The sequence below is a fragment of the Salmo trutta genome, chromosome 36 (assembly GCF_901001165.1).
Source record: "Salmo trutta chromosome 36, fSalTru1.1, whole genome shotgun sequence".
Lineage (NCBI taxonomy): Eukaryota > Metazoa > Chordata > Actinopteri > Salmoniformes > Salmonidae > Salmo > Salmo trutta.
Window position 1 is genome coordinate 24477730 of NC_042992.1, and position 72089 is coordinate 24549818.

At 43.0% G+C, this 72089-nt stretch overlaps 2 protein-coding genes across 3 annotated transcripts; one reads left to right on the forward strand and one right to left on the reverse strand.

Moving 5' to 3' along the window:
• Window positions 1-5740: 5740 nt before the first annotated feature.
• Window positions 5741-19748, forward strand: LOC115175459 (uncharacterized). Its single transcript, XM_029734693.1, has 6 exons — window positions 5741-6310; window positions 6448-6619; window positions 17862-17968; window positions 18520-18675; window positions 18767-18910; window positions 19149-19748. Exons 1-6 carry the CDS (start codon window positions 5741-5743, stop codon window positions 19653-19655), a joined length of 1656 nt encoding a protein of 551 aa, XP_029590553.1. The 3' UTR covers window positions 19656-19748.
• A 14609-nt stretch (window positions 19749-34357) lies between these two features.
• LOC115175704 (cbp/p300-interacting transactivator 3) lies at window positions 34358-41406 on the reverse strand. 2 transcript variants are annotated; one of them, XM_029735151.1, is made up of 3 exons: window positions 41217-41406; window positions 38771-39385; window positions 34358-35173 (listed from the first exon to the last, which is right to left on the reverse strand). In XM_029735151.1, the coding sequence occupies exons 2-3, from the start codon at window positions 39368-39370 to the stop codon at window positions 35045-35047; spliced, it is 729 nt and encodes a 242-aa protein (XP_029591011.1). In that variant the 5' UTR covers window positions 39371-39385; window positions 41217-41406; the 3' UTR covers window positions 34358-35044. The 2 variants fall into 2 exon arrangements, with proteins under 2 accessions (XP_029591011.1, XP_029591010.1); XM_029735150.1 differs by lacking the exon at window positions 34358-35173 and having other exon boundaries at window positions 36888-39385.
• Between the last annotated feature and the right edge of the window lie 30683 nt (window positions 41407-72089).

Consider the following 72089-nt stretch of genomic DNA (forward strand, 5'->3'; position numbering starts at 1 on the left):
GCTGGAGGGTCACACATAATAATATGCACATACAGTACCAGTCAAAAGTGTGGACACACCTACTCATTCAAAGTTTTTTCTTTATTTTTTACTATTTTCTACATTGTAGAATAATAGTGAAAACATCAAAACTGTGAAATAACATAAATGGAATCATGTAGTAACCAAAAAAGTGTTGAACAAATCAAAATATACTTTATACTTGAGATTCTTCAAAGTAGCTGCCCTTTGCCTTGATGACAGCTTTGCACACTCTTGGCATTCTCTCAGCCAGCTTCATGCGGTAGTCAACTGGAATGCATTTCAATTAACAGGTATGCCTTGTTGAAAGTTATATCCTTCTTAATTAATGTGTTTGAGCCCATCAGTTGTGTTGTGACAAGGTAGGGGTGGTATACAGAAGATAGCCCTATTTGGTAAATGACCAAGTCCATATTATGGCAAAAACAGCTCAAGTAAGCAAAGAGAAACAACAGTCCATCATTACTTTAAGACATGAAGGTCAGTAAATCTGGAACATTTCAAGAACTTTGAACGTTTCTTCAAGTGCAGTCGCAAAAACCATAAAGCGCTATGATGAAACTGGATGATGAAACTGGCTCTCATGAGGACCGCCACAGGAAAGGAAGACCCATAGTTACCTCTGCTGCAGAGGATAAGTTTATTAGAGTTAACTGCATCTCAGATTGCAGCCCAAGTAAATGCTTCACAGAGTTCATGTAACAGACACATCTCAACATCAACTGTTCAGAGGAGACTGTGTGAATCAGGCCTGAAGCATGGAGGAGGAGGTGGAGGTGTGATGGTGTGGGGGTGCTTTGCTGGTGACACTGTCTGTGATTCATTTAGAATTCAAGGCACACTTAACCAGCATGGCTACCACAGCATCCTGCAGCAATACGCCATCCCATTTGATTTGCGCTTATCGTTGTTATTCAACAGGACAATGACCCAAAACACCTCCAGGCTGTGTTAGGGCTATTTGAACAAAAGGAGAGTGATGGAGTGCTGAATCAGATAACCTGGCCTCCACAATCACCCAACTTCAACCCAATTGAGATGGTTTGGGATGAGTTGGACCGCGGAGTGAAGGAAAAGCAGCCAACAAGTGCTCAGCATATGTGGTAACTCCTTCAAAACTGTCGGAAAAGCATTAAATGTGAAGCTGGTTGAAAGAATGCCAAGAGTGTGCAAAGCTGTCATCAAGGCAAAGGGTGGCTACTTCGAATAATCTCAAATATAAAATATATTTGGATTTGTTTAACACGTTTTTGGTTACTATATGATTCCATATGTGTTATTTCATAGTTTTGATGCCTTCACTATTATTCTACAATGTAGAAAATAGTCAAAATAAATAAAAACCCTTGAATGAGTAGGTGTGTCCAAACTTTTGACTGGTACTGCACATTTATACTGACTCCACACACACACACCCACTGACATACAAGCTGTTACTACACTGTTTATCTTTTATCCTGTTGTCTAGTCACCTTACCCCTATACATATCGACCTTTATCACTCCAGTGTCCCTGCACATTGTAAATGTTGTATTGGAACTGACCCTGTATATGGTATTCTTACTTTCCTACTTGTTGTGTTCTTCATAGTCCTTGTGTGTTTGTTTCTAGTATTACATTGATGATTGCATTGTCGGGTTTTGAGTTTGCAAGAAAGGCATTTCACTGTACTTGTGCATGTGACATTAAAACTTGAAACTTGAAACACATACACACTCCATCACCCTAGGATTTACACACCACTGCCCTGACACCTGCACCCTTTTACCATCACCCTAGGATTTACACACCACTGCCCTGACACCTGCACCCTTTTACCATCACCCTGGGATTGGAGAGAGGTATGGAGGTAGGGGGGTGGAGGAGGGAGGGATGGGGGAGAGAAGTTGTAGAGCAGTGAAGGAGAGAGGAGTGAAATAGGAGTTAGAGAGGGGGAGAGAGTAATGGAGAGAGGGAGAGGGGTGTAGAGAGAGATGAATGAAGGAGAAAATGAAAAGAGAATGAAAGAAAGGTAGAGAAGAATGATCGTTTATCATCCTAGCCTGTAGACTCGACGCTCACCAACACAAAATAACAACCTGATGGGTTGGGGAGGCTTAGTCAGCTTCTAGCCGACAAAATTACAGGATGATGATATGGAGGGATAGAACAGCTGAGAGAGACGGAAAGAGGGAGAGAGCGAGAGACAGAGAGGAGAGAGAGAACGAGAGAGACGGGAAGAGAGAAAGGGAGAGAGAAAGATCTTAATCGAGGCATGTTTTGGACAGAGAGAAAGAGGGGGATGGAGACATGGAGAGAGGGGGAGAGAGAAGGAGAGGGGGAAGACAAGGAGACGTGAAGAAAGGGAGAGACACGGAGAGAGAGACCAAGAGGGAGATAGAGAGAGAGAGTGAAAGAGAGGCAGAGACAAAACAATTTATGATGTAGAAACACTGAACCAGAGTTGGAGGAAAACTCCACGTCTGGCTCTTAGCAGTGGGACTCAGAGGTGAAGGACTAACGGACAGACAGACAGATGGCCAGACGGATGGAGGGAAATAAAGAAGGACAGAGTTTTTTTCCTTCTTTAAGAAACCCACAGCTCTGGATGTGTGTCCTTCACCCCTCTCCTACAGGACTATGATCAGAACAACATCTCTCCTCCCCTCTCTTTCTCTCTCTCTCTCTCCCTCCACCCCCTCTCTCATTAAAATGCTGTGCCTCAGTTGCTAATTAAAGCCCACTTGAAAGTCTTAAAAGTCAGACTCACATTGATTCAATTTGCATTTCTGAACAGGGAACATTGCCTGAAAAGATTCATAAATGGGCTGAAACTGCCTCTTTCTGCAATGTGCTGTTTAGTTCTTCACTGTTGTAAGATGAAGACAACACCCGTCCCCATACTAAATCAGCCTCTCTCTTTCTCTCTCTCTCTTTCTCTTTTGCTCACATGCACGTACGCACGCACGCACGCACACAAACACACACTCATTCACGCACGGCCACATGCACGCACGCACTCACACAATCATGCGCACACATCTACGACGTGGCTCCTCCCTTCATTCATCAATGGAATTCAGCATGTTAAAAAAAAGAAAATTGGCCTTAAAATTTGAAAACACACACACTCTCCTACTACACACATACTCACACTTACTGGCAGACATCCACATTTCTGTGGAACGTGATGGAGGTACAATGGGAAAGAGCGAGAGAGAGAGAGCAATGATAGAGAGAAAGAGAGAGAGAGGATAGACAGACCGAGATAGAGAGAGAGAGCAAAGGAGAACGAGAGAGGAAGAGAGAGAGGGAGAGAGAGATAGATAGAGAGAGAAAGATAATGGGATAGAGAGAGGAAGCAAGAAAGGGAGAGAGAGAGCGATCTTAAATGAGGCATGTTGGGGATTAAAAAGGCAATGAGAAGAGAAGATTGGCATGAAGACACAGTGAAGTTGACGTGATGATGATGACTCACTTGGGTGATGGAGTGAGGAGGAGAGGAGGACAGGAGAAGAGAGGGAGAGGAGGAGAAGAGGAGAGGAGACGAGGAGGAAAGGAGGAGAGAGGAGGAGAGTGATAATAGGTAAGGTGTAGGGCTGTCTGTTGGAGGAGAGATGAGCGGACACGAGTCAGTGCTTCTCTCTCTCTGGGGATGGATAGCTGAGTACAGTATCTGAGCTAATTCACAGGCCTGGATAGCCTGCAGTGGCGTCAAAAATTGGAGGATCAAATGATGTCTTTTAAAAATACAAAATTGTGTGTTCCCTTCAAGAAATATACGGCTAATATGTAATACGGTAGTATTCCAATGCTTCCCATGCATTGATCAGTGCTGGGGCACATCCTTCGATATCACTATCTATTTGTCCTCATACTATTTAGCCACTCTATCACTTAGAGGTGAAACTCCACCTCAGTGAGGTGCATGTCTTCAGGACATGGATATGAGTCAGACTGAGAGAGACAGAGCTCCTAACTCCAGACTGCCTGCTCAGAACAACACTGGCATCTAGTGGCTTGGTAATGTATTGAATATGTTAAACAACATCCTTATAGATGGAATGAGCAGCTGTTTCTATGAACAAGAAGAGGATTCTGTGTGCATGTTATTATCATAATAGGTAATGGTCAAGATCCATGGACTTGGGACTAAAGAGACATTCCGGATTTTATTCTGGATCTTTTGCAATGGAACGCGGAGGGTGTCACAGTCATAGAAATAGAATGAATAGAACGGCCAATGCGTGGATTGGCGGCCATTGCGAGTGTACCCATAGGAGCAAAGCAGGAAGCAAAAGCAGGAAGAAAAAGCAGGAAGTTTACCCATCAATATGTACTGTGATTTGTTGATTCAACTCAACAGACATTACAACAACAAAAACATTCTATTGCTTGAGCCACATCAGTTAACATCATTTGAATTAACATTCTACATTACCATGGAAATTATTGCATCACAATACCAGGCAGCCATTGCGAGTGTAATTGCCAGGGTTAAAGGTTCCAAGCCCGTTCTGTTCATTCTATTTCTATGGTCACAGCTCTACCCACAGTGTAGAGTGATTATGTCACAATTAATGAAAAGCTCCTGACTGTCAAATGGAATGTTGAACCAGAGACACCAGGGCCTTCTGGCGGGCTTCCACTACTACAGCCAAGCAACATCAGGAAAGGTAAAGTAGAAACTCAAACTGGGTCGGAAAGAAGACGTTTCCTACAGCTCCTAACCTTAACCATTAGTGTGGAAAATACAAAACTTAGCCAAGATCAGTGTCTAGGGGCAACTCCACCCACACCACAGTGAAACACAGAGATCAGCTCTGTCATCATTTGTTCTCTGTGTCAGTGCTGTTCCGTGGCCATGGCTGATGGGTTTGATTGGTTTCTATTTTGATCATTTATGACTTGATGATTTATAGAGGACCCCCATTAATTTATCCTTTTAACAAACACTTTTTGGCTCCGACTTGTTATTCTGAGACTGGTTCAGACTTGTTATTCTGAGACTGGCTCTGATGTATTATTCTGAGACTGGCTCCGACTTGTTATTCTGAGACTGGTTCAGACTTGTTATTCTGAGACTGGCTCTGATGTATTATTCTGAGACTGGCTCCGACTTGTTTTTCTGAGACTGGCTCCAACTTGTTACTCTGAGACTGGCTCTGATGTATTATTCTGAGACTGGCTCCGACTTGTTTTTCTGAGACTGGCTCCGACTTGTTATTCTGAGACTGGCTCTGATGTATTATTCTGAGACTGGCTCCAACTTGTTATTCTGAGACTGGCTCCGACTTGTTATTCTGAGACTGGCTCTGACTTGTTATTCTGAGACTGGCTCTGATGTATTATTCTGAGACTGGCTCTGACTGGTTATTCTGAGACTGGCTCCGACTTGTTATTCTGAGACTGGCTCCGACTTGTTATTCTGAGACTGGCTCTGACTTGTTATTCTGAGACTGGCAACACTGCCTATGACTTGGGTTGTTTCCAAAATGGCCCCCTATATAAAGCACCACTTTTGGTTTGTTTGCCCTTAAACATACTATAGCCAAATCTTTGTACTTACACAGGTCAAACCTCAAGTTATACCCTTCCCTCCTCCTTCCCTCCTTTCCTCCTCTGCCCTCACTTCCAACAATGATGCGCCTTCGCACCCAAAGGTCAGAGTTCAAGAGGAAAGGACGTGGACTGTGATGAAATCACAGGCAGAGTTTGGGATAGGGTCAGCACTCCAGCGATGGCCAATCAACAGCACTCTAAGCCCAGAATAACCAATCAGAGCACCAGTCAAACCACCGCCACCGCCAGTGACCCCGGCAGCTCTGCCCAGTTAGGCAGACACTGTGCTAGGGTTAGGGATGAGGGCTGGGAGGATGAGGAAGAGGAGGCAGACCAGGAGGCTGACCAAGTAGATGGCACCTCCACTTGCTCCCAAACACCCACCTACGACACTGTCAGCCCATATTCTGAGGACCCAGATGTAGTGATAGAGGACGAGGAGTATATTGAGGATGGATGTGACGTAGATGTAGAGCCAGATCCAGACCAGGACAGTCATCACAGGACAGGAGGGGGACAGAGAGGGTCCACAGGGGGCTTTGAGCCAGGGAGAGGGGGACAGAGAGGGGCTGTAGCGGGCTGTAGGAGACCGAGAGATGCCACTGACCATGGGAGGGGCAGGGGACGACATGGGGACAAACCTCCAGCTACCCAGCAGGAGCAGACCCAGAGCCAGAACCAGACCAGGGCTCCAAAAGGAAGACCTCCTACCCAGAACAAGACTGGCAAACTGGGCAAACACACACAGGTAGAGACCCCTGGATGATGGGGGTGGTGATGGGGATTATGACAATGATGATGAGGACAATTATAATTTTGATGAAATCAATGACAATAGACAAGATAATAACTATAACCATGATGATTGTGATATACATTTGATATTTTCAGACGTATGACCTGTGTGTGACCCCACTGGAAGTCAACCCTCTGGGCCTGTCAGGTACGCAGTCCGAGAGTGCCATCAGCAGGCACGAGATCACCAGTGGGGAGCGGTTCTTCTACGGGGCTCACATAGGCAGCGAGACACGCAATGTAGAATTCAAGAGAGGAGGAGGTCAGGGTCATAGGTTATTGGCACCCTCGATAAAGATAAACCAAAAAATTGTATGAAATAAATAATCCAATACTGAGCTATATTGTATGAAGAAAAAAAAAGGGAAATTATATTATTTTTTACTCATACAATTGCTCAGAGAAAGAGATTTTTTAAATTGTATCACTAAAAGAAAGGTTTGCCACCACTGTTTTCAGTACTCCGCCACCCAAGATAACAGCACTGAGCCTTTTCTAAAAATGTTTTATGAGATTGGACAACCCATTGGGATGGATCTCAGACCATTCCTCCATGCAGGATCTTTCCAGAAAGCAAAACATTGTGAAAGCAAAACATTCGATTATGTTAGGACAGCACCTAAATAAGAAAAACCACACAGCCATTTTCCAAGCAAGGAGAGACGTCACAAAAACCAGAAATACAGCTAAAATTAATTACTAACCTTTGATCATCTTCATCAGATGACACTCCCAGGACTCAATGTTACAAAATACATGTATGTTTTGTTCGATAAAGTTCATATTTATATCCATAAACCCCATTTTACATTGGCGCGTGATGTTCAGAAAATGTATTCCCACCAAAACTCCCGGTGAATGAGCACATCAATTTACAAAAATACTCATCATAAACTTACAAAATTTACAACAATTATGGAAAGAATTATAGATATACTACTCCTTAATGCAACCGCTGTGTCAGATTTTAAAATAGCTTTTCGGCGAAAGCACATTTTTCAATATTCTGAGTACAGAGCTCAGCCATCAAAGCAAGCTATACAGTTACCCGCCAAGTTCTGGAGTCAACTAAACTCAGAATTAGTATTATAAATCTTCCCTTACCTTTGCTGATCTTTGTTGGAATGCACTCCCAGGACCCCCACTTCCACAAGAAATGTTATTTTTGTTCGAAAATACTCCATATTTATGTCCAAATACCTCAGTTTTGTTCGCGTGTTCAGATCACTATCAAAAGGCATAGCGTAAAACAAGAGACAAAAAGTCAAATAGTTCCTCTACGTTCGTAGAAACATGTGAAACAATGTTTACAATCAATCCTTAGGGTCTTTTTTAACATAAAACGTCGATAATATTCCAACCGGACAATAGCGTATTCATTACAGAAGAAAAAGAAGAAATGACGCGCCAAACGTGCCCGCGCAGTAAACAACTCACTGGTCCCAGGCAGTCCACTGATTGACTGAGCTCCTATTCTCTGCCCAGTAACAGTAGACGGATGAAACAAGTTTCTAAAGGCTGTTGACAGCCAATGGAAGCCTTAGGAAGTGCAAAATGACCCCACAGACACTGTAGTTTGAACAGGGATTAGATAGAAAAACTACAAGTCACTTCCTGGTTGGATTTTTTCTCAGGTTTTTGCCTGCCATATGAGTTCTGTTATACTCACAGACATCATTCAAACAGTTTTAGAAACTTCAGAGTGTTTTCTATCCAACTCTACTACTAATATGCATATCTTAGTTTCTGGGAGTGAGTAGCAGGCAGTTTACTCTGGGCACGTCAGTCATCCAAGCGACTCAATACTGCCACCATCCATAAGAAGTTATTAACTTGATCACTCTTTTGTAACAGAGAATTTTCCTGCTGCATCAGGAAATTCAAATGAGCCTCGTGAGTCCCTGTTAAATAGCAGTTCTTCTCTCCATGCAGGGGCAGTCGAGTCATGGGGTTCAGGGCTTGCTATCCAAATGATTTCTCTCTCACTCTCTCAAACGTCCGGCCTAGGTCATATGGTTAGTGCTATCTGGGATCCTTGGGACGTCCCTACCATAAACTCTAACCATAAACCTTACCTATCCCCAACCCTAACCTAAACCCTTAGCTTAGCCAAGTTAAATAAAGGTTACATTTAAAATGAACCGCTTTAAATGTTAACTTCACTGGGGGGTAGGAACGTCCCAAGGATTCCAGATAGCATGGACCTATGTCCTATTATTGCAATATTCAAATGCATAAAAAAGTATCTGAAATGCAGCCATACACCGCTGTTTACATATTGGTCTCCACTAGGCTACGACATACAAGTGTCAAGTGTATGCTAAGATAAAAAATGAAGTTCCAACGTGGCCTAGGGTGGTCTAGCAGTTAGGCCCAATGTCTTCAGCGTGGCTGAGCACATATTGACCTACTGTGTAGGCGTGGTTTTTATTCCAGACCACGCCGTTCTGACACAAATAACTAATTTGACTTGATTTATTTACACATTTCAAGTATGGAGAGTCCAGAGATATTTTATCCCCGGTCTTGATAAGAAATGACAATGTCAGATACTTTTGGGTAACATAAATAGGAAGCAAATAAAATAATAACTATAGGTTACACCGACATTGGTTTCCATTCATACAAAGTGTCATTATAAGGGAGTGTTCGAAATGTACACAATTGATACATGCTTTTTCAATTTCAGTCAGGGGGAGGGTTTAGTATTTTTTATTTAGTCCAGGGGGGGTGGGGTCATTTAATTTGTAAACAATTAAATGCCATATTGCTCAGTGTTTGAAAATTAGTTGCTTATTATATCTCGATGTGTGCTCGATGCTGCCCCTCATTCCTGATTCTCTTCTGGGCGTGCAGTATCAATTGTGCCTAGTCTCAATCAAACGATCCTGTAATGGTCTGGGTGTAGCTGGTGCAGAGGAGTCAGGCGCAGGACAGCAGAGATGAGTAACACAAGTAACTTTACTCACAAATTCCAATAACATGTTGTAATACCGAGCCCACAAATACGGACCGAACATACATAAAACAATCACGCACAAAAACCATGGGCAAAACAGAGGGTTAAATAATGAACATGTAATTGGGGAATTGAAACCAGGTGTGTAAAACAAAGACTAAATAAATGGAAAATGAAAAGTGGATCGGCGATGGCTAGAAGGCCGGTGACGTCGACCGCCGAACGCCGCCCGAACAAAGAGAGGGACCGACTTCGGCGGAAGTCGTGACAGATCCATAGCCTGTACAATTGGCCATAGGCCTAGGCTATACGAGGAGCATGGTCAGAGATGCAAAGGGCAAAGTTATATTTGTAAGGAAATGTTCTTCCTTCCTGAGTTTTTGCGCTGTTGGGATGGTGTAAAACTAGGCTATACTGTATTACACACTGCAATTGATAAGCTATCCCAATCATGAGCCCTGCTCTTGTTGATGTAAGCCTCTTGTGCTGCCTAACCAATGGCTGTGCTGTGTACGGTGGCACTTCAGAAGGCGAGTCAAAGGGTTCTTTCAAAAATACTTTTTTATTTGCACAAAAAATGCAATATCTGTGCTCGCTGACTAGGCCTACTGATTTCCTGTTCAGTTAGAGGGAGAGTGTGAAGATGAGAAAGAAGACTGGAGTTGATTTTGCTACTGCTATTATTGATTTGAATAAAAACAATATGCTTTGTTGCCAATAATGAAGCTGTTTATAAGAGTTATTAACTTCACAATAAGCCATATTCAAGTAATTTACATAACTTACATTACTATGAAGCGGCAGCCGTGGAAATAGACAGCGCCTGAGTGCTGAAAGGCTAATTCGAGAAGGCCTAATTAATTTAAAGAGTCTTCATTTTAAATTGATTTTAGGCTACTAACAACAAGCGGGCTTTGTGTTGGAGCCTATCTTTTCCTATTAAGAAAAAATAGATAGGCCTACCTGTTGGACAGACGAAATTATAGTCTACTAGTATCCACAGACTTTGTCAGCCAATTCCTTCAGTCACCATGCACTCCTTAAATATCTCACTGTCAGTGAAGGGCTTGGTGTATTTGTATTTGTATGTATCATTGATCCCCATTAGCTGCTGCCAAAACAGCAGCTACTCTTCTTGGGGTCCAGCAAAATTATGGCAGTTGGCATGTTAAGTTATAACCAGGGCTTGAGGGGGTATCTGAGAGTATTGTGGCTTTTGTTAAAGAACATTTCTAAAAGCATAGGTCTAGCTTAATAAAAATGGACCTGATTATATAAAGAGATCTATAATGACGCTTTATTCAGCAATGCTTTATGCTAGAAACAACCTGTAAAATGCTGTGGAAAGACGTGACTCTGATACATATGGGATATATATTTGGTTTGTCTCTATGACATTCAGAGGCTGCGCTACAACCTTCTATAGCCGAGGAGACAGAAAAAGAATGTCTGATTCTGTCACTATCAATTGATGTTCAACATATCAACAGGCTATTAAACTACATACTAACTCTAAGTCAGTCAGGAGGAAGCCAGGTAGCCTAAGAAGGAATGAAAATGAATTATTTAGGCTATATTATTATTATTATTATTTCAAGGCTATAAGCTGTCATTTAAGATATAAATTGTGAAACATTTGTGACACGCAACAGAACTCAGCATTTCAATAACAACAACAGCACTTCAACAACATGCCTATAAGTTTCGCATTTAGAATATATAAAATGAAATGTAAAAAAAGTATTTATTCTAATTAAATTATAATGAAACGAAAAATGACTCATTAGGCTATAAAGTCATTCTACAATACCTTTGAATTCACTTTTAGAAACACATGTTTGGTCAGTCTTTGGCTTGAGGATCATGCAGTGATCTATGCATGCCTATTTTATTAATTTAACGTAGCAGATGATCTAATGCCCTAATCACAGTCAACACAAATCAATTTTGTAAGAACAGTATCATGGAATAAAATACAATATATTTTTTTTAAATGATAGTTTCCCAAATGAAAAAAAGTGCATATAGGCCTACCTGATGATATGTGGCTGCTGTGTTAAAAAACAAATGGCTTTTTCTTGAATTCATTGATGATCAGATACTTCAGTTGTAACTGGTTCTTAGCACGTTTCCAAACTTAGACTATTCTCTTTTTTTAGCAATAGCCTGTAGAGAAATCAAAACGTGTGTGGTGCTGCAGCATGCGCTCATTCGCTGTCAGGCTCTATTGTGGTATTAAAAAAGATTCTGCATGTCTCCAGTATTGTAAAATAACGTAGAATCGCATGAAATGCATTTATAAAAGGCCGTTTTTTCTCAGTCCGCAAATAAGATAATAGATTCAGGCAGAAGGACAACCATCTCTGCCGCACTCCACCAATCAGGCCCTTATGGTAGAGTGGACAGACGGAAGCCACTCCTCAGTAAAAGGCACATGACAGAAAACTTGGAGTTTACCTAAAGGGGGTACCTAAAGGACTTTCAGACCATGAGAAACAAGATTCTCTGGTCTGATGAAAACAAGATTGAACACTTTGGCCGAATGCCAAGCATCACGTCTGGAGGAAACCTTGCATCATCCCTATGGTGAAGCATGGTGGTGGCAGCATCCCGCTGTGGGGATGTTTTTCAGCGGCAGGGACTGGGAGACTAGTCAGGATCAAGAGAAAGATAAACGGCGCAAAGTACAGAGAGATCCTTGACGAAAACCTGCTCCAGAGCACTCAGGACCTCAGACTGGGACAAAGGTTCACCTTCTAACAGGACAACGACCCTAAGCACACAGCCAAGACAACGCAGGAGTGGCTTCGGGACAAGTCTCTGAATGTCCTTGAGTGGCCCAGCCAGTGCCCGGACTTAAACCCGATCGAACGTCTCTTGAGAGACCTGGAAATAGCTGTGCAGCGATGCTCCCCATCCAACCTGACAGAGCTTGATAGGATCTGCAGAGAAGAATGGGAGAAACTCCCGAAATACAGGTGTGAAAAGCTTGTAGTGCCAAACCTAATAACACGGAACCCAAACCGGCTGCGTGCGTGCGCCATCGTGCGCCATCGTGCATAAATGTATTTTGTCCCCCCACACCAAACGCGATCACGACACGCAGGTTAACATATCAAAACAAACTCTGAACCAATTATATTAATTTGGGGACAGGTCGAAAAGCATTAAACATTTATGGAAATTTAGCTAACTAGCTTGCACTTGCTAGCTAATTTGTCTTATTTAGCTAGCTTGCTGTTGTTAGCTAATTTGTCCAGGGATATAAACATTGAGATGTTATTTTACTCCACCAATTAATCCACACATAAAGCAGTCAACCGAATTGTTTCTAGTTGTCTCTCCTCCTTCCAGGCTTTTTCTTCTATTGACTTTATATAGCGATTGGCAACTTTCATAAATTACGTGCATTACCGACACTGACCTCGTTCGTCTTCCAGTCACCCACGTGGGTATAACCAATGAGGAGACGGCACGTGGGTACCTGCTTCTATAAACCAATGAGGAGATGGGAGAGGCAGGACTTGCAGTGCGATCTGCTTCACAAATAGAACTGACTTCTATTTCAGCCCTTGGCAACGCAGACGCTCGTTGGCGCACGCGAGCAGTGTGGGTGCAATAATTGAATAATATAGATTTCTACATTTATTTTGCAATGCTCGCGCATGCAACGTGAGCGGTGTATTCAGCCTGTAAGACTCAAGGCTGTAATCTCTGTCAAAGGTGCTTCAAAAAGTACTGAGTCTCATAGCAAAGATTCTGAATATTTATGTAAATTAGGTATTTCTGTTTTTTATTTGTAATAAATTTGCAAACATTTCTAAAAACCTGTTTTTGCTTTGTCATTATGGAGTATTGTGTGTAGATTTTAGACTAAGGCTGTAATGTAACAAAATGTGGAAAAAGTCAAGGGGTCTGAATACTTTCCGAATGCACTGTATAGTTTACGGAATGCTTGTCAATTAGATAAATATTCCTTAGTCGGTTATAAAAATACTATGTTGTTGCGATTACAATACCAATCAGAGGGTGAACATATCTCGAAGACACAGGAGGCTGCAGAGGGGAGGACGGCTCATGATAATGACTGGAATGGAGTGAATGGAATGTTATCAAACAAATGGAAATAATGTGTTTGAGTTCGATTACCATTACATAGTGCCGTTCCAGCAATTACCATGAGCCCGTCCTCCCCAATTAAGGTGCCACCAACCTATGCTTGAAGACTTTGGTTGCAAGAAGGACTAAAAGACAATTTATGCTTGATCCGAGGCCAAATTGAGCTCTGTACTGCATCGCCGTGTGCCTCCAAGATTTTGTAACAATGCGGAGGGCTCCGTATAGCTCCGAAATTGACATGACTGGTTGACGGTAGAGGGGGGCAGGAGGTCCTGTATAAACACAAACTCACTTCCTTGACATCTTCCTTCACATCAGTTCTGCACTGCTCTGCGAAGCGCAATAAGTCCCAGGACCGAGTTTGGGAAACCCTGTTTAAGGGAGCAGTAATGATGTGACCAATAATGGTTGCAATTGAGATCAGCTGTGCAGGTGAATTTAGAGCATATTGATTGATGGTTTAACTAGACATCAGCTGGTGACAATCTAGTGCTCTATAATCTATTTATTTGATTATATTCCAATAGGCTACATTCTGTAGGCTACCCCTTAGCCCATGTGTCAAACTCATTCCAGTGTCTGAGTGTTTTCGCTTCACCCTTGTACTTGATTGATTAATTAGGGTCACTAATTAGTAAGGAACTCCCCTCACCTGGTTGTCTAGGTCTTAATTGAAAGGACAAAACAAAAACCCGCTGCACTCGGCCTCCGTGGAATGAGTTTGACACCCCTGCCTTAGCCTATCCATTGTCACATAATGAAAGGTGTGATAACTGATAGGTTACTGCAGCATTTCCCAAACTCGGTCGTGGGGACCCCAAGGGGTGCACGTTTTGTTCTTTGCCCTACACAGCTGATTGAAATAATCAAAGCTTGATGAATAATTGATTATTTTAATAAGTTGTGTCGTGCTAGGGCAAAAAAACAAATGTGCACCCCTTCGAGTCCCGAGGACCGAGTTTGGGAATTGCTGGCTACTATGTTTCCCTGGCTGAGTTGATTTGGGCCATCAGTGGATTGACAGATGTAGGCCTACTGTAGAACTATAAGCTTTCCTCCAGTGTGGATGCTCGTCCACGTTTTATAGTTAGGCTATGTATAATTTGTCAATATAGTTCTGGTCTTTGGTGTGGATTGAAAGCCTGTGTTGTGTGGCTTTGATATTTCATTTCGTAAAGAGGTTTATGCATTTGAGCCTACCCAAAGACGATTTCATTGAGCTGACACACTTTTCTTTTATGTATAAATTATCAGACTATTTGTTTTACTTCACAAAATAAATGCAATGAACTTGTTGGACTAATTTAGGCGCAGGCTGGTCACTATATCCGTTTACCCGGCATTCAGCGCAGGTGGGCCAGAGCCCCACTTGTTTTGAGCCCTACCTGTTTAGCTAAAAATAAAAATAAAATAACGGGCCTGTTTTGCATGTTATTTTGGTATTCATTTGTGTTACATATCAGTTTGCAAACAATGTAAAAAATAAAAAATAAATCCTTGAGTTAATAAAGCCGCATACTCTCTTTCTTGAGTAAGGCAACTCCAAAATGCAGGTGTTTCAGAGTAGCTCAGTGCTTTCTGTGGTGGAAGGGCAGCCAGCAAAAGCACAGGCACTGGTCATTTTCTCTAGTTGTGCTGTAATTGGCTCAGTCTTCTGTCACTCACGGGGACACTACGTCACCGCAGAATCTACAGGGAGAGCCTGGCAGTTCAAGACCCCTTGGGTGCTTCCATAGATTTACATCAGAATTCAAGAAGGCTCAAGGTCATTGGCTACAGATATAACGTGATTTGACGTAATTTTGTCTACCATAGCTTTGATTGGACTGATCATGTTAACGTCTTACTTTCAAAATCTTAGCTAGCTAGCTAGGCAAGCAGTCATCATCATGAATCATGTCGACACTCTACTGGAAAATCCCTTTCAATTCTTGTTATATGAAGATAAATGATAGATAAAACGTATCAGTGCTCCTCGGCCATTGGACATAATAAACATTACACAACAGGTCGGAAAGCTTAAATTCAACAGAGTGGTTTGGAAGAAATCAGTGGCTAACTGCAAGCATTGCAAAGCAATCATTATTTTGCTTCCCCTGACTGCTATTCGATGATGAGGGTGTGTGGTCCAAGTCTGGGTTTAAGGATTTAAAAAATCTGTCTGAAAGGGTCTCTTTTCCAAGTTTAAAATGATAAACATTCACACACAACACCATGGGACGGAAAAGGTTGAATACATTGGCCGTGCTGTCAATCGAGCATGATTTATGCAGCGTTCAAAACAACTAGGAATTTAAAACGGGGAAATCTCAGACTTCAGTGCCTTCAAGATAACTGGGAACACGGAAAAATACGTTTTGAATGGTCATCCAACTCGGAATTCCAAGGCGGAAACTTGGGCCTCTTTCTAGAGCTCTGACTCTCCTACCTGAAAATTACTGACGTCATGATTCAACCAGTTTTTTTCCCCGAGTTCCCAGTTGTCTTGAAGCACCATTAATCCAGAGAATGGCAGACTTTGAAGACAAAGTTTGCCCACAAGAAGGACCGCAGCACAACCTTCCTGTTCAAGTGAGCACATCACAACAACTGTGAGTCCAAAAATGTGTCTTTTATGCATTGGTGGAAAAAGTACCCAATTATCATACTTCAGTTAAAGTATAGATACCTTAATAGAAAATGACTCAAGTCAAAATGAAAGTTACCCAGTAAAATACTATTTGTGTAAAAGTCTAAAAGTATTTGGTTCTAAATATACTTAAGTAAGAAAAGTAAAAGTAATTGATCAAATATACTTAAGTATCAATAGTGAAAGTAAAAGTACAAATAATTTCAAATTCTTTATATTAAGCATTTATTAACATTTCTTTGTGTAGCCTATGCAGCATTACTAGTTAGTTATTGTTTATGACCCTCTCATGATAAATATTTACTTTTGGGGATTACTTAGATTACATTTTCGATTACATTTAGTTACATTTAACTGGTTTTAACAATGCTGAGGTAAACACTAAGAATAATATGAATACTGATGAACATGGCTGCATCGTTTTTTATTATTTTGTTTTAAGCCTTACCCAAACCAAACCTTAACTTTAACCACTCAGAATGAACGTCTAAACTGTTAACCTTTCTGTTTTAACCCTGTAACCACTCGGAATTAACCCTGTAGCCACACAGAATTAATGTGTAAAAAATAGACTGTCATCCATGAGTCAAAGGGCAGTGCGCTGGATTCAAACTCATGTCAGTGGCTGTAACCACTGGACCACACAGGCACAAAGGAAACTAGTAATTTATTCTGCCTATTGCTTGCCTTCAACATAATAAAACAATTGATTAAAAAAAATACGATTTTCCCTAACAAAAAATAAATGTCCTGGTAATTGGTAAAGTTCATGATGCCGTTGACCTTAACAAGGGAAGTGCCCCAGGACCAGTGAAAGCAAAATAGCCCCATAACATCAAAGATCCACCACCATATTTTACAGTAGGTATGAGGTTATTTTCTGCATATGCATCCTTCTTTCGACACCAAACTCACCATTGGTGTGCGTGGCCAAAAAGCTACATTTTTACATCATCTGATCATAGCACCGGTTCCAATCCAAGTGCCAATGCCGTTTAGCAAACTCCAGGCATTGTTGGTTGCTCTCAATAATTACATTTTTCTGGCAACCCTTCCAAACAGTCTATTGGCATGGAGGTGGCTTCTAATTGTAGATTTGGAGACCCGAAGATGCGACGAAGTTATGTAATTCTTCAACTATAGCCCTTAGACTTTTGTTAGCCTCCCAAACCATCTTCCTCAATGTGCGTGGGACAAGATACACATACGTCCAATACCAGGCAAGTTTACCACTGTTCCATTGGTTTTAAAGTCCTTATAGTTGTTGCACTAATAGTGGTAAGTGGTATATTTAATACTTTCTTGGCAATTTTTTGTACCCATTGCCTGATTTATAAAGGTCAACAACCATGTCTTTTATCATTTGTGAGTTCTTTGCCTTTTACCATGGTGATGGATGACAAAGGGATTTGACATGCGTGTTAACTAACTTTTATACCCCAGTGAAACAGGAGGCCATAGAAGGCCACAATACAGTTCCTTAAACTGAGATTCACTTCAAAAAGAAGAATGTGAATGCAGATTTGTTTTTATTTAAAATGTATCTTAAGGGGTGACAATTTTGACACCTATCTTTGAGAAAAAAAGTATTACTTGTTAAACAAAATGTATTTCTCTGAGCAAATGTATTAGTATGAAATAATATAATAAAAAAATATATCTAATTTATTTTATAGAGTCTAATTTGCTCATCTTTATCAAGTGTGCCAATAATTTTGGACCTGACTGTATTTACCATCGTAATACAGAAAAGGAAACAATACATTAACAGTAGAAAATAAACTTTCCATCCTCCAGGAGAGTACCTGCGCTCGTCGTTCCGTGCCCACCTGCGGCGCTACGCCTGTGCCTTCCTGAACAGTGGAGGGGGCAGCCTGCTGGCGGGGGTGGATGACGACGGGGTGGTGAGTAGGACACTAAATTAATACACGAAGACTCCTTAACAGGTAATCAAATTGCTACCCGGACTATTTGCAATGTGTCCCGCCATCGCCCTCTTTTACGCTGCTGCTACTCTCTGTTTATCATGTATGCATAGTTACTTTAACTATACCTACATGTACAGTACATATTTCCTCAATTAGCCCGACTAACCAGTGCCCCCGCACATTGACTCTGTACCGGTACCACCTGTATATAGCCTTGCTACTGTTATTTTCACTGTCATTTTGCTCTCTTTTTTTTCTTTACTTATCTATTGTTTACCTAATACCTATTTTTTACTTAAAAATTGCACTGTTGGTTAGGGCTTGTAAGTAAGCATTTCACTGTAAGGTCTACACCGGTTGTATTCGGCGCACATGACAAATAAACTTTGATTTGATTTGAAGAATGGATTGAATAAAATGTCATTGAATATAATAGCTTGATAAACAAATCAAAACAGAATGTAATAAAGCTGTATCGATTTGATTAAAAACATAACCATCAAATGGATCACTTCCATCCGTCCTAGGTGAGGGGTCTACGCTGTGACCACAGACAGGAGGACCAGGCACGGCTGCTGGTGGACTCTATCCTAAAGGGCTTCCACCCTACCCTGTTACCACACTCCTACACCCTGGCCTTCCTCCCAGTGGTCAGACTGGGGCCCGAGAGCCAGAATCTGAAGGTGCTGTCTGTCTCCCTATCTGCCTGTCTGGTACTCTGGTCACTATCCTGTCAGTCAGTCTCTTACCCAGTCTCTATTATTCCACCTCCAGGTGCTGCGCCTCACCCTGCGGCCCCCCCCAGCCCTCACCCAGCAGGGCCTTTACCAGACCGACCAGGGAGAGGTGTTCCTCAGGAGGGATGGCAGTGTGGAGGGACCGCTGTCTGCTAGCGCCATCCAGGAGTGGGCCAGGCAGGTATGTAGATATTAAGACCCATTAAATAGTTATTTTATGACGGGGTCATTGTGGAGGCATATTAGGTAGTTGATACACAGGAGATTAGGAAACTTCTATCAGATGACTTACAGAAGTGTGACAAGTAGTCTTATTTTATCTTAGCACTGGATTATCTTATTTTAGCTTAGTTTAGCTATAAATTGTGGTAGCAGCATTCAGCTAGCAGGTGACGGCCTGTCTCTCTGTCTCCCCCTAGAGGTGGAGTGGGGAAGTGAGCCGTCTGCAGCACCGTGTGGAGGTCCTTCTGTCTGAGCAGCGACTGCTTCTGCAGGATATACGCCAGCAGAGCCAGGCCATCGCTGCCCTGCAGAGCGCACAGACTCAGGCTCCGTCACAGGCACAGGGATATACACAGGCTCCAACACAGACACACTTACATGTACACACACACACCCAGGCACGGGCACATGTGAAGACACCTGCAACTGAGAGCCTTGGGGACAGGCTGATGCAGATTTTAGGGAAGGCAGGGCGAGCGACACCACTAAACCGAGAAGTCCCTTCAGTCACCCCAGCAACACCCAGCTCAGCTCTGCCGCTGGTACCCTTCATGGCCCCTGATCTGGACTTGCTCCGGGAATCTCCAGGCAGGGCCCATCTCTGCCCATCTCTGTCCCCAGGGCACAACCAAGGCCCTGGACCCCCACACTGCCCTCAGTGCCAATGTACAGAGTGCAGATCAAACATCTGCAGACTGATGTGAATGAATGGCCAGGTTCAACTTCCAACCTTCTGAATGTCGATAGATATAATCCACCCTTCCACTGAAATACAACCCATCTCCCTCAGTCACTGACTAATGTGTTAAGTTTTCTCTCTGGAAGCTAAAACATATCTCTAGTACCTCCAACACACCAATGAGATGAGCAGTAGGCATTACAGTGCTGCCTTGTCTGCATTATGCTGCAGTGTTAGACCACATACACCAGGTGGCAGCAGAGACCAAGCCCTCCCTCTCGGTCATCACTAGTTACCACAGCCGCAAAGTCATAAACCCCACCTATTTCTACCATTTATTTACTTCTTAAAATGTGATTTTAATCCTAACCTTAACCCTTAACCACACTGCAAACTTTATGCCTAACCCTAATCTTAAATGAAGACAAAAAAGCATATTTTTGTTTTCATGAATTAGGAAACATACAATCTTCACTTTGTGGCTGTGCTATCTAGTGGAAACCCTCCCTCTCTCCATTCTCTCTGTTGTCATTTGGAGGTAATGCCCACTCATTAATGTGATAAAGGGTCTGAGGATGAGTCATGAAGAGGGGGTGGGAGAAATTAAACTGTGGAAAGATGAGTGGTGGGAAGGGGAGAGTTCCAACAGAGGAGAGATGAGGGGTGGGAAGGGGAGAATTCAAACAGAGGAGAGATGAGGGGTGGGAAGGGGAGAATTCAAACAGAGGAGAGATGAGGGGTGGGAAGGGGAGAATTCAAACAGGAGAGATGAGGGGTGGGAAGGGGAGAATTCAAACAGAGGAGAGATGAGGGGTGGGAAGGGGAGAATTCAAACAGAGGAGAGATGAGTGGTGGGAAGGGGAGAATTCAAACAGAGGAGAGATGAGGGGTGGGAAGGGGAGAATTCAAACAGAGGAGAGATGAGGGGTGGGAAGGGGAGAATTCAAACAGAGGAGAGATGAGGGGTGGGAAGGGGAGAGTTCCAACAGAGGAGAGATGAGGGGTGGGAAGGGGAGAATTCAAACAGGAGAGATGAGGGGTGGGAAGGGGAGAATTCAAACAGAGGAGAGATGAGGGGTGGGAAGGGGAGAATTCAAACAGAGGAGAGATGAGGGGTGGGAAGGGGAGAATTCAAACAGGAGAGATGAGGGGTGGGAAGGGGAGAATTCAAACAGAGGAGAGATGAGGGGTGGGAAGGGGAGAATTCAAACAGAGGAGAGATGAGTGGTGGGAAGGGGAGAATTCAAACAGGAGAGATGAGGGGTGAGAAGGGGAGAATTCAAACAGAGGAGAGATGAGGGGTGGGAAGGGGAGAATTCAAACAGAGGAGAGATGAGGGGTGGGAAGGGGAGAATTCAAACAGAGGAGAGATGAGTGGTGGGAAGGGGAGAATTCAAACAGAGGAGAGATGAGGGGTGAGAAGGGGAGAATTCAAACAGAGGAGAGATGAGGGGTGAGAAGGGGAGAATTCAAACAGAGGAGAGATGAGGGGTGGGAAGGGGAGAATTCAAACAGAGGAGAGATGAGGGGTGGGAAGGGGAGAATTGAAATGAGGAGGGGCGTGGAGGCTGCTTACATTACATGTTTTTTCTCATATTGCTAGGAGTCTGCCTGTCTGTATCTGCCATAAAAATGAAAAAACGTATCTGTCTTTGGACTGCTGCTATAGCCTGCCTGATTGTCTCCCCGTCTGCCCACTGTCTTTCCCTATAACTGCTCCGTTCAAGGTTTAGAATCCATTCAAGTCATGTCATTTTTAGATTTAACCAATAGATTATCCCAACAGTATCTATCTTCTCAAATGTAAAACAGACCTCACTGTCTGCTTCCTGTTATGGTTCAAAGTTTCATGTCACATATCCTGTTCTGTTCTCCTTTTCTGCCACACTAAAAACATCTGCACTGTTTTTCATGTAACACTGTCTGTTACTGTGGTCATCCACAGACCCACTTGGAACCTACTTGTGCCTCACAATTTAGACTCCCCCACTCGATTTCATTCTTTCTTTCTTTCCTCTTTTTTGTCTCCTATTTTATGTGTGTGTGCACTTACAGTGCATTCGGAAAGTATTCAGACCCCTTGACTTTTTCCACATTTTGTTATGTTACAGCCATATTCTAAAATTGATTAAATTGTTTTTTTTTCTCCTAGTCAATCTATCGCAATTCCCCATAATGACAACGCCAAAACAGTTTATTAGACATTTTTGGAGAAAAAAAAAGAATCACATTTACATAAGGTATGAGGTCAGGGCTTTGTGATGACCACTTCAATACCTTGACTTTGTTGTCCTTAAGCCATTTTGCCACAACTTTGGAAGTATGCTTGGGGTCATTGTCCATTTGGAAGACCCAATTGTGACCAAGCTTTAACTTCCTGACTGATGTCTTGAAATGTTGCTTCAATGTATCCACATCATTTTCCTTCCTCATGATTCCATCTATTTTGTGAAGTGCACCAGTCCCTCCTGCAGCAAAGCACCCCCACAACATGATGCTGCCACCCCCGTGCTTCACGGTTGGGATGGTGTTTTTTGGCTTGCAAACATACCCCTTTTTCCTCCAAACATAACGATGGTCATTATGGCCAAACAGTTCTATTTTGTTTCATCAGACCAGAGGACATTTCTCCAAAAGTACGATCTTTGTCCCCATGTGCAGTTGCAAACCGTAGTCTGGCTTTTTTTATGGCGGTTTTGGAGCAGTGGCTTCTTCCTTGCTGAGCGGCCTTTCAGGCTAAGTCGATATAGGACTCGTTTTACTGTGAATATAGATACTTTGTACCTGTTTCCTCCAGTATCTTCACAAGGTCCTTTGCTGTTGTTCTGGGATTGATTTGAGGTCTTGGCTGATTTCTTTTGATTTTCCCATGATGTCAAGCAAAGAGGCACTGAGTTTGAAGGTAGGCCTTGAAATACATCCACAAGTACACCTCCAATTGACTCAAATGATGTCAATAAGCCTATCAGAAGCTTCTAAAGCCATGACATAATTTTTGGGAATTTTCCAAGCTGTTTAAAGGCACAGTCAACTTAGTGTATGTAAACCTCTAGCCCACTGGAATTGTGATACAGTGAATTATAAGTGAAATAATCTGTCTGTAAACAATTGTTGGGAAAATGACTTGTTCATTCACAAAGTAGATGTCCTAACCAACATGCCAAAACTATAGTTTGTTAACAAGAAATTTGTGGAGTGGTTGAAAAACAAGTTTTAATGACTCCAACCTAAGTGTATGTAAACTTCTGACTTCAATTGTATATAGACAGGTGTGTGCCTTTCCAAATCATGTCCAATCAATTGAATTTACCACAGGTGGACTCCAATCAAGTTGTGGAAGCATCTCAAGGATGATCAATGGAAACAGGATGCACCTGAGCTTAATTTCGAGTTTCATAGCCAAGGGTCAGCATACTTGGCTATGAAGTTTTTGCTCATTATGGGGTATTGTATGTAGATTGATTAGGGATTATTTTTTTTAATCCATTTTAGAATAAGGCTGTAAAGCAACAAAATGTGGAACAAGTCAAGAGGTCTGAATACTTTCCGAATGCGTGTGTGTATGTGTGTGTGTGTGTGTGTGTGTGTGTGTGTGTGTGTGTGCGTATGTGAGTTTTTACGTGTCTACTGACCAGCATGTTTGTCTGTCTGGGGCTGAGTCATATTACTGTGTAAACCGCTTCAACTCTAACCCACGTACATGCATGTTGTCATTAAAGGGGAATGCTTCTGGCAGGGATCAGACTTTACGAGGCATAACCAATGCAGTACGTAGAGACCATAGTGTTTCCAGTGTATGTGAGTGGTGCACATGTGTTTCCGTGTGTGAATACAGTGGGCCTTTGGGCCATGGGTGTGTGTGTGTTAGTTGTGTACACTGTTGCCACATCCTCACATAGCAAGGCTCTTGAAATCTTAACTTCTGATGTGGCCAGACACACAAACACACACACACACAGAAAATAGGAGAAAAAAAGAGGACAGAGAGGGAGAAAGAGAGAGAGAGAGAATGAGAGTGGGGGAGTTAATATTGTGAGGCGTACGTAGGTTCCCAGTGGGTCTGTTCCTCTCACCAGAGGAGTGAATTTGCATGGCTGAGTCAGCATATGCACTTGCACCACACGGAGACACTGCTCAGAAAACCCCCCTTTTCCATTGGCTGGGGGTGACTCATCGTTAGGCTGCGCGGGTGGTTTACAGTGCTCTATCTGCAGTTCATTGAGTGTACATTATGATGCTATGTGTGTGTCTCTTGGGAAGCCTGTCCCAGAGATTGGTAGTGTAGTGTGAATAGGAGGCAGGAATCTCATGGGTGCTCTTTCACAAGGAATTCATCAAGGACAGCTAATCATGATGCTGTAGACGTTGATTCAGAAGGCTTTCTTTGGCCATCCTAAGTTCATTCTTGTTCTCTACCATTGCCATTAATTTAATGTACATATTATTACAGACAGTATTGAAACCCATCCTCAATTTGTCATCTTACCAAAAATACAATAGTCTAGGCTAGATCTTGATAAACACCGAAATGACAGCACCCGTGTTGTTTTGCTTTTCAGTGATAAGTCGGCAGCCATTGCTGCTCAGTCGACCATTTCTTATGATCACATCATCACGCAAATCCCTACAGATAAGCAATTGTTCTCAATAGCCTCCTCAGCCTCATTTACTTTGTTCCACCTGTCCATGTAAAATCTCCATTGTAATTAATTGGTTACCATGCCTGTAAAGAGATCATTGATATTAACTATGTGGTATAAGATACAAGTTTCAAGTTTTTAATGTCACATGCACAAGTACAGTGAAATGCCTTTCTTGCATACAAAATGGCTGTTGGTAGAGTGGGGTTGTGCTGACAGTGTGATGGCCCATATGGTTGTTTGTCCGCTTATGTGACGTTCAAGAGAAAGATATTAGTAACTGCTGCACACACAAACACACACTGCTGCATTCCAATCTAATCAAAATGACAAAGTGGCCTTGGAGAAGAACAGACAGTGGTATTTGAAGACCGCCATTCAGTTTAACAGGGAGCTTCTTTTCTTCTCGCTTTCTTTCTCACTCTAGCCGAGCCCAACCGTGCCTTGAGCCGGCCTGCCTGGGGCCTGCCTGCCTGGGGCATGCCTGCCTGCCTGCCTGGGGCATGCCTGCCTGCCTGGGGCCTGCCTGCCTGGGGCCTGCCTGCCTGCCTGGGGCCTGCCTGCCTGAGGCCTGTGTGTGTGTGTGTGTGTGTGTGTGTGTGTGTGTGTGTGTGTGTGTGTGTGTGTGTGTGTGTGTGTGTGTGTGTGTGTGTGTGTGTGTGTGTGTGTGTGTGTGTGTGTGTGTGTGTATATACCCCCAATGTAAAACAAGACTCTCAGGAAGACAATGAGGCCCTCTGACTGCTACTATGTCACTCTGTCTCTATTCTGACAAACACTTCTTCATGCCAACTCGATAACAGGGTTTTTGATCCCTACTCGAATCCTCAAAAGAGAGAGTACTTGGAGATGTGACTGAAGGATCTTCCAGTTCAGTTCCTATATTGACTAAATCAATTGGAATTGACCCCAACCGTGGAAGTGGATGTTGGTTAAGGCTACCACCTTGCACACCCATGTCCTAGAAAGGAGTTATTAGTCTTATTTGTGTCAGTGCTGTTGGCCAATGAGCTATACAAAAAAAGGAAAACAAGACCAATACATCACTGATGTCTAGCGTCCACACCTACCATGTCTGGAGACTCCGCCTATCAGCCTGTCACTGATCAGACAAAGGCTAGTGACACACAGTCAGCATGGCTGGCTCAACCCTGGACAACACTGACTCAACAGTGAGTCAGTTACATATGTCTAATTTGTTATTTTACACTGGAGGGTGGGTTGATGGTCGAAAGAAAATAAAAGCGTCTGGATAAATGTGGTTCAATTCAGTAAGTGACCTGAATTTCCAATTCCATATGTCCTCATTGAAAAGCAGAGGTAGACAGACAGATTGACACAGACATACAGAGATAGAGAGAGACACAAACAGACAGACACAGGCAGGCAGAGAGACAGGCAGAGAAGAAAATATGAGAAGATATTTGGTAGGGGTGGCCTTTGTCAGAGAGAGGGAGAGTCCTCAAGGACACAGTATGCCATCCATGGGAGTCAGGCTGAGGTATTGGAGTGGGGAGGAATGGGGGAGGGAGGGGGTGAGGAGAAGGCAGGAGGGGGAGAGGGAGGCCTGCTGACGCATTTAGGAGCCGTTGCAGGGTGCTGGTGACGTCCAGACAACCATACAGAAATCACAGAGACTGGAGAGATGGCTTCAGTCCAAATACTTGTGTCTGGTGAATCGTGCTGATTCCTGGCTAAAGAAGAAAAAGAGAGAGAGAGAGGGCCCTTAAATTGAATTGAATTGAGAGGGGGGAAACGGATAGAGGAGAGAGAAAAGGGGAGAGATAGAGGAGAGAGAGACAGAGAGAGAGGAGAAAGCTAAAGAACTTCGGACTTCTCTCAGTTTAGCAATACTTTAATGTTTCACAAGGAGTAAAGCTGGTTACATAGGGGTTTCATGTGCACGAGCCATAAAATAGGGAAGGTTGTGTGGCTGCAAACTGTTCATAAGACGTGTTAGAGTAGACACACGGGTGACTGTAGCACCAACACTTTGCTGTAAAGATATTTACTTTTCCCTGAAAAAAAGCCAATGTCATTGTACATTTAAAGGCCCTGGCTGTATATGGGTCTTTCCATCAATAATGAGGCCAATATGTGACATTGGGATAAACATTTAAACATTGTAAAAAATATATGCAAATAAGCCCATAACTCCAACAACAACATAGGCCTAGGATTACATTCTTTAAGCAGGGTTCATACAGACATACAGACATTCAAGGACTTTCACTAACTGTATTTTTTTCAAGGACCTCAATGTTATACAATTGTATAATTTACATAATTGTACATATAGGGCCCTCAAGGTAGGCCTATTCCAGTATTTTTTGAATTTCTGAGCTCCAAATTAAAGTTCAAGTTGGCCAATTCAAACGCCTTATGCTGTTTAAAATGTATTTGTCATGCTACTTCATTACCAGATCATATTGTGAACAAGCCCAATAGACTATGTAATTTGGTTGTCATTATATCCATAGCCAAGGGAAGATGTTTGGGGGTGCAGGGGGGGGACCGATTTAGATATTTTGCCTGCGCTACAGATGGTTCTATTGGTCCACTAATAAAGGACTAGTAAAGGCCCAGTGCACTACTTTTGTATAAAAACAAATAATATAAAAGAAATACAGTACCAGTCAAAAGTTTGGGCACACCTACTCATTTCAGGGGTTTTCTTTATTTGTACTATTTTCTACATTGTAGAATAATAGTGAACACATCACAGCTATGAAATAACACATATGGAATCATATAGTAACCACAAAAGTGTTAAACAAATCCAGATATATTTTATATTTGAGATTCTTCAAAGTAGCCACCCTTTGCCTTCATTACAGCTTTGCACACTCTTGGCATTCTCTCAACCAGCTTCATGAGGTAGTCACCTGGAATGCATTTCAATAAACAGGTGTGACTTGTTAAAAGTTCATTTGTGGAATTTATTTCCTTATTAATGCATTTGAGACAGTTTTGTTGTGACAAGGTAGGGGTGGTAAACAGAAGATAGCCCTATTTGGTAAAAGACCAAGTCCAAGTGCAGTCACAAGAATCATCAAGCGCTATGATGAAACTGGCATCATATGAGGACCGACACAGGAAAGGAAGACCCAGAGTTACCTCTGCAGCAGAGGATGAGTTCATTAGAGTTAACTGCACCTCAGATTGCAGCCCAAATAAATGCTGCACAGAATTCAAGTAACAGACACATCTCAAAATCAACTGTTCAGAGGAGACCGCGGGAACCAGGCCTTCATGGTAAAATATCTGCAAAGAAACAGAGACTAAAGGACACCATTAAGAAGAGTAGACTTGCTTGGGCCAAGAAACACGAGCAATGGACATTAGACCGGTGGAAATCTGTCCTTTGGTCTGATGAGTTCAAATTTGAGATTTTTGGTTCCAACCGCCGTGTCTTTTGTGAGACGCAGAGTAGGTGAACGGATGATTTCCGCATGTGGGGTTCCCACCTTGAAGCATGGAGGAGGAAGTGGGACGGTGTGGGGGTGCTTTTCTGGTGACAATGTTGGTGATCTATATAGAATTTAAGTCACAGTTAACCAGTATGGTGGCCACAACATTCTGCAGCGATACGCCGTCCCATCTGGTTTGCGCTTAGTAGGACGTCAATTTGTTTTTCAGCAGGACAATGCCCGAAAACACACCTTCAGGCTGTGTAAGGGCTATTTGACCAAGAAGGAGAGTGATGGAGTGCTGCATCCCCAACCATTTCAATTTGGTTGAGGTTGGGTGATTGTGGAGGACAGATCATCTGATGCAGCACTCCATCACTCTCCTTCTTGGTCAAATAGCCCTTACACAGCCTGAAGGTGTGTTGGGTCATTGTCCTGGTGAAAAACAAATGAACATCCCACTAAGCTCGAACAAGAGGGGATGACTACCGACCTGTAGCACTCACGTCTGTGGCCATGAAGTGCTTTGAAAGGCTGGTCATGGCTCACATCAACAGCATTATCCCAGAAACACTAGACCCACTCCAATTTGCATACCTCCCAAACAGATCCACAGATGATGCAATCTCTATTGCACTCAAACACTTCCTTTTCCTACCTGGACAAAAAGGAACACCTATGTGAGAATGCTATTCATTAACTACTGCTCAGCGTTCAACACCATAGTGCCCTCAAAGCTCATCACTAAGCTAAGGATCCTGGGACTAAACACCTCCCTCTGCAACTGGATCGTGGACTTCCTGATGGGCCGTCCCAAGTGGTAAGGGTAGGAAACAACACATCCGCAACGCTAATCCTCAACATGAGGGCCCATCAGGGGTGCGTGCTCAGTCCCCTCCTGTACTCCCTGTTCACTCATGACTGCATGGCCAGGCACAACTCCAACACCATCACTAAGTTTTCCGATGACACAACAGTGGTAGGCCTGATCAACGACAATGATGAGACAGCCGATAGGGAGGATGTCAGATACCTGGTCGTGTGGTGCCAGGACTACAACCTCTCCCTCAACGTGATCAAGACAAAGGAAATGATTGTGGACTACAGGAAAAGGAGGACCAAGCACGTCCCCATTCTCATCGACCGTGTTGTAGTGAAGCAGGTTGAGAGCTTCAAGTTCCTTGGTGTCCACATCACCAACGAACTATCATGGTCCAAACACACTAAGACATTCGGCATGGGTCCTCAAAAGATTTGGCATGGGTCCTCAGATCCTCGAAAGGTTCTACAGCTGCACTATCGAGAGCATCCTGACTGGTTGCATCACTGCCTGGTATGGCAACTGCTTGGCCTCCGAACGCAAGGCACGACAGAGGTTCGTGCGTAGGGTCCAGTACATTACTGGGGCCAAGCTTCCTGCCGTCCAGGACCTCTATACCAGGCGGTGTCAGAGGAAGGCCCTACAAACTGTTAAAGACTTCAACCACCCTAGTCATGGACTGTTCTCTCTGCTACCACACGGAAAGCGGTACCGGAGTGCCAAGTCTACGTCCAAAAGACTTCTTAACAGCTTCAACCCCCAAGCCATAAGACTCCTGAACAGCTAATCAAAGGGCTACCCAGAACCCTCTTTTACACTGCTGCTACTCTCTGTTTATTATCTATGCACAGTCACTTCAACTCTACCTACATGTACATATTACCTCAATTACCTCAACTAACTGGTACCGGTACCCCCTGTATATAACCTCACAATTGTTATTTAACTGTGGCTGTTTAATTATTTGTTACTTTTATTTTCCATTTTTACCTTATCTATTTTTTTACTTAAAACATATTTTTCTTACAACTGCATTGTTGGTTAGGGGCTTGTAAGTAAGCATTTCACTGTAAGGTCTACACCTGTTGTATTCGGCGCATGTGACAAATACAATTTTATTTTATTTTATTTTATGTCGTATCGCTGCTGGTTAAGTGTGCCTTGAATTCTAAATAAGTGTCACCAGCAAGGCACCCCCATACTATCACACCTCCTCCTCCATGCTTCACGGTGGGAACCACACACATGTGCATCTCAAAAAGACACGGCGGTTGGAACCAAAAATCTCAAATTTGGACCCATCAGACCAAAGGACAGATTTCAACCGGTCTAATGCCCATTGCTCGTGTTTCTTGGCCCAAGCAGGTCTCTTATTATTATTGGTGTCCTTTAGTAGTGGTTTCTTTGCAGCAAAATCGAACATGAAGGCCTGATTCACGCAGTCTCTGAACAGTTGATGTTGAGATATGTCTGTTACTTGAACTCTGTAAAGCATTTATTTGGGATGCAATTTCTGAGGCTGGTAACTGTAATGAACTTATCCTCTGCAGCAGAGGTAACTCTGGGTCTTCCTTTCCTGTGGCGGTCCTCATGAGAGCCAGTTTCATCATAGTGCTTGATGGTTTTTGCGACTGCACTTGAAGAAACTTTCCAAGTTCTTGAAATTTTCCAGATTGACTGACCTTCACGTCTTAGAGTATTGATGGACTGTTGTTTCTCTTTGCTTATTTGAGCTGTTCTTGCCATAATATGGACTTGGTCTTTTACCAAATATTATATTGGCATTATATTGTGACAAGAAATTAGACAATAAAACTGAAAACTTGAGCATGCATAACTATTCATCCCCCCGAAGTCAGTACTTTGTAGAACCACCTTTTGCAGCAATTACAGCTGCAAGTCTCTTGGGGTATGTCTCTATAAGCTTGGCACATTTAGCCACTGGGACTTTTGCCCATTCTTCAAGGCAAAACTGCTCCAGCTCCTTCAAGTTGGATGGGTTCCGCTGGTGGACAGCAATCTTTAAGTCATAACACAGGTTCTCAATTGGATTGAGGTCAGGGCTTTGACTAGGCCATTCCACAACATTTAAATGTTTCCCCTTAAACCACTCGAGTTTGCTTTAGCAGTATGCTTAGGGTCATTGTCCTGCTGGAAGGTGAACCTCCGTCCCAGTTTCAAATCTCTGGAAGACTGAAACAGGTTTCCTTCAAGAATTTCTCTGTATTTAGCGCCATCCATCATTCCTTAAATTCTGACCAGTTTCCCACTCCCTGCCGATGAAAAACATCACTACAGTGATGCTGCCATCACCATACTTCACTGTGGGGATGGTGTTCTCGTGCTGATGTGAGGTGTTGGGTTTGCGCCAGACATAGCGCTTTCCTTGATAATCAAAAAAAGCTCAATTTTAGTCTCATCTGACCAGAGTACCTTCTTCCATATGTTTGGGGAGTCTCCCACATGCCTTTTGGCGAACACCAAACATGCTTATTTTTTTCTTTAAGCAATCAATGGCTTTTCTCTGACCACTCTTCCGTAAAGCCCAGCTTTGTGGAGTGTACGGCTTAAAGTGGTCCTATGGACAGATACTCCAATCTCCGCTGTGGCGCTTTGCAGCTCTTTCAGGGTTATCTTTGGTCTCTTTGTTGCCTCCCTGATTAATGCCCTCCTTGCCTGGTCTGTCAGTTTTGGTGGGCGGCCCTCTCTTGGCAGGTTTGTTCTGCTGCCATATTCTTTCCATTTTTTAATAATGGATTTAATGGTGCTCTGTGGGATGTTCAAAGTTTGATATTTTTTTTATAACCCAACCCTGATCTGTGCTTCTCCACAACTGTTTGGAGCGCTCCTTGGTCTTCATAGTGCCGCTTGCTTGGTGGTGCCCCTTGCTCAGTGGTGTTGCAGACTCTGGGGCCTTTCAGAACAGGTGTATATATACTGAGATAATTTTTTTAGTTATTTTTTTCATTTCACTTCACCAATTTTGACAATTTTTTGTATGTCCATTACATGAAATCCAAATAAAATCCATTTCAGTTACAGGTTGTAAAGCAACAAAATAGAAAAAACGCCAAGGGGGTGAATACTTTTGCAAGGCACTGTAAATTTCTCTCGGACAACTTGACTTTTATCAATATATTAGGCTCTATTTACTCTCAGATTCGAAAATGCTAATTAGCATCAAAGTAGATATCATGCAAGACTACACATTTCTGCAAGCTCCTGTAAATCAACACTAGCTGACACAGCTATACCTGTTTGCTAACAGGTATTGTGTCAATTTAAAACTTGCACAGAAATGTCAATTTAAAGAAATGTATTCAATTTATTATTTTACTACATTTGGCTAACATTAGATAGTTAAATCCAGAGATTCATACCTTTGCCTCGATTCAGCAGTCTCGTCCAGATCATTATGGCATTTGTAGTTCTTTATGATAGCCACGTTAGCCTTTCATTTTTGGGGGGTAAATAGAGGCGAATATGTTGATAAAAGTAATCTTGTCCTACAGAGATTTACACAGTTATCAAAATATCATGCCAGGATAAACCTACACAAAACACAGACCTTATTTTAAGTGTTTATAAAATCCCCTATGGGAATAATTAATGGTGAAAAAACGAACCATTTCCCTGTTTGACTGCTAGTTTGTACAGTATGGGTATTACGACTCATACTATGGTACTCTATCATGCATAATTATTGAAGAACCAAGTAAAGTCATATAGGTTTTAAGTATCAAGGTACGGGGAAGCCTTCGATTTTGCAATAGCATATAAATAAATTTGGGGGATTTGCATGCCCATGAAAACTGTTTTCACCCCGGAACACAGGGAGACACAAAATGTTACGCAGTTACACTGCACTTCTGAAATCTCTATAAACAAAATGTCAGACAGCTAGATCCTGGATTCTTACAGTCTTCAAGTTCAATGTCTAATTGAACTGATTAATGCTTAATTAATATATGATATAACGACAATTTACATAGTCATGTTTTATGCCACACGAATTTGGACAAATCCGTTAAGACAGAAAAAAGGTTAAACATAGGTTTTAATTTCACTTGTAAATTCTATTGAATATACAGTAGCTATGTTCCTCCCTTATATCTTCATGTAATGACGTGAAAATAATTAGCAGATTATTATCAATGACTTATCAACAGCTGTAACAAGTTGTCCCGTGTAGGAAATACTCACTGGTACCCTAGTTTATGGAAAGACCCATATCTAGGATGGCCTGAAGCGTTATTCTGATTGGGAAAACATCTAAGTTGACCTACAAAGAAACTTTGAGTAAACCACAGGAGACTGCTGAGGGAAGAACGGCTCATAATAACATCCGGAACTGAGAAAATGGAATGGAATCAAACACCTGGAAACCATGTTTTTTATGTATTTGGTGCCATTCCGCTAATTCCGCTCCAGTCATTATCACAAGCCTGTTCTGCCACCAACCTCCTGTGGAGTAAACACTGTATGAGAATGAGCCTTTTATCAGTGCAGCCTACCTATGAGATCACCCCAGCCAACCAGTCAGTCAGTCAGTTACCTTTAGTAAGGCCTTATCTAATCAGTGAGCCAACTACACAGGTGTGTGTGGTGAGTCATCATGAGGAGAGAGCGAAGGGGAGCGTCAACAGTCAACAGCTATCGGCGTAGTTCATTTCACAGGACAAACAGACATGGGAGGGAGTAGGGAGGGAGCGGCGAGGGAGGTGAGACAGGAGGGAGCCAATAGGGTTGGTCGCTATATAGGGAGAAACAGAAGGACGTGAGTGAGCGAAAGCAGGGAGTGTCATTTCTGAGACAGGGAGAGTCAAACAGCCACAGGGTTATTTCAGAGGAAACCCAGACATGAGCACATGCACATGGCTGAGAATCATCACTACAGTGAATCCTCCTTTCTAGAATGACTACACTAGCTCAGGGTAATTTAAAGAGAGTTAGACTGAGGTGTATTACAGTAAAACTGTCAACACCTGTTCTAGTGAAAATAGGAGTGGTGACTCAGGAGGAGCTTGTGGGGGCTGTGGTGGACAGACAGACATACAGGTACTCAACACCTGACTTGAATGACTGATATAAGGGCTTTACAGCAGGTATTGTACATTTGAAATGTTAAAACCTACTAAATTAAGATCAGGACAGAAAGCAGGTAAAGGGACTCTGATTTCAGCACAGTCCTTAGTACAGCTACAGTATGACAGCCTATGGTTTGGAATAGCCTTGACTAGGAGTGGACTAGGCCCCAGATAGGTAGTTATACAATAGTGGAGGCTGGTGGGTGGAGCTATAGGAGGACGGGCTCATTTTAATGGGTGGAATGGAACAAATGGAACAGAGTCAAATGTGGTTTCCATATGTTTACTACCATTCCATTTATTCCATTCTAGCCATTACAATAAGCCCATCCTCCTATAGCTCCTCCCACCAGCCTCCTCTGTTATACAATATGACTATTTAGGTCAAGGTGAGCCTCAGCTATGACCAGATTAACATATCGTCTGCCCCTGTCCTGTCTGTGGATTATCACTGTAGAAATAGTACCATCAGGCAACTTTGTATGAGCCTCAACTTGTACTGTTGCTTTGTACTGATGCTAAACATAAACTACAACTACCTGTCAAACCTGTTCATTATAACACTGTCATCTAATGACAGTTTCCCGTTCATCAATATCCATAGAGACAGCTATAGAGCCCATACATGGACACTACTGAGATGTCTCACTGTGCTAGAGCAGAAGTTTCAGTACAAAGTCATACATGGAGTATTCAAAGCACATCAAGTAGTCATAGAGAGATACAGAGACAGACATATACACATTAAAAAACACTCCATATTCTGGCTAGTTCTTTAAATAAATATTTTATTGTTGTTGAAAATAAATACATTTTCTTAAAATAGAATCAATAACATAAAAAAAGCCTTTGGGGGTTGGGAGGTGGGGGGTTACCCCCAAATGAAGTGGAGCAAGGATTTTACAATACAATCTCGCAAATGTATCCACCATCTTAAGACTTCATTGCATTCCGTTCTGCTGTACATTCTCAGCGGATGTGTGGAAAAGTGGTGACATCACATCTCTTTTCACAATGTTCACATGCAGTCTACTAGGTCTTAAAGCTCCAGGCCTGTCCTGTACCCAGACCCTTATTATAATGTGACTGTTTGTTAGCCTGGGTAAACCAGACTGAATGCTGCACTTAATGGTTAGCCCAGCATTCAGTCTGGTTTTACCAGGCTACCTATTTATATCAACACTCCTGTTTGTCAAATAGATGATAAACCCTAATCTCTTGTCATTAAACACATCAACATCAGCCATTAATAACAATTATATCTGACAATGTTTTTTGAATAGTACCTTAATTATGTCAACTTTACCTCTATTCTACAGTACATAGACACCATACACAAGAAGGCTGAAATATTATTGATATAGTTGTGATCAAATGACTTTGAGAGGCTATTATCTCTCTAAGGCTTAAAAGACAAACCAAAATATGTTATTTTCAGATTGTATGATGAGGGGTTTTCATGAGGGGTTGTGAACCTGCCCTAAAAAGCCCGGTCCCAGATCGAGACAGATATAAGACCAAGTTAACCATAAATAGCCTAGTAACAGATATACCAACCACAGGAAATTACTAGATATGGTAATTATGTCCATATTCTGTCCCAGCACCATACCTGGCCCACCCTGACCCATGTGCTGCATGCTGGCCAGCTGGCCCGGCCCTACTCTGTACTGGGCCCCGTTGGCCAGGTGATGGCCCTGGACCGGCCCCAGTGGATGTCCATGGTTGGCCTTTGCCACGATGAGTGTAATTTCTGTTGTCCATTGTTTGTTTGTGCTCAGAGCTCGGCAATATGGCAGATCTCCAGGAGGGAGAGGGGGTTAAGAGTAGCCTGGAATCCAAACACAATATATGCATTTTGTTTCACTGATTCAGTGAAGTGAAACAATCGTGAAATACAGCGATATTCCCTTTGGATTCCAGGCTAGAAAAAGAGCTGAGAGACCAGTGAGTGTAGCTCTAGTATTGGAACAGATTACTGCAACTCGTGCATTACAGAGGGAAGCTTTTCCCTTCCCCCAATCCTCTCTTCAACCCCTCACTGCTCCTCCAACCTCTCTGTTCTGACATCTCCACAAATAACTCAACAACAGAACAGGACAGGAAGTTCTCGTACTAGTCACTGGAGCAGTAACCTTGCAAAAACATCATTATGCACAGGGGCCAGGGGGAAATAACACCGCACCACCACAGAAAAAAACAGATTTCTAATTACCATGGGTGCGTCCAAAATGGCACCTTATTCCCTATATAGAGCACACTACTTTTGAGTGCCAAGTTTTCTAATTACCAAGTCATTGGGGCTGTCATGCTGGATGACCTCAATTAAGACAAGCGTGTGTGAACTGGTCATTTAAATCTAAACAGGAGAACCAGCCGAGTAAGCAAATCTATGGAAACAGCAACCAACCTGTGTGTGCGTGCATGTCTGTGTGTGTTGCGCTGCCCTGTTGGGTTTGGCCCTTCGGTAATGAAATCAATGCCACAGGTAAAGAGAGGCAGCTTTAAACAACGATGAAACGAACCAAGTACTGCCGGAGCAGTGCCTAGCACTATGCTGTGTCCACAGACTGGACTAATGAACGCTGTCCACAGTTCAAGGCAGTTGAAGCAGCCTCCACTGTCCCGGCCTTCATACCCAGTCAGCACATTGGCCAAGCTTAAGTCAGTGGACCAAACTCAGTCACTTCCCCTTAAAGAAGAACCTTGCAAGCTGCACACAGAAGATGTTCACGCACAGATGGGAAAATCCTAACTTCTACTTAAATCAAATGTTCAGTTGGTCTCCCATTGACATCAATGCATGACTAAGTAAATATTCAGTGGTGGTTAGGATTCCCCCCAGCTACAGCGCTAGATGAATGTACTTCTCAACACTTTGTGTTTATGTCTTTTAATGGTAACAATGTTGTTCAAAGTCTAAAGTGAGCTCTATGACTCTGGGAATGACCTGCGACTGACTAGAGAGGTACTGGTTTTCCCCCTGCCTTGCTTTCTGTGCCAGTCACAGACATGTACAGAAAATAGCCCACCGTTATGTTATGTGTGATGTTGCTTAAATACTATTCAGTGAATTCCCTCGGCCCACCAGTAGAGATACAATATAAAGTAGTCATTAAGACTCTACTGAAACAGAGCATCTAGCTGTTTGACTGTAGAAGCTGACCCTCAGTGTTCAGAGCAGTATTCTAAGACAGGCATGGTGTGTTTGTAGTTCTCTTACTATAGAGATGTTACTGTGTATGTGCTGCACTTCTTTGCCAGTGATTAAACTGGGGACATGTAATATTCAAGGAAACGTACGTTTTTAAGGTGGAGTTACACAAAGCAACTTTCACACAACTTTATTTGCAGTTGCAGGTTGCAAGAGACATCATTTCAAGCAACTTGGCTGATACACAAAGCAACTCAAATGCAATTTAAATTGTATGCAACAGCCAATCAAATTGAAGCTGCTTTTGTTTTATCATTCAATATGGTTTGAGAAGTCTAAACTCACCCAATGTCATCTGCTGCATTACATCTTGATTTCATAAATTATTAGTTTATCCAACCATTTGCTTATTGTATAAAGATGGATTTAGCCAAAATGCTGGCAGTACATTTTAATTAGCTAGCAAAAATTATATTGCCAGCACTGTTTTATCAAGCTAGCCAGCAACGAGCTAACCAAGCTAGCAACAAACTAAACTAACTAGCGAGCTAGTGCAGTTCATGCGGAAACAAAATATCAGTTGAAACGTGTCAGAGAGGTCTGGGTTCACTTAAAAAATGACATGTATTGACTGCCAAAGCATGTGCATAAACCTTAACTAGCCCTGATGCCAATATTTAATTATACAACTACCGTTTGGCAAATGTCTCTTCTATCTACCTTGATCACGGTTCCCGCAGCACTGACAGATGTGTTGTTGACATGACAAGTGGCTCAAAGTTCTGAACCTTTGAATGGATCATGTGACAAAAGCATTTGTTTTGATTGGCTGTTGCTTGCAACAAGTAGGAAAAGTTGAAACGTTGCAACTGGACACAACTGAGTTGCTTATTAATTGCTGAGGGTGTTTCACCAAGCGATCAAGAAGCAACTCAGTTGCATGCTACCAAAGTTGCGTGAAAATTGCTTCGTATAACTGCAGCCTAATGATAAATAGAATGTTGTTCTGATGATGTCATCAGATGATGTCAGGAAGAGGAACCAGATCCCCAGGCTAACACAGTTAACTCTCAACCAATCAGAGACTAACCCTATCCACCCAACAAAACCTAACCCCAGGCTCTTACTAAAGGAAATGTTAAGGTAACGAGGAAGAAATCCTCCAAGCCTGTTTTGAAGAACCAGCCTTCAACATACACACAATATAGTTAGGCATCTTTTTGAACAACTCTTTCCCCCCTCAACAGCCTAATTCATAATCAGATGACCAACTTCATTAACAACTCAATTTGTCAAATGTCCGCTAACTACTTGGTGGGGTGAATTCATAAATAAATACATTTCTATAAGCCATAGATCGAATCTAGTAGTCCCAGGTGAAGCAAGATAGTCTTTCTTTGTATTGTCTCAGCTTGTCTGTCTCGTCTTCCCGTCCTGCTGAATAAGTCTACAATCATCCCACAGAACTCAGCACACACAGTGACACTATGACATGGGTGGCAGCCCGGAGGCAGGACGGAAGGCAGTACAGAATAGACAGAGGCCACTGCGTCAGAGAGAGCGCCAAACTGTGGCTGGGCTGACTGAGCTCAGATCTCATGTCAGCTTTTGTTATTTCTCCTCTCTTTCTGTCCTTACAATTCATCTTAAAAACAGGTAGGTCCTACTATTCACAGGTAGGTCAGTGTGTTCTGTAGGCCTAATATACATGGTCACAGACAGATAGCCTAAACTCACACAGATAGAACAGAGAGATAGTCTGTATCCTCTTGTATGTGCTGCTGTGGCTAGTCTAGTTTGTGGTTCAGTCTTTCTCTGGACGCCGGCCTGTTTTTACAGCGTCTTTCTTCATCTGGCTGTTGTGTATCTCTCAGCAGCTCACGGTGCTCGGCTGCTGTTTCATAGAAACAAAGTCAGGGATGAAGTCAAACTCGTTCTGACATAGGAACAGTTCCGGGAGCTCCTGAACCCGGTCCAGACCCAGCTCCAACACCAGCGCTGTCAGAACCTCCTCATCTATGAGGTCTATGTCCATATTCTGTCCCAGCACCATACCTGGCCCACCCTGACCCATGTGCTGCATGCTGGCCAGCTGACCCGGCCCTACTCTGTACTGGGCCCCGTTGGCCATGTGATGGCCCTGGACCGGCCCCAGTGGATGTCCATGGTATTGGGTGTTGAGTTTCTGGAGGTGCATGGAGGCCATGAGCTGCTGGGAGGTGAGCCCACTGGGGTGGTACTGTTGCTGGGGGTGCTGGGGCTGTTGCATGTGGTGCTGCTGCTGTTGTTGTTGATGTTGCTGTTGTTGTTGATGCTGTTGTTGTTGGTTATACATCATCTGGTTCATCTGGTGGTGGTGTCCTCCCATCTGAGCCCCGTTGACCTGGCTGTTCACCTGACCGTTCATTCCAGCCGGCCCCACCATCCCCAGTCCGGGCCGCTGCCTCATGGCGGCCTCCATGGAGGTCTGCGGCACTCTGCCGTAGTGCATGACCTGGCCGTTGGGGAGGGTGCGGAGGCCAGGCTGGGGCACGGCGTGCTGAGGAGGGCCGCCCATACCCCCCATCCTGTAGCCGTGGAGGGCCGTCGCAGGGCCGTGGGACATGGGCATCATCATGTGGTCTGCCATGGCTTCTCTGTCACCCTGCAGGAGGAAGGACAATGTTTACGTTAGTTATGATGATGACTCTGTATAAAAACATTTACATTGAAACCTTTACTGTCACCCTGCGGAGGAGGAGGATCAATGTTGCATTTTAGTTGCAAAACTAGTGTGCTAGTAGTGGAATAGATGAATAAGTGGATTGATTGGGGGTATTCAGCCAGGAACCGAAAGGTCACTGGTTCGAATCCCCGAGCCAGCAAGGTGGGAAAATCTGCCGTTCTGCCCTTGAGCAAGACAGTTAATTAAGAAGTCGATTAAGACAGCTCATGCATCTCTCAGATTCAGAGGGGTTGTGTTAAATGCGGAAGTTAAGGTATCCCCCTATCTCTACATCATCAGATAAATCTGAGGGATACAGCCCCCTGAGAACATCAAATTTCCCAACACAGCCCTATACCATGACTGTTCTTTCAACAGTAATTCAATAGCGATAGACTGTATACTATGAGTATTTCAAACAGTGTTGAGTCAGTATTCCTTGACATCGATTCAGATGACGTTTAGGGGGCATTTACACTTTGGTTTGACTGTAATTTTGACCACAACAACATTACGCATAGCCTACTGCATGTATCCGCTGCCAGTATTTAGCCTATTGCACGGTGGGAAATACCAGCCATACCTTTTTCGTTGAAAGGACGCAGAGGATCGCTTGTCGAATTTTGATCGGTAGTTACATAGTAATAAATAAGGTCCTACATGCACTATGACAGTAAGGTGCATCTGCGCGAAAGGAAACCAACGTTTACAGACATTTCGTTAAACAGTGACGAATGGACAAGATGGTCATTACAATTTTTGCTTATGGGAACAATACAATGGAAAGAAAAATTAAAGACAATTCCCTACGATTCATTGATTCAGAACATAATCTGTATTTGTGGCACCTCTGTAACACCAGAATTAAAATGGCACATCAACGCATAATTTTCCCACGCACAATTACGCAAGGTTAAAAATGAATGACATCGTTAATAACGTGCGTGTCTCTATCACTGCATGAACACAATATGATGGTGCAGCCCTTTGGATGCCATAGGAGTGTGGCTCTGTACATGTCTCTCTGTCTTTTCACTGTCTGCTTGAAAACAAAGAATTCCGTGTTTCGTTCTTCTTTTTTCCCCAAAGATGAACTCCAGTGCCCCTGGCGCTAAGGTTTCCGTTAAAACCTCTTTGTGTTTAAGCAAGAAAAAAATAACTACGATCCGATGCAATCGTTTCTAAAACCTCAATAATTTAGATAGAAAACACAGTGGATTGGTATTGTCAACAGTCGGACAAAATCCATACAATTGTATTTGGGCTATGCACGCGTAAACATTTAGGGATCTTAACATTAATTCGGTCTATGTCACATTTTGCAAAACGCTAAATGGGGAGCAACAATAATTATCGAGGTATTTTCTGATACACTAATTATTCCACAACATATCACAATTCTAAAGCTTTTAGCCGTGTAGTTTAGGGATATGCATAGGGGCCAGATTTCATTGAACAGTACAAAAAAAAAAACGTATACCACATAACAACAAAAATAATAATCCCGTTTAAATAAACTCGATTTTTCAATATATACAGTTCAATCGTTTAGTAATTTATTATACAGTATCACTGCAATATTGCGGATGTCTGAACAATCGGGTTCGTAAGAAATCGCAAATAAAAACAAAATCAACCGAACAATGGTTCTCCTACCTTCCCTCAGCAATATGACACGGTCTCTCTCTCTCTCCCTCTCTCTCTCTCTCTCTCTCAATTCAATTTCAATCTCTTTCTGCAATGAATTTCCCCTTCACTAGACAACGCTTACCAGCTAAATGTCCTTGCTCTGAAGTTCTATTGAGTTCTGCTTCTGGTATTGGATTTCCGTCTTTACTTCCAAAGGCGATGCTCCAGATACATGTATTTCATCGAATTAGTGCACTGTGGAGCGAGCGAGATGAGTTTCTAGTACGTGTGACCGTCACCGGAGTTACTTTTCTGGGTCAGCTCTGGGATTATATACATGTATAAACCAACCAGCGGAGTTGGAAAGAGGGAGAGGTGGAGCTACTGTCGTCTCTGTATCCTTTGTTTCGATTGGCTCGCCTTGTGACCCTAGTACAGACTTGGCGCACGTTGGACGATTCATTAACTGATACTGAAATGTTTTTGAATGTTGGCTTTATGTATCATACGACTCCTTTGATTGAACATGTACTTGTTGTGGCCCTATATATGTTGTAGCCTACTAGGGGCCAATTATGGTGGCTAGTAAAGGATATGGGGTCAACAGAGAGCAGAGAGTGCATTTTACAAACCTCTCAATAGGCTACTACAGGGTTATGATACAGGTGGACTATATATGTGAACAATCATCATCATCATCATATCTGTAATACTTTCATCAACAAACAGTTTATATACTAGACATATAATTCATGTTTTACAACATTCTCCATGTTACAAATTAGAGTCTGGGTTCACTAAGGCCTACAGTATGTTTTAGAATTACAATTTTAATGACTAATTAATTTCCCTATGAATTTCAGATTACAGTCATAGAATCAAATCAGAGCTGGCTATTAGAGACAGACAATGGTAGGCTCTGGTGCGTGCTATGCAAATGTGTTGTTGCAGAGAGAAACAGCCTGGCGATACAAATGCATGTGAGCAGCAACCTCCCCAGAGACAGAGAGCATGCTGGCATGAAGCATGTGCTAACGACATAACACCACGTTCAGCTCAGTGCACCGTGGTTTAAGAGAAACAGAAACCATCAAATAAGATGGTTGAACGGAAACCGCAGAAGAAGAGGGTGACTGTCTAATCTCTCCCTTTAAATCTACTGAGCTAGTGATGGTGCATTCATAGAGAAGGACTAGAGTAGAGTAGACCGTCTTCTTCAGTGTCCTCTCCTCAGCCTTGGAACAGAACAGAGCACAAAGGCTTAACTGCCGAATAGACAGAGAGGCTGGCAGTCTGGACAACTCTGGGGCCCAAGAATAGGACACATTCTCTTTAGCACAAAAGTGTGTGTGTGTGTGTGTGTGTGTGTGTGTGTGTGTGTGTGTGTGTGTGTGTGTGTGTGTGTGTGTGTGTGTGTGTGTGTGTGTGTGTGTGTGTGTGTGTGTGTCTGTGTGTGTCAACAGTAGTGGATGCCAGGCCCCCTGCAGAGAGGTCTTGACTCTGTGGTCTTTCTGGTCTCCACTGTGATATAAGAGAAGTGTGAGAGAGAGAGGAGAGAAGGGAGTGCCCTCTTCTAAACTGATGTCATTATTTACAATGCAAATTAATGTCCCTCCCCCCCCCCCCCGCAAGGTCTAGCACTGATGTAGGGCCTTTTACGCTATCAACCAACTAGTATAGCTTGTTGAATCAAAACAAATTGTATTTGTTACTAAACATGTGACAAAAAAACATTTGATTTGATTCACAAAAATGTGTCCAAATATGGCACCTTATTTGGAGCCGTTTTTTTTGTTGTAAATGAAACCTTTTTTGTTTTTGATCGTCCATTGACCTCAGTGTTGTAATCGCTTGAGTCCAATGTGGGAGCATCTAATTGGGGGCCTTTGACCTGAGTTTAGTGTCTTTTCACATGTGTTGAGGGGAGAAACGTTTGTCATCCAATTCCCTGTTGATTGGCTGAATGGTGTCAAGTCAAGTGTGGATCAGCATGTGCAGCTGGAACCTGCTTGGGCTGCATGATGTAATAACCTGGTAAATTTAGCCTCATATTGTCTTCTGAGGATTGTAATGGGTCCAATCAGAGCGAAGAGACTAAAATATCAAGAAGTCTAGAATCTCACATTCAGACAATGAATGTTCTATTTGGTTTCTTTTAATGAAATCAATGGTAAAAACCATCAATCTGTCTCATCTATTTAGAATACATCATCAGATCGTAGCATCTTTTCTATATACTTTTATAACTAAGCATTCTCCCAGAGGTGAATTGCATCGAAGAAGTGACCATTTGAGAAGTGACCAATTAGTTTGTTTCTTATCTGAAATGGAGTTAATGATAAATGATCTATATGCAAGACGTCAATGTATAGAATTTGTTTATATTACTCTGCTAGAACAAAAAGAACAATTACTGTAAGAACGGATACAGCACTGGACTCATTCTCTCTCTCTCCCCCCTCTCTATTCCCTCAATATCTCTCTCGCCTTCCCTCCCTCCCTCCCTCTCCCTCCTTCCCCCTCTCTCCCCTTCCTATCTCTCTCACCTTCCCTCTCTCTATCTTTCTCCCCTGGTCTCTATCCCTCCTCCTCTCTCTCTTTCTCCCATGGTCTCTCTCCCTCCCTCTCTCTCTCCCCAGTTTCTCTGTCGCGCCCTATATATTCTCTCACCATATTATCCAGGCTTCACATTACTCATTGCATTCTAAGTCATCTTTCTCACAGACACATGCTCCTCCCCCTCCACCTCTGTCTATCCAGGCCCACACATCCCCCTGTTCACACTATTTCCTTTGAAAAGTTTATTGGAATATGAATACAATGGCTTTATGTGTTGCCCAAACACAATTAATGCCATTTTAGCCAAAGCAATTATTGCTTGCACAACCAAAGTGCCATATGCAAGGCCAATCACAATAGACTGCTCAGTCTGCTGGCTATATCCCAAGTAGCACCATATTCTCTACATAGTACACTACTTTTGACCAGGGCCCATAGGGAGTAAGGTGTCATTTGGGACACAGGCTTAAACTTGCCCTTATGCAGAGAGAGATAGGCAGAAAGGAAATAGACTTGTTAAAAAGGGCATTGCAATAAATTGGCACTTACATAAAATAAAATGTGTGCTTATATCCATGTAGTGGCAGAATAAATGGTATGTTAGTTATGGGAAGCTGTGGCTATACTCTAGCTAGCAGTGTGAATGTTTCTCTCTCTATCTCTCTCTTTAAAGGTTTTATTGGCATGGGAAACATCTGTTTACATTGCCAAAGCAAGTGAAATAGATAATAAACAAAAATGAACAGTAAACATTACACTCACAAAAGTTCAAAAATAATAAATACATTTCAAATGTCAGTGTTGTAATGATGTGCAAAGTAAAAAGGGAAAATAAATAAACACATTTAGATGTGTGTTGCCCTTTTCTTGTGGCAACAGGTCACACATCTTGCTGCTGTGATGGCACACTGTGGTATTTCAACCAATAGATATAAGAGTTTATCAAAATTGGATATGTTTTCGAATTCTTTGTGGGTCTGTGTTATCTGAGTGAAATATATGTCTCTTATATGGTCATACATTTGGCAGGAGGTTAGGAAGTGCAGTTCAGTTTCCACCTCATTTTGTGGGCAGTGTGCACATAGCCTGTCTTCTCTTGAGAGCCAGGTCTGCCTTCGGTGGCCTTTCTCAATAGCAAGGCTATGCTCACTGAGTCTGTACATAGTCAAAGCTTTCCTTAAGTTTGGGTCAGTCACGGTGGTCAGGTATTCTGCCGCTGTGTATTCTCTGTTTAGGGCCAAATTGCATTCTAGTTTGCTCTGTTTTTTGTTAATTATTTCCAATGTGTCAAGTAATTATATTTTTGTTGGGTCTAGTTGTGTTGCTGTCCTGGGGCACTGTGGGGTCTGTTTGTGCTTGTGAACAGAGACCTGGGACCAGCATGCTTAGGGGACTCTTCTCCAGGTTCATCTCTCTGTAGATCTCTCTCTCTCTGTACAAGTAGAGGATATGAGTAGTTTTACGGTTGTGCTGTTTAGATCTTAACACACCACTAACCCCTTCCTTCTATCATCTCCTCAGAAAAACCACCCTTCACACACACACACACACACACACACACACACACACACACACACACACACACACACACACACACACACACACACACACACACACACACACACACACACACACACACACACACACACACACTCACACAGGCGTGGAGGAGAGGTGCTAACTGCTCTTCTGTAGCTGCTAGGGAGGTGGAGTAGAGAGGAGGAGGAGAGGTGGAGAGGTGGAGAGGTGAGGTAACACATAATGAGTCAGTGTTGTTTGTTCTCATCAGAGGTCAATACAATACATCACTGGCTTCTACTATTCTCCTCTGTCTGGGACAAACAATAGGCCCACCTCTTTAGCTCCCTGAAAGTAACACACAGACACTCAGACATGCAGGGACAGGTGCACACAAATACACACGCACACACTCCTCTCCCTCCATCCCGTCTGGGGGTGGGGCGACCCACCTGCTGCTCCAGGTAAGAGGGACTGGAGCATATGTTGTTTACTGGATGTGTGTGTGTTTCCATGAGTGAGGGAAGGGCCACCATCACCTCTCAATAGATTCCTGTGTCTCCTGGTCAGTGCTGGTTGTGCTTCAACGACTACATTTGCCTGTCATTAGCCACCCACATAGTTGTCCTTCTAGGTTAGGATGGCCCTCCACCCTGCCTTCACTAGGCCTGGCCTGTCTTACCAACATAAGGCTGGAGTTATCTGTTTCCTTATTATTAAGCAATAAGGCTTGAGTGGGTGTGGTATATGGCCAATATAGAACGGCTAAGGGCTGTTCTTAGGCATGAAGCAACGAGTGCCTGGATACAGCCCTTAGCCATGGGATATTGGCCATATACCACTATCCCCCCGCGGTGCCTTATTGCTATTATAAACTGGTTACCAATGTAACTAGAGCAGTACAAAAATTGATGTTTTGTCATACCCATGGTATATGGTCTGATATACCAGGGCTGTCAGCTAATCAGCATTCAGGGCTTAAACTACCCAGTTTATAATCCCCAGTAGAAATTGCACAACGTGTACTATCCCAAAAAAGTATGAATACAAGAAGTTTAGAAAGATGCACTACAGTCAATATTACAGTCAATATTCCATTTGCATCAGGGTCTTACTTCTTCAATATTATTCCAAACCACATAGTTTGATAGTTGTGGAAATTGAAGGGTTGATGTGGATCATATAAGAGAGGGATAGAAAACATCTGTCTATCAATAGAGGGGACAGGAAGCTGTTGGTCAGACAGTCATGTCTGTAACTTCCTGGTTTGACTGACTGACTGTGAGTAACACTGTGACTACGTGACTGTGTGTGTATGATGGGTGTCTGTACATGGGAGTGAAAAACAACTCGTCTGAGATTCCTCACAACCATATTTTGATCCTTAATCCGAGGAAATGAAAGATAGCTCAGATTCGCCAACAAACCTAGCAGACTTTAAGCTTTGGCAGAGTGTTATCGTATGATACTCTGTCTCTCTCAGTTACATTCAAAGGGCTTTATTGGCATCGGAAACATATGTTTACATTGCCAAGTAAGTGAAATAGGCAATAAACCAGGGAAATAAACAATCAGAAATTATCATTAAACATTATACTCACAAAAGTTTTAAAAGAATATAGACATTCCAAATGTTATATTTATTATTGGCTATGTACAGTGTTGTAACAACGTGCAAATAGTACGAAAGGGAAAATAAATAAACAGATTTATATAGTTTGTATTTACAATGGTGTTTGTGCTTCACTGGTTGCCCTTTTCTTGTGGTAAAAGGTCACAAATCTTGCTGTTGTGGTGGAAAACTGTGGCATTTCACCCAATAGATATGGGAGTGTATCAACATTGGATTTGTTTTCAAATCCAAGGTTAGGAAGGTTAGTAAGTGGTTAGGAAGTACGGCACGGTTACCATCTCATTTTGTGGGCAGTGTGCACATAGCCTGTCTTCTCTTGAGAGCCAGGTCTGCCTTTAGCAGCCTCTCCTGATAGCAAGGCTACGCTCACAGAGTCTGTATATAGTCAAAGCTTTCCTTAAGTTTGGGTCAGTCACGGTGGTCAGGTATTCTGCTACTGTGTACTCTCTGTTTAGAGCCAATTAACATTATAGTTTGCTCTGTTTTTTTATTGATACTTTCCAATGTGTCAAGTAATTATCATTTTGTTTTCTCAAGATTTAGTTGGGTTTCATTGTGTTGCTGTCCTGGGGCTTTACAGGGTCTGTTTGTGTTTGTGAACAGAGCCCCGGGACCAGCTTGCTGAGGGGACTCCTCTCTAGGTTCATCTCTCTGTAGGTGATGGCTTTTAGGTTAGTGTAGAATTTATTAGCTTTTGTCTGGATTTTGATCATTTGTGGAAATCATCCTAATTCTGGTCTGCATGCATTATTTGGTGTTTTACGTTGAACTCTGAGGATAAATTTGCAGAATTCTGCATGCAGTCTCAATTTAGTATTTGTCCCATTTTGTGAGTTCTTAGTTGGTGAGTGGACCACAGACCTCCAAACCTCTCTCTCTCTCTCTCTCTCTCTCTCTCTCTGTTGTCTGAACTCTAGTGGTTGGACTTTAGCTGAGAGCATAGGGTCCAGTCCAGCACCATGCTATTCTTAACATTCATGGAATGTTGTTTCTCCAGACTCCGCCCTTTTATCTGTTCTCTCTCTCCAGACTCCGCCCTTTTATCCTCTCTCTCTCTCTCTCTCCAGACTCCACCCTTTTATCCTCCTCTCTCTCTCTCTCTCTCCAGACTCCGCCCTTTTATCCTCTCTCTCTCTCTCTCCAGACTCTGCCCTTTTATCCTCTCTCTCTCTCTCTCTCTCTCTCCAGACTCCACCCTTTTATCCTCTCTCTCTCTCTCTCTCTCTCCAGTCTCCACCCTTTTATCCTCTCTCTCTCTCTCTCTCTCTCTCCAGACTCCACCCTTTTATCCTCTCTCTCTCTCTCTCTCCAGACTCCACCCTTTTATCCTCTCTCTCTCTCTCTCTCTCCAGACTCCACCCTTTTATCTGGTTCCTTTATCCTCTCTCTCTCTCTCCAGACTCCACCCTTTTATCCTCTCTCTCTCTCTCTCTCTCCAGACTCCACCCTTTTATCTGTTCTCTCTCTCTCTCCAGACTCCACCCTTTTATCTCTCTCTCTCTCTCTCTCTCCAGACTCCACCCTTTTATCCTCTCTCTCTCTCTCTCTCTCTCTCTCCAGACTCCACCCTTTTATCCTCTCTCTCTCTCTCTCTCTCTCTCTCCAGACTCCACCCTTTTATCCTCTCTCTCTCTCTCTCTCCAGTCTCCACCCTTTTATCTGTTCTCTCTCTCTCTCTCCAGACTCTGCCCTTTTATCCTCTCTCTCTCTCTCTCTCTCGACTCCACCCTTTTATCTGCTCTCTCTCTCTCTCTCTCTCTCTCTCTCTATCTCTCTCTCTCTCTCTCTCTCTCTCGAGACTCCACCCTTTTATCTGCTCTCTCTCTCTCTCTCTCTCTCTCTCTCTCTCTCTCTCTCTCTCTCTGAAACAGTTCTTAAAAGATTGTCAGGCTGTGGTACAGTACTTCTACCATGCTAGTTGACAACAACAGGTCAGCTGACCATTGTCTTCCTCCATAACACCAAAAATATCTCTGGTCTCCAGTGGAGTGATCACATGTTAAATGGGCTTCACTAAATCACACAGCTACAAAACAGCACAGAACACCATGGAGTTGAAAAAGAGAGGAGTGGAGAGGTGAGGAGTGGAGGGTTTTTCTTTATTTTTACTATTTTCTACATTGTAAAATAGTAGTGAAGACATCAAAACTATGAAATAGCACATATGGAATCATGTAGTAACCAAAAAAGTGTTAAACAAATGATGCAGCACTCCATCACTCTCCTTCTTGGTCAAACAGCCCTAACACAGCCTGGAGGTGTGTTGGGTCATTGTCCTGTTGAAAAAGAAATGATAGTCCAACTAAGCGCAAACCAGACGGGATGGCGTGTCACTGCAGAATGCTATGGTAGCCATGCTGGTTAAGGGTGCCTTGAATTCTAAATAAATCACAGTCACCAGCAAAGCACCCCAACACCATCACACCTCCTCCATCACACTTCACAGTGTCAACCACACATACAGAGATCATCCGTTCACCTACTCTGCATCTCACAAAGACACGGTGGTTGGAACCAAAAATCAGAAATTGTATTCATCAGACCAAAGGAGAGATTTCTATCGGTCTAATGTCCATTGCTCGTGTTTCTCGGCCCAAGCAAGCCTCTTCTTAGTATTGCTGTCTTTTAGTAGTGGTTTCTTTGCAGCAAAATCGAACATGAAAGCCTGATTCATGCAGTCTCTGAACAGTTGATGTTGAGATGTGTCTGTTACTTGAACTCTGTAAAGCATTTATTTGGGCTGCAATTTCTGAGGCTGGTAACTCTAATGAACTTATCCTCTGCATCAGAGGTAACTCTAGGTCTTCCTTTCCTGTGGTGGCCCTCATGAGAGCCAGTTTCATGATAGCGCTTGATGTTTTTTGTGACTGCACTCGAAGAAACTTTCAAAGTTCTTGAAATGTTCTGTATTGACTGACCTTCATGCCTTAAAGTAATGATGGACTGTCATTTCTCTTTGCTTATATGAGCTGTTTTTGCCATGATATGGACTTTGTATTTTACCAAACAGGGCTATCTTCTGTATACCACCCCTACCTTGTCACAACACAACTGATTGGCTCAAACGCATTAAGAAGGAAAGAAATTCCAAAAATGAACTTTTAACATGGCACACCTGTTAATGGAAATGCATTCCAGGTGACTACCTCATGAAGCTGGTTGAGAGAATGCCAAGAGTGTCCAAAGCTGTCATCAAGGCAAAGGGTGGCTACTTTGAGGAATCTCAAATATAAAATATATTTTGATTTGTTCAACAGCTTTTTGGTTACTACATGATTCTATATGTGTTATTTCATAGTTTTGATGTCTTCACTATTAAAACTTATTTGGGATAGGTGGGACATTAGCATCCCACCTGGCCAACAGCCGGTGAAATTGCAGAGTGCGAAATTCAAATTAAATTACTATAAATATTAAACTTTCATGAAATCACAAGTGCAATACATCAAAATATAGCTTAACTTGGTGTTAATCCAGCTAAGGTGTCAGATTTCAAAAAGGCTTTACGGCGAAAGCAAACCATGCGATTATCTGAGGACAGCGTCCAGCACACAAATGTATAACAAATCATTTTCAACCAGGGAGTTGCGACACGAAAGTCAGAAATAGCGATATAATATATGCTTTACCTTTGAAGATCTTCTTCTGTTGGCACTCCAAAATGTCCCAGTTACATTACAAATGATCCTTTTGTTCGATAAATTCCTTCTTTATATCCATAAAAACTCAGTTTAGCTGGCGCGCTTGAGTCAATAATCCACTCGGTTTCCTTCCTTCAAAATGCATACAAAATTAATCCCAAATGTTACCAATAAACTTATCCAAACAAGTCAATCAACATTTATAATCAAACCTTAGGTACCCTAATACGCAAATAAACAATACAATTTAAGATGGAGAATCGTTATTGTCTTTACCGGAGATAAACAAAAAGAAAGTGCACTCTCGGCCATGCGCTTGGAAACACTACAACCAAAATGGGAGCCACTAGAAAAACTACAACTTCTGCCTCATTTTTACAAAAACCAGCCTGAAACTCTTTCTAAAGACTGTTGACATCTAGTGGAATCCCTAGGAACTGCAATCGGGGACGATTTCGCCCTATTATAAAAGTGCCAGGCATTGAAATCAGTGGTATGCTGAATTTTTTGTTGTTGTTGATGGTTTGTCCTCGGGGTTTCGCCTGCCATTTCGGTTCTGTTATACTCACAGACATTATTTTAACAGTTTTAGAAACTTTAGAGTGTTTTTTACCCAAATCTACCAATTATATGCATAACCTAGCTTCTGGGCCTGAGTAGCAGGCAGTTTACTTTGGGCATGCTTTTCATCCGGACGTCAAAATACCGCCCCCATCCCAAATAAGTTTTAAACTACAATGTAGAAAAAAATTAAGAAAAAGCTGAGAATGAGTAGGTGTGTCCAAACTTTTGACTGGTACTGTATATATGTGTGTGTGGGTTGTGTGTTTGTCTGTGTGGGTGTGTGCAAAGGTGCTGAGAATCAGAGCAGGTGGTCAGTCCAGTTCATGTGTTCAGCAGTCTGATGGCTTGTAGATAGAAACTCTCTCTGAGCCTGTTTGTATCAGACCTCATGCTTCGATACCATCTGCCCTACGGTAAGGGAGAGAACAGCTCGTGGCTGGGGTGTGTGGGGTCCTTGGTGATGCTGCGTGCCTTCCTGAGGCACCGTTTCGAGTAGATGTGCTGGATGGGTTGGAGCACGGTCCCAGTGATGTACTGGGCCATCTTCACCACCTGCTGGAGGGCCTTGCGGTTGGGGACGGAGCAATGCCCTTACCAGGGCGTGATGCAACCAGTAAGGACTCTCTCGATGGTGCTGCGGTAGTGTTATTGGTCCATCACAAGTCCTCATTGATGTGGACGCAGAGGAATTTAAAACTTGTGACTCTCTCTATTCAAGGCCGGCATTATGGGCGGACCCTAGGGGGCCTTGCCCGCCCTACCATACCTCCTTCCCCGTCTAAATAAAATATTGAAATGTTGATAATTTATTTGACCAAGACGCGCACTGACAGAAAGACGCATCAAACCTAAGCTTGTCACCTCCATTCCCACCTTTGGGACAACAACTCACATTGTTAAGGCGGAGACATGAGCATCTCATCATTACATACAGATCTCTGGTTTCAGCCACTTGTGAATTAGAAAGGAAAAATGTTTGGATGCTGGCTTCCCCTAAAGTAAATAGATGTTTTGCAAAATTATAGAATTACTCCTGTCAAAATAAAATAATTCAAAATACTTTACCGGAGAGTTTAACTGAGCCAAAGAGGATCATAGTCTTTCATTGTGTGAATTGAGTTGTCAAACATCAATTCATGTTTGAGTCTATATTGTCTTGTTGCTTCCCTAATTGATTTGAGGAGCTCGTACCTGGTTCTCCTTGGAGAGGAGAGGGGCAGGGTGGCAGTGGCACGTGTATGGAGTATAGCCCTGTCCATTCCATGTAAGATCGAGCGAAAGTACAAGGATTGGGGAGGGAGGGAACGGAGAAGGGGAGTATGCAGGGTGAGAACAGCACATCACCTCTGCAACAAGAGTCAACAGCCCATGTCAAATCAAATCATCAAATCAAATTTTATTTGTCACGTACACATGGTTAGCAGATGTTAATGTGAGTGTAGTGAAATGCTTGTGCTTCTAGTTCTGACCATGCAGTAATATCTAACAAGTAATCTAACAATTTCACAACAACTACCTTATACACACAAGTGTAAAGGAATGAATAAGAATATGTACATAAAAATATATGGATGAGCGATGGCCGAACGGCATAGGCAAGATGCAGTAGATGGTATAGAGTATAGTATTTACATATGAGATGTGTAATGTAGGATATGTAAACATTATATAAAGTGGCATTGTTTAAAGTGGCTAGTGATACATTTATTACATCCAATTTTTAATTATTAAAGTGGCTAGAGATGAGTCAGTATGTTGGCAGCAGCCACTCAATGTTAGTGATGGCTGTTTAACAGTCTGATGGCCTTGAGATAGAAGCTGTTTTTCAGTCTCTCGGTCCCAGCTTTGATGCACCTGTAATGACCTCACCTTCTGGATGATAGCGGGGTGAACAGGCAGTGGCTCGGGTGGTTGTTGTCCTTGATGATCTTTTTGGCCTTCCTGTGACATCGGGTGCTGTAGGTGTCCTGGAGGGCAGGTAGTTTGCCCCCGGTGATACAGCCCGACAGGATGCTTTTCGATTGTGCATCTGTAAAAGTTTGTGAGTGTTTTTGGTGACAAGCTGAATTTCTTCAGCCTCCTGAGGTTGAAGAGGCACTGCTGCGCCTTCTTCCCCACGCTGTCTGTGTGGGTGGACCATTTCAGTTTGTCCGTGATGTGTACGCCGAGGAACTTAAAACTTTCCACCTTCTCCACTACTGTCCCATCAATGTGGATAGAGGAGGCTGCTCACTCTGCTGTTTCCTGAAGTCCACGATCATCTCCTTTGTTTTGTTGACATTGAGTGTCAGGTTATTTTCCTGACACCACACTCCGAGGGCCCTCACCTCCTCCCTGTAGGCCGTCTCGTCGTTGTTGGTAATCAAGCCTACCACTGTATTGTTGTCTGCAAACTTGATGATTGAGTTGGAGGCGTGCATGGCCACGCAGTCATGGGTGAACAGGGAGTACAGGAGAGGGCTGAGAACGCACCCTTGTGGGGCCCCAGTGTTGAGGATCAGCAGGGTGGAGATGTTGTTTCCTACCCTCACCACCTGGGGGAGGCCCGTCAGGAAGTCCTGGACCCAGTTGCACAGGGCGGGGTCGAGACCTAGTGTCTCGAGCTTAATGATGAGTTTGGAGGGTTCTATGGTGTTAAATGCTGAGCTGTAGTCGATGAACAGCATTTTTACATAGGTATTCCTCTTGTCCAGATGGGTTAGGGCAGTGTGCAGTATGATTTAGATTGCGTCGTCTTTGGACCTATTGGGGCGGTAAGCAAATTGGAGTGGGTCTAGGGTGTCAGGTAGGGTGGAGGTGACATGGTCCCTGACTAGTCTCTCAAAGCACTTCATGATGACAGAAGTGAGTGCTACGGGGCGATAGTCATTTAGCTCAGTTACCTTAGCTTTCTTGGGAACAGGAACAATGGTGGCCCTCTTGAAGCATGTGGGAACAGCAGACTGGGATAAGGATTGATTGAATATGTTCGTAAACACACCAGCCAGCTGGTCTGCGCATGCTCTGAGGACGCGGCTAGGGATGCCGTCTGGGCCGGCAGCCTTGCAAGGGTTAACACTTTTAAATGTTTTACTCACGTTTGCTGCAGTGAAGGAGAGCCTGCAGGTTTTGGTAGCGGGCCGTGTCGGTGGCACTGTATTGTCCTCAAAGTGAGTAAAGAAGTTGTTTAGTTTGTCTGGGAGCAAGACATCGTGGTCCGCGACAGGGCTGGTTTTCTTTTTGTAGTCTGTGATTGACTGTAGACCCTGCCACATTCCTCTCGTGTCTGAGCCGTTGAATTGCGACTCTACTTTGTCTCTATACTGACGCTTAGCTTGTTTGATTGCCTTGAGGAGGGAATAGCTACACTGTTTGTATTCGGTTATGTTTCCGGTCGCCTTGCCCTGATTAAAAGCAGTGGTACGCGCTTTCAGTTTTGCGCGAATGCTGCCATCAATCCACGATTTCTGGTTGGGGAAGGTTTTAATAGTCGCTGTGGGTACAACATCACCGATGCATTTGCTAATATACTCGCTCACCGAATCAGTGTATTTATCAATGTTATTGTCCGACGCTATGCGGAACATATCCCAGTCCATGTGATCGAAGCAATCTTGAAGCGTGGAATCCGATTGGTCAGACCAGCGTTGAACAGACCTCAGCACGGGCGTTTCCTGTTTTAGTTTCTGTCTATAGGCTGGGAGCAACAAAATGGAGTCGGGGTCAGATTTTCCGAAAGGAGGGCGGGGTAGGGCTTTGTATGCGTCGCTGAAGTTCGAATAACAATGATCCAGGGTTTTGCCAGCCCGGGTCGCACATTCGATATACTGATAAAATTTAGGGAGCCTTGTTTTCAGATTAGCCTTGTTAAATCCCCAGCGACAATAATTGCAGCCTCAGGATATGTGGTTTCCAGTTTACATAGAATCCAATGAAGTTCTTTCAGGGCCGTCGATGTGTCTGCTTGAGGGATGATATACATGACTGTGATTATAATCGAAGAGAATTCTCTTGGTAGATAATGCGGTTGGCATTTGATTGTAAGGAATTCTAAGTCAGGTGAACAAAAGTACTTGAGTTCCTGAATGTTGTTATGATCACGCCACGTCTCGTTAATCATAAGGCATACACCCCCGCCCTTCTTCTTACCAGAGAGATGTTTGTTTCTGTCGGCGCAATGTGTGAAGAAACAGGTAGCTGTACCGACTCTGATAACGTATCTCGAGTGAGCCATGTTTCCGTGAAACAAAGAACATTACAATCTTTGATGTCTCTCTGTAAGGCAACCCTTGCTCGTATTTCGTCTACCTTGTTGTCAAGAGACTGGACATTGGCGAGTAGTATACTCGGGAGCGGTGTGCGACGTGCCCGTCTACGGAGCCTGACCAGAAGACCGCTCCGTCTGCTCCGTCTGCCCCTTCTGCGGCGCCGTTGTTTTGTGTCGTCAGCTGGGATCCGATCCATTGTCCTGGGAGGTGGACCAAACAGAGGATCTGCTTCGGGAAAGTCGTATTCCTGGTCGTAATGTTGGTAAATTGATGTTCTCTTATATCCAATAGTTCCTCCCGGCTGTATGTAATAAGACTTAAGATTTCCTGGGGTAACAATGTAAGAAATAATACATAAAAAAACAAAATACTGCATAGTTTCCTAGTAACGCGAAGCGAGGCGGCCATCTCTGTCGGCGCCGGAAGTTTGCATGTGATTCCCTATCAGTGTCAAGCAACATACAGTAGTTGAGAGTCCAAGAAAATTATATAGAAATATAACGACGGAGAAATGCACCATATACTGTGGATCATTGAGTTCTCCTATCTCTGTGTGTGTGCTCAGGAGGGCTGAAGGAAGGAAGCAGGCAGCATTGAGCTGTTCTAGAATAGAAGACTGCCTGCCTGCTGGAGCACCCCTGCTGTGAGCTGGTGTCCTTCTCCTCATCCTCCTCTCTTCCTTTGTCTTCCCTCCTCTCCTTCTCTCCTCTGCATTCTCCTCCTTCTTTTTCTTCCTCCTTCTCTCCCTCTCTTCCCTCCTTCTCTCTCTCCCTTCCCCCCCTTCCTCTTTCTCTCCCCTCCCCCTTCTCTTCTCTAACCCTGCCGTGTTTCCTGGCGCTGCGGTGAGAGAGCCGTTGGGCCGCGTCTTTGTTTGTATTCCCCCTGCTTCCTCTTTATTGCTGCGGGGAGACAGTGCGAGAGAGAGGGGGGAGAGAGAGAGCAGAGAGAGAACCCTGCCCCTCCCCCACTCCTCCAATCGCGGAGCCCTGCATGGTCCTACATGCCAAGCAACCTGAGAAGCTCCCTTTTCGCTCTCTTTCTCTTTTTCTCTCTCTCTATCTATATTTCCTAGATTCCTTGTTTTTCTAGTTGGAGGCTCTCATACTATTGTATTGTGGCCCAGGAGGACCAGGTGGTCTCTGCTTTTTATATTTGGTTGTTTACTATTTGTTGTATCAGTACATCTTTAATAATTAAGAAATATTTTCTTATAGAGTGGAGGGATATATTTTAGAAGCCAGACAGAGTCTCTCAAAGACAAGAAAATATTAAATGGAAATCTTATCTATCTCACTATCTACCTGGAATGAAGAAAGTCCTTTATAAGATATGAAATTCAATCATTATCAACATGTATGTAAAGAACAAAGGACTTCTGATTGCTGTTGTGATGATAATAACTATACAAATATTGTACTTTAAAAAAAAGTGTGACAAGGGGTTCTCCTTGGTCCATGAGACCCCAAATAAAGAGAAGGCTACTCTTGTCCTCGGTATGCTTTTAAATACCCACTGCACATTGTGTGGGTTGCACAAGTTATAGGCCTATGCTATAACGCTGCAATTAGCCTATTGTTGAAGGCAAGTAGGACATACTTTTTTGAACTGTATGTGGTTCCTGTTTTTAGTACACTCACTACACAATCAAAAACATCTCTGTTCTCAGAATACCTCTAAATTATACCACAACATGCCTAGGAAAATATCCCCTATGACTCTATGTCCTCTACTATTTTTGCATTTGTTTCACAATTAAGTCCACCAGGACCCACTAGACCTGGGTTCAAATAGCGTTTTTTTTCTTTCAAATAATTTAGCTCTACTTGATTGAGCGTGTCTCGTTCAATGTAACCAATCGAGCAGTCTCAAAAGTCCAAACTCCGTACATCTGGCATTCCAGCCAGGCTCAAGCAAACACTCATATAATTCTAGGAATTCAAATACTATTTGAACCCAAGTCTGATTGCTGCTGCTGTTGTTGTGGTGGAGCTTGGTGGTGAAGAACACAGCTATTAATACTGCTGCTTCCTCTGGGGCCCTGGCTCTCTCTCTCTCACACACACACACACACACACACACACACACACACACACACACACACACACACACACACACACACACACACACACACACACACACACACACACACACACACACACACACACACACACATACACACACACACACACACACACACACACACACACACACACACACACACAAGGCCCAATCAGACAGGAAGTGTACAGTGTTGTTTTCAGAGGTCCTCTCAGGCTGCAGAGGATGACATTGTACTTTGGGCTCTTTTAAAAACAAACATGAATGAGGCTCAGGCTATTTCTGCACTGTAACTAAGATTATCTACGCAAAAAGTTGTTGTGAGTTTGATGTAGGCTACTGTATGTCAAATCAATCACTTTCACTGGGGTTTAAACTTAATTACATTAAATACAGCCATCTGACGCTACTTTCCACTGGTGGCACTTCTAGATATTTGTAGATAGCTAACATTCACATGGCAAGAATAACTCCCAAATATGAATACATTTCAACATACATTGTAAAGAAAACTTGAATTATTTTAACTTTCAGTAACTTTTCAAGAAACCACAAAACAAGCAATTGTTTCTACATAAAGCTAGTCTACATATACTGTATGTCATTAGATAAATGCATTCCCCCAGGTTTGGGTAGGTTACTTTCTAAATGTAATCCGTTACAATTACCTGTCCAAAATTGTTATCAGTAATGCAACTTTTGTATTACCCAAACTCTGTATTGTAATCTGATCACTTTCAGTTACTTTTGGATTAGAAGAAAACAAAAAGGATCCATCAAACACATTTTGTGTGTCATTATAGTGATCTCTGACATGAGGTCAAATCAAAATCAAATCAAGTTTTATTGGTCACATACACGTGTTTAGCAGATGTTATTGCAGGTGTAGCGAAATGCTTGAAGGTCAGACTCGTTCAGGTGCAACAAACTTAAACTTGCTCCTTTTTCACTGCTGAATTGAATGTCATTGAGAAAACAGAAAGGTGTCATAATGTATTTGCAGTAAGTAATCATGTAGTTTTTCTAGAGTATCTGTAATCTGATTACAATATTTTTGCTGGTAAATGATTCCAGTTAGTTTTTCTGTATTCATATTAGATGTAATAAATTACTCCCCAACCTTGCATTTCGACTATTTGTCTTAGCTGTTTCAGTTCAGCCTGAGTGATTGATAACCAGTCTAACTGCAACACATTTTTACCTATCCATTTGGCTCAGGACACCCTGCTGCTTCTCTGTCGTATAGCTCCCAATGCATTGTGGGAAGGTAAATAAACATGGCCCAGGGGGAGGGAGGGGCTCAGGGGAGGAGGAGGGCGGAGAGATGTGGAGGGGAGAGAGGAGGGAGTCCAATGTTTAACCTCTACAGCAGCCTTCCCAAGTATCTGAAAACATTGGAAAATGCTAAAAAAACAAAAACAAGCAAACAATCTTTAAGCGGTGCAGGAAGCCAATAGTCTCACAGTATAAAAGTGAAGAAATGGTCCAGAACCCACTTGATATAGTTGCATCATGTGATATTTTGAATTAAATTTTTAACATTTCTTTCACATGTGGCATGTCCTAGCTAGCAGCCACGTGCAACAGACGTTTTAGTCCAAAAACATGTTGCCTTGTCTGTGAAAGAACATCGAAAACAATCTAAATATCAACTTCAGGCAGCCTTCATGCCAAAAGGCTGTCGAATCGAAGCTTCAGAGCACAGAGCTGAGTCACTGAGTTCGTCCTAAATGGCCCCCTATTCCCTTTATAATGCACTACTTTTGACCAGGGACCATAGGGAAAGGCATGCCATTTGGGAGCAAACACTGTTATTGCTGAGTGAGTGTAGGACAGCCAGACTGCCAGCCACTTTGACAACAGCGTCTCCATGGTGATCCCCAGGGAAAGGTCATGAACTGACAGGCTCTGAATGTTTGAAGGTCTGGCTGATTGGTCTATTGGCTATTGACGCAGATGACACAGGACAGAGTAGAAAGCAGTCGAAGATAGGATATGGCCTGTAGTCTGTCGTTCTGCTTCTTCCCATTCTATTTTACTGTACTCTACACTGAGTGTACAAAACATTAGAACACTTGCTCTTTCCATGACATAGACTGACCAGGTGAATCCAGGTGAAAGCTATGATCCCTTATTGATGTCACCTGTTAAATCCACTTCAATCAGTGTAGATGAAGCAGAGGAGACTGGTAAAATAATGATTTTTAAGCATTGCGACAATTGAGACATTGATGGTGTATGTGTGCCATTAACAGGGTGAATGGGCAAGACAAAATATGTAAGTACCTTTGAATGGGGTATGATAGTAGATGCCAGGCTCACTAGTTTGTGTTAAGAACTGCAATGCTGCTGGGTTTTTATGCTCAACAGTTTCCCATGTGTATCAATAATGGTCCGCCACCCAAAGAACATCCAGCCAATTTCACACGACGGTGGGAAGCATTGGAGTCAACATGTGCCAGCATCCCTGTGGAATGCTTTCGACAACTAGTAGAGTCCATGCCCTGAAGAATTGAAGCTGTTCTGATGGAAAAAGGGTCTGCAACTCAATATTAGGAAGGTGTTCCAGATGTTTTGTACACTCAGTGTATGTATGTTTTATCTTATAATTTCCTTTTAGACCATGTTGATTGTCTTGATTATTGGATGCAGTTTGTGTGTTATCTTTTCAAAGCGATACAATTTTAACAATCCTGTCAATCTACAAATAGACAAAGTAGTCATCCTATGATATATTCCCCTTTTATCGAACATTTTGGATCTTGGCTTTTGGAAAGATATGTAGGCCAGCAGTTATATATCCCAAAGCCGCAGTAGCGGTGCGTGGGTAAAATCCCTGAGGAAGCCAAGCCATGCCAGTAAAACAGCCATATTAAAACCTATGTTGTGATAATTGCATTGTTTGCTCTATTACCCATTCATTCATACACCACCGTGATATACAGTAAGGCACATAAGTTCAGACAGCATCAGATACATGGGCTACATATACTGAGACAGAGGGTCGCTGTTTCCTTCGCTCTGATGATTTCTCCAGTGAGATTCAGCCACTTGAGAATTGAAGAAGAATTATGAAAACATAGAGAGATGAAAGGTAAATGATTTTATATTTGAAATATATTTATTGGTAAAATATCTGGGAAAGCCTGGCTTCCCTTGGCATCCATGAATACACGGCATTGCAACGCCGTAGCCACTATCGCCATATAACAACATAACAACATGACAGGGCTATTGTGTAGTGTTTGTGTCATCTTCTAAAACAAAATGACTTGTTCCAGGGCCAGGGACTCTGAGCTACACTATGAAATGTACTGATCCTGCAGGAACTATAATAGAGATGGAGATATCGAGCGTTGTAGAGAACAAGGTCAATCTGGAATTGCTGTGTGAAAAATTACAACGGGAGAAATGAAGGGGTGCAAAAGATCCGACCAACCGACCAATGGACAGCCTGGTCGACCAGACGTCTCTGTCTGTCTGTCTGTCTGACAGATAGACAGATAGACCAAGAAACATACAGTGGGCCTGTGGGATAAGTGTCAGTCAGTCATTCAGAAGTGGGTCGGGTGGGTGGCATGTGAGGGTGGTGACATTAAGCCCAGATCATGAATCATTGAGTAGCTGCTAGCCCAATTAACAGTATGGCAGCTCCACAGAGTCACAGCTCAGCTCTGTGAATAATCACTGATAACAGCTGAAGGTGCAGACGTGGCACTCGCCTCAAGTCACAGATGGGCAAAACAAAAATTAGACAAAAACTTTAGTTTGAACATTTTTGACATAAAACAATAATCATCAAAATGGGAATTGTGGTTGAGAGCCAACCCAGGTCCTCCAACATTAAATACGATTATTTTCAATTCAGTCAATTTAGGATGTCATGAATTAACAACAGCTTGATTTTTTTCCCTGTGAGGATCTTTTAATTCAACAAATTCACCCCAGCCCTGGCCCCCTAGAGAGAATGGTGAGTAGGGTCTTTCTTGTATAAGCAATGGAGGAGGTGGTTTGGGTTACCAGCAAAACGGGCAGGGTAGTGTGTAGGGGAGGCCTCCCTCCCACCATTCTCTTTGTGTTAAAGTAGGACTGGGAGGGAGGCCTCCCTCCCGCCATTCTCTTTGTGTTAAAGTAGGACTGGGAGGGAGGCCTCCCTCCCGCCATTCTCTTTGTGTTAAAGTAGGACTGGGAGGGAGGTCTCCCTCCCGCCATTCTCTTTGTGTTAAAGTAGGACTGGGAGGGAGGTCTCCCTCCCGCCATTCTCTTTGTGTTAAAGTAGGACTGGGAGGGAGGTCTCCCTCCCGCCATTCTCTTTGTGTTAAAGTAGGACTGGGAGGGAGGTCTCCCTCCCGCCATTCTCTTTGTGTTAAAGTAGGACTGGGAGGGAGGCCTCCCTCCCGCCATTCTCTTTGTGTTAAAGTAGGACTGGGAGGGAGGTCTCCCTCCCGCCATTCTCTTTGTGTTAAAGTAGGACTGGGAGGGAGGCCTCCCTCCCGCCATTCTCTTTGTGTTAAAGTAGGACTGGGAGGGAGGCCTCCCTCCCGCCATTCTCTTTGTGTTAAAGTAGGACTGGGAGGGAGGCCTCCCTCCCGCCATTCTCTTTGTGTTAAAGTAGGACTGGGAGGGAGGCCTCCCTCCCGCCATTCTCTTTGTGTTAAAGTAGGACTGGGAGGGAGGCCTCCCTCCCGCCATTCTCTTTGTGTTAAAGTAGGACTGGGAGGGAGGTCTCCCTCCCGCCATTCTCTTTGTGTTAAAGTAGGACTGGGAGGGAAGCCTCCCTCCCACCATTCTCTTTGTGTTAAAGTAGGACTGGGAGGGAGGTCTCCCTCCCACCATTCTCTTTGTGTTAAAGTAGGACTGGGAGGGAGGGAGGAATGTGGCCATGGACGTCAGGGGACAAAAAGCTGGATGCACAGGAATCACAGAAAGACAATGCTTGTGACAGAGCGAGAGAGCACGCACACGCACACGCACGCATGCACGCACGCACGCACGCACGCACGCACACACACACACACACACACACACACACACACACACACACACACACACACACATGCACGTACACACACATACACTCTCATTCTCTCTCCCCCCCCTCTCTCTATCTCTCTCTTAATTTATCAGTGGTGTGGTGTATCCATTGACATCTCTCTGCTCTGCTCCTGAACAGTAAGGCTTGGTTTGGGGCGTTCCCTTCACTCTCCTTGACAAACAAAAGGCTGTGACACAGTCATTGTCAAACCACCATTGAGCCTCACTACACAACAATAACACTGTGGTGATGCCTCATGCATAGCCACACAAGCCCTGGACATATGCTGCGAGTGGCCAAGTGAAGCCAAACACGAACGCACACACACACACACACACACACACACACACACACACACACACACACACACACACACACACACACACACACACACACACACACACACGCGCCAAACAGGTTGGCTGTGCTGTGCTCACCACTCAGCACTAATCAATGCAAGGCTTAGCTGAGACACAAACGGACAAGGCAGCAGAAGACACACTGCAAATGCCAGCTCGTCTAATTACATTACTGTGGAGATGAATGATACAATCTGAATTACACATACTGACGTTTGAGATTTCTGTTGTAAACTACTACCAAAAAAGAATGTTGTTGAAAACTAGATTTTTTGAATGAGAGAAATGAATAAACATTTGTTGTTGTTTTTCTGTCCACAGGGAGATACCGTGTAATGCGTATCATTATTTAGTCATTACAGAATAATAAGCCTTCATTAAATATAATACTGAGAAAAGGAATGATAGGGATTTGAAACACCATGCTGCTCTGACATAAGCAGGTATAAGGCACCTCGGGGGTTTATGGTATATGGCCAATATACCACGGCTAAGGGCTGTATCCAGGAACTCCACGTTGCATCGTGCATAAGAACAGCCCTTACCTGTGGTATATTGTCCATATACCACACCCCTTCAGACCTTATTGCTTAAATGTAAACATAAGACTTAATTTCAAAGTAGATAGCTAACTGGTACATTATTACAGGACCTAACAACCAAACCAGCTAGGGGGATTTCCACTGTCCTCAAAGGGCTCAGTGGTAAAGACTGTTCACATTGAATACCCCCTTAGTGGACTGAACAGTGCCCACACAGGAGCCAATTCTGAAGTAGCCTAGCTAGTGTCTTTCCCATGTCTGATCCTCTGTATGTTCTCATACAAAGACAACTCTGTGTGGGCAGCAGCAGTAGTCTGACTGCTGGTCTTCCCATGAACGGGCCGGGCTAAGGCTATAGCACGGTAACACACACACACTTACTAACATTAATGCGGGGCGGGGTGTCACAGCTACAGTGTCACGGCAATAGTGTGGCGGACAGGCCTGTCTCATGGATAACTCAACGTGACTGTTGCCTCCCACTGCTGTGTCAGACGTGTTAAACAACAGGAACAGGGCTGTGTTAGTGAACAGAGGACTTTAGGTTGGCTTCCTCTAGAGCAAAGGGCAGGGCACAAGAATGGAATACATTGACTCAATGAGCTACTGTGTTTCAGTAAGAACTTAGATCATGGCTGATCACTGCGATTTGCATTAGATGGTAAAGGGTCATTGGTCTTTTGTTTTTTCCTGATTGCATTGTTGTCAGGATGTAACAGTTGTTGATAAGAACAGCAACACACACGCATGCACGCAGCACACACACACACACACACACACACACACACACACACACACACACACACACACACACACACACACACACACACACACACACACACACACACACACACACACACACACACAGTGTAAGGAGGCTCATCAAACCACTTGTCAGTGCTGGATGTGTATCAACCCCTCCCTTTCCAAACGACCAGTAGTCCTTTTCCCCCAACACACACTGTGGACTAATCCTGCACAGTGGTGGTTAAGGAAAACAATGAGAGCCTAGGGGGAAGGATAGAGGGAGGAAGAGATGGAGGGAGGAAGAGATGGAGGGATAGAGGGATACATTTCAGAGACAGGACAAAGACATCTCAATCTAACTACAGATGACTGTTCCACAGAACATTAGCATAGCTTTGGGCCCAAAACAATGCCCTGGCATGGCCTATTCTCTGGCAGCACAGGAGTTAAACATTTGATGGTGTTGGTCTGTGTTTGGAGGCCATTTGATAAAACCATCTGAAATTCTGATCAACTCCTTTCTGCAATGGAAGACGCATGTACGTATATTGAATGTCAAACTGATGAAAATAACAATATATTTGACAGTAAACATGTTGCTGTATGGACTGGGAGGAGGAAGAGGAGGGCTGGACAATGCAGGCTCTTAGAGAAACAGTATATTACAGCAACCATCGCTGACACAGAAGACGTAACATGACCCAAAAACACTCCCTGTAGAGTTACCATGCCAAATATTCCTGAATTCCTGTGTAACCAGTTCAACCAAAACAAATAAATGTATCACGTACACGCACACACACACACACACACACACACACACACACACACACACACACACACACACACACACACACACACACACACACACATTTCTGATACGAGTCATCTTTTTATAATCCAGGCAGACAGAGTGATTATGTAAGCAGTTATCCAATCAAAACCCGTCTGGATAACAGAGTCCTCTCCTCTCTGCTGCTGCCTGTTTGTTTGCAAGGCAGAGAGACACAGACCAACTCTGCTGCTGCCGGGAGGACAGCAGGACAAAGAAAGCAGACAATTTAACAGAGGTTTATATAACCATACACACACACACACACACTGGCAGGGAGGCGCACACACACACACACATGTACTGTACACACACAGAGTATGCCTCTGCACCACCTGACTGACTGTATTGTCTAATGTCTGAAGCACACACATCACACACTATAGCTCAGAACCATCGACTGTCAGAATTGAGAGAGAAAGAGTGCTAATATAGGACTAGGTCCCCCCTGTTCATCTAAAAGGCCAAAATGATCCTAGATCAGCACTCATACTCAGGGACACATTATGAATACAGGCCCTGACATCCATGTCTGATCACATTGGGGAACTGGCTAGTTACTGGGCAGATAGCTTAGTGGCTGGCTTCCCAATCGGCCAGACCAACACGCACACACGCAAACACACGTGCACACACACAACACACACACAAACACACACAAACACCTGACCAGGCCAACAACATGAAGAAGAAGGTATCTTAACCGACAGGAACAACAGACAAGGAATGTTCTGTGCTGTGATTACTTAGCACTTGAACACAATGGGTTCTCCCTGGTAAGAATGTAGGTTATGTACCAGAGGAACAGGACATGACTGGCTGAGGCAAGGAGAGTTGGAGGCTAGAGGAGCAGAGGAGTAAGAGAGTAGGGGGGTAGGAGAGTAGGAGAGTAGAGGAGTAGTGGAGTAGGGGAGTAGAGGAGTAGGTAAGTAGGAGAGTAGGGGAGTAGAGGGGTAGGGGAGTAGAGGAGTAGGTAAGTAGGAGAGTAGGGGAGTAGAGGGGTAGGGGAGTAGAGGAGTAGGTAAGTAGGAGAGTAGGGGAGTAGAGGAGTAGGTAAGTAGGAGAGTAGGGGCTTAGGGGAGTAGGTGAGGAGTAGTAGGGCAGTAGAGGAGTAAGGGAGGAGTAGGAGAGTAGAGTAGGGGATTAGGGGAGGAGTAGGGGAGTAGAGTAGGGGATTAGGGGAGGAGTAGGGGAGTAGAGGATTAAAGGAAAACTAGAGTATTTGTATTTATCATGGACCCCCATCCCTACTCTTCCTACATTGTGTGTATAGTGTGTATAGTGTGTATGTTATCGTGTGTTTGTATGCATGTGTCTGTGCATATGTTTGTGTTTCTAAACAGTCCCCGCTGTTACAGAAGGTGTATTTTCATCTGTTTATTAATCAAATTTTACTGCTTGCATGAGTTACTTGAAGTGGAATAGAGTTCCATGTAGTCATGGCTCTATGTAGTACTGTGCACCTCGCATAGTCTGTTCTAGACTTGGGGACTGTGAAGAGACCTCTGGTGGCATGTCTTGTGGGGTATGCATGGGTGTCCGAGCTGTGTGCCAGTAGTTCAAACAGACAGCTCGGTGCATTCAACATGTCAATACCTCTCACAAATACAAGTGGTGATGAAGTCAATCTGTCCTCCACTTTGAGCCAGGAGAGATTGACATGTGTATCATTAATCTTAGCTCTCTGTGTACATCCAAGGGCCAGCCGGGCTGCCCTGTTCCGAGCCAACTGCAATTTTCCTAAATTCTTCTTTGTGGCACCTGACCACATGACTGAACAGTAGTCCAGGTGCGACAAAACTAGGGCCTGTAGGACCTGCCTGTTGATAGTGCTGTTAAGAATGCAGCGCAACGCTTTATTATGGACAGATTTCTCCCCGTTTTAGCTACTGTTGTGTCAATATGTTTTGACCATGAAAGTTTACAATCCAGGGTTACTCCAAGAAGTTTAGTCACCTCAACTTGCTCAATTTCCACATTATTCATTATAATATTTAGTTGAGGTTTACGGTTTAGTGAATGATTTGTCCCAAATGCAATGCTTTTAGTTTTGATATTTAGGACTAACTTATTCCTTGCCACCCGTTCTGAAACTAACTTCAGCTCTTTGTTAAGTGTAGCAGTAATTTCAGTTGCTGTGGTAGCTGACGTGTATAGTGCTGAATCATCCACATACATTTACTCAAAGCCAGTGGCATAACGTTAGTAAAGATTGAAAAAAGTAAGGGGTCTAGACAGCTGCCCTGGGGAATTCCTGATTCTACCTGGATTTTGTTGGAGAGGCTTCCATTAATAAAGAACACCCTCTGTGTTCTGTTAGACAGGTAACTCTTTATCCACATTATAGCAGAGGGTGTAAAGCCATAACACATACGTTTTTGCAGCAACAGACTATGATCAATAATGTCAAAAGCCACATTGAAGTCTAACACAACAGCCCCCAACAATCTTTTTTTATCATCAATTTCTCTCAGCCAATCATCAGTCATTTGTGTAAGTGCTGTGCTTGTTGAATGTCCTTCCCTATAAGCATGCTGAAAGTATGTTGTCAATTTGTTTACTGTAAAATAGCATTGTATCTGGTCAAACACAATTTATTCCAAAAGTTTACTAAGGGTTGGTAACAGGCTGATTGGTTGGCTATTTGAGCCAGTAAAGGGGGCTTTTTACTATTCTTAGGTAGGGAATAACTTTTGCTTCCCTCCAAGACTGAGGGCACACACTTTTTAGTACGCTTAAATTGAAGATATGGCAAATAGGAGTGGCAATATCGTCCGCTATTATCCTAAATACATTTCGATCCAAGTTGTCAGACCCCGGTGACTTTTCATTGTTGATAGACAACAATCATTTTTTCCCCTTTCCACACTTACTTTACAGAATTCCAAATTACAATGCTTGTCTTTCATAATTTGGTCAGATATACTTGGATGTGTAGTGTCAACGTTTTTTCGCTGGCATGTCATGCCTAAATTTGCTAATCTTGCCAATGAAAAAATCATTAAAGTAGTTGACGAATGAGCCATCTGATTCAATCAATGCCTTTTTGCCCAAAATTTCATTTAAGGTGCTCCAAACTTTTTACTTGTAACGCCTGTCGTTAGAATTACACCAAGGTGCAGCGGAGGATGTGTATTTATTATTAAAGATTTTAATGAACATAAACACTCTATACAAAACACGAAAAGAAACGACAGCAAACAGTCCTGTCTGGTCCCAAATGATCACAACAGAAAACAATCACCCACAAAACCCAAAGGAAAAATAGGCTACTTATGTGTGACTCCCAATCAGCAACAACGAACTTCAGCTGTGCCTGATTGGGAGCCACACACGGCCCAAAACAAAGAAATATAAAAACATAGAAAAATGAACATAGAACGCCCACCCAATGTAACACCCTGGCCTAACCAAAATAAAGAACAAAAACCCCTCTCTATGGCCAGGGCGTTACATTACTATAATTCTTTATGTCAATTATCTTTGTTTCATAGTGTAGTTTCTTCTTCTTTTTATTCAGTTTAGGCACATGATTTCTCAATTTGCAGTACGTTTGCCAATCGGTTGTACAGCCAGACCTATTTGCCATTTTTTTGCCTCATCCCTCTCAACCATACAATTTTTCAATTCCTCATCAATCCACGGGGATTTAACAGTTTTTACATTCATTTTCTTAATGGGTGCGTGCTTATTAGTAACTGGGATAAGTAATTTCATAAATGTGTCAAGTGCAGCATCTGTTTGCTCGTCATTACACACCACGGACAAACAAATATTATTTACATCAACAACATAGGAATTACTACAAAACTTATTGTATGACCTCTTATACACTGTACTAGGCCCAGCCTTTGGAACTTTGGTTTTCCTAGATATGGCTACAATATTGGGATCACTACATCCGATGGATTTGGATACTGCTTTCAAACAAATTTCTGCAGCATTAGTAAAGATGTGATCAATACATGATGATTTAAATCCTGTGCTGTTTGTAACTACCCTGGTAGGTTGATTGATAAACTGAACCAAGTTGCAGGCACTAGTTACAGTTTGAAGCTTTCTCTTGAGTGGGAAGCCTGATGAAAGCCAGTCAATATTTAAATGACCCATAAAATATACCTCTCTATTGATATCACATACATTATCAAGCATTTCACACGTTATCCAGATATTGACTGTTAACACTTGGTGGTCTATAGCAGCTTCCCAACAGAATAGGCTTTAGGTGAGGCAGATGAACCTGCAGCCATTTACTTCAACAGTCATTAGCATGAGATCCTCTCTAATCTTTACATGAATGTGGTTCTGAATATAAACAGCCACACCTCCACCTTTGGAATTTCTGTATTTTCTGTAGATCTTGTAACCATATACAGTGAGGGAAAAAAGTATTTGATCCCCTGCTGATTTTGTACATTTGCCCACTGACAAAGAAATGACCAGTCTATAATGCAAATCAATGTATAACTTTTTTGACATGCGTTTTTCAGGATTTTTTTGTTGTTATTCTGTCTCTCACTATTCAAATAAACCTACCATTAAAATTATAGACTGATCATTTCTTTGTCAGTGGGCAAACGTACAAAATCAGCAGGGGATCAAATACTTTTTTCCCTCACTGCATTGCTACCACTGTATCATCAAAGTTATTATCTAAGTGAGTTTCAGAGATTGTCACAATATGAATGGCATCTGTTACTATCAAATTATTGATTACATGAACCTTGTTTATTAAGCTACATATGTTAACGTGGGTATTTTTAACACTTTTCTGGGATTTTTCTTGCTTTACTGGGAAACTTAGCAGAGGTAGACATGCTTGGGTTATTTATGTTAGTGCACGGTGAGCTGCACACAGTGGACTTCCTGCTTTGGCACACCACCTCAGTGCTAACAGTAAAACTCTGGTTCATAGGCATATGACTACTACAAGCACTAGCTGTAGGATCAGCAGAGGCATTCAGGGCAGTAGAGGGACATAAAGTAGGTTTCTTACATTGTGTCTTCCAATGCCCCTGGGATAATGTTAATTTGCTAAAGCATTATGACAACTCAGCGACAAAATTGTAGGGAGTAAATTATAAATCATTGTCTCAACGCAGCCTTATAATGCTGTGAAAGGATCCAGGACCCAAACGATTTGGGTGGATCCAATCCTCCTTATAATACAAGCTTTGTTTCCAGAAGGTGTCAAAATTGTCAATAAATGTTACACCCTCAGAGCTGTAAAAGTCTCATAGCCAGTTATGGAGGGCTAAATGTCTGCTGAACCGTTCAATGCCACGATTTAGGGAGGGCAGAGGGCCAGATATTATGGGGCGTTTGTTGGTGGCAAGTAGTTACCCAATCAGTTCTTTAAAATCTATCTTCAGCCGTTCTGAGTAGGGATTTAGGAGAGTAGAGGAGTATAGTAGTAGGAGAGTAGGAGAGTTACGGAGTAGGAGGGTAGAGGAGTAGGAGAGTAGATTAGGGTAGTAGGGGAGTAGGAGAGTAGCGGAGTAGGTAGGAGAGTAGGGGAGTGGAAGAGTAAAGGAGTAGGAGAGTATGGTAGTAGAAGAGTAGGAGAGTAGGGGAGGAGAGGAGTAGGAGTAGGAGAGTAGAGGAGTAGGGAAGTAGGAGAGTAGGAGAGTGGAGCATTCACAGGTCCATCTATCGTCTGTCTGTCTGTCTGTCTGTCTGTCTGTCTGTCTGTCTGTCTGTCTGTCTGTCTGTCTGTCTGTCTGTCTGTCTGTCTGTCTGTCTGTCTGTCTGATGTGGTGTAGCTATTTTAAGATGAATGCACTGTAAGTTGCTCTGGATAAGAGCGTCCGCTAAATGACTCAAATGTATATGTCAATGTTGTGTGGTTGTTGTTGTTATCAGACAAACAAAACACGGTCCATGGAGAATTTATGTAGCATATATGTAGCATCTATATGTAGCATATATGTAGTGCATCTATGTAGCATCTATGTAGCATCTATGTAGCATATATGTGGTGCATCTATGCATCATCTAAGTAGAATCTATGTAGGGCATCTATGTAGTATCTATGTAGGGCATCTAGGTAGCATTTATATACCATCTATGTAGCATCTATGTAGTGCATCTACGTAGGGCATCTGTGTAGCGTTTATGTAGCTTATATGTAGGGCATCTATGTATTACTTATGAATGTGCTATAATGCCTTATAAAATGGGACCAAACAGCTAAGAAACAACACAGACTCCCATTCAAACACATTCCAGTATTGATATTATGTCCAATCTATACTGGTCAGGTGTATTGCAAGAGAAAAGCATCTACCTTGGAAGTGGGGATGATTGCATTGCAGTGTTTGTATGGATAACTGATCAATCAGAGCTGAGGTGTGTTAAGGTAAGCCTGTTCATGAAATCACACAGAAAGAGGAGTCAATATTGTGAAGGGGACATGTTACTGTGGTTACTGTAGTGCCCATGTTATTTTACCATTCGTTCTCTACATTACACAAGTCAAATAAAAGTCTAATAAAGATGAGGGTTGGCATCATGAAAAAGGCTTCAATCAAGTGGAGCAGAGAGCAGAGAAAATAGATGGGTGAGTGCAGAGAACAGAGATAGAAATAGGTAAAAATTAATAGATAGAAATTATCTTGTCTCTTTTTTATTTATTTCTCTCTCCTTTCCTTCTCTTTTCCTCCCTGGTCCCTGTCAGTCCACTCAGTGGTGATTTCCATATCAATATTTGAGTGGCGCTGAATAATTTAAAGGCATGTGGTGACACAACAGGGCGCGAAGCACAGTGGCACTTCCCTCGCCACCGCTAGCTAGATCCAGTTAGCTATATCCACAGTTAACTGATACCAAATGAAAAGCAATTGGTCTGAAAAAAACATGGGAGAAAAAGACTCACAACAGGTCATGGGAGGAAAAACAAACCTGTTGGAAAACCACCTGTGAGAACACTAGACATAATGACATAATAAAGTGACAATTTCTTCCAATGAAATACATTGCTTTGTATCAGCCTAGTGTGGACAGTAGGCACATGTACACATGGCTTGTACTTCATGTTGCCCTGGCAATAACCTGACGAGGCAAGCCACCTTTGTGGAGAGTAGGCCGGTGAGGACTGGCACACTCTAGCTGTGCAGCTGAGAGAGAGCATAAACTCTGAAATGACTATCCTTTGGATCCCATCGAGCCACTTGACCTCAGAGACTTTGCTCTTGACGGATCAACCATTTATCACCGTGGTAACTAACCTATACTGTCATCACAGAGCCTTTGTCCTGCGTTGGCTGGTATATGGCTGTTCT

Coding starts and splice junctions, on each gene's coding strand:
- LOC115175459 (XM_029734693.1), top strand. CDS start 5,741: ATGGCCAATCAACAGCACTCTAAGCCCAGAATAACCAATCAGAGCACC. Junction 6,620..17,861: donor AGAATTCAAGAGAGGAGGAG/GTCAGGGTCATA, acceptor TCCATCCTCCAG/GAGAGTACCTGCGCTCGTCG. Junction 18,676..18,766: donor CCGAGAGCCAGAATCTGAAG/GTGCTGTCTGTC, acceptor TTCCACCTCCAG/GTGCTGCGCCTCACCCTGCG.
- LOC115175704 (XM_029735150.1), bottom strand. CDS start 39,370: ATGGCAGACCACATGATGATGCCCATGTCCCACGGCCCTGCGACGGCC.